General features: G+C 42.8%; 1 protein-coding gene and 1 pseudogene across 3 annotated transcripts; one reads left to right on the plus strand and one right to left on the minus strand.

The window, feature by feature from the left end:
* The first annotated feature begins 23,210 nt into the window (after positions 1 to 23,210).
* Positions 23,211 to 38,086, plus strand: DACT1 (dishevelled binding antagonist of beta catenin 1). Of its 3 annotated transcripts, none has more exons than XM_053928909.2 (5): positions 23,211 to 23,256; positions 24,064 to 24,419; positions 26,460 to 26,592; positions 27,340 to 27,495; positions 32,633 to 38,086. In XM_053928909.2, the coding sequence occupies exons 1-5, from the start codon at positions 23,217 to 23,219 to the stop codon at positions 34,528 to 34,530; spliced, it is 2,583 nt and encodes an 860-aa protein (XP_053784884.1). In that variant the 5' UTR covers positions 23,211 to 23,216; the 3' UTR covers positions 34,531 to 38,086. The 3 variants fall into 3 exon arrangements, with proteins under 3 accessions (XP_053784884.1, XP_053784885.1, XP_045057948.2); XM_053928910.1 differs by having other exon boundaries at positions 23,240 to 23,256; positions 32,744 to 38,085; XM_045202013.3 differs by lacking the exon at positions 23,211 to 23,256 and having other exon boundaries at positions 23,779 to 24,419.
* A 5,532-nt stretch (positions 38,087 to 43,618) lies between these two features.
* Positions 43,619 to 44,686, minus strand: LOC112310975 (small ribosomal subunit protein uS13-like; annotated as a pseudogene).
* Positions 44,687 to 71,728: the final 27,042 nt, after the last annotated feature.

Below are 71,728 nucleotides of genomic sequence, written 5' to 3' on the forward strand. Positions count from 1 at the left end.
CTAACTGTCTAGCAAAGGCTGCATTGTCTTTGGAGCCTTAAGCACTCCCCTTTTAATTGGAATTGCTTCCTAATTCAGCTTCATATATCTTCTCTCCTCCCACACAAAAGAATCTATTGTGTGGGTCTCAGGAATCAACTGGATGCTCCTTTGATACACTTTGCATGTAAATGTAAGGAACAAGACTCATTTGATTTCATTATATCCTTTATTGGTGCGCCTGCAGCATTTTATTGTAGGTTTTTGTGACTAGAATTCCTAACAAAGGAGGGAGGAGGCTTCTAGGTTGGCAGCTCAGCAGAGAGAGAATTTACCACATCGGATTCTAAAGGGATGCTCCACCCATTACTGTTGTTTCTGAGCTTTTAAAGGGGCTGGGTGTTTTCAGGAACTGCTGCTATTCCACGACTGTAAAAGTGGTACCTCTCCTGAGATGAATGCGTGGCCATCCTGTCACCGTGCATGCCGTGGGTGGGGAATTTACTGAGCTTGCCTAAAAAGAGAGGCTGGAGGACTTTGTACCACTGGGGGAATGACTCGTACACCAGGACTGACAGAGCCGGTACCGAATCCTTCCTACCTGCAATGACAAGCAGGCTCGGGGGACTATAGAATGAGGTTAATTATTCCCAACATCCTTCATTGTAATTCTAAATGGGATAATGATGAGAAATACTACTTAGTCACTGAACTGGAAATGCCTGAGGCATTCTCCTGCTGGAGAAAGGAGCACTTTCTCCAGTGGCCTGTTGATTTTCTTCAACACTATCTTTTTTTTCTCTCCCAGGTTTAGTTAGTCTTTTTTAATAATTGGAGCCTCTGCGATTCTGTTGTGCCAAACAGCAACAGCTTCCAATGGTTAAAAACTTACTAAGCACCAGGTGCTTTACTGTGTTCTTGCGTTTATCCTCACCGTAGCCCTATGAAACTGGGATTTTATTCTTTCCATTTTATAGGTAAGAGATGGCACAGACTGGCTAAGTGCTGCCCCTGGTGACACAGCTGGTACACTGAGGTTCCAGGATTGGAACCCGTGGAGTCAGACTGCAAATTGTAAGACACTGTCTCCTAAGACCTTGAGTTTCCTTTCCTTAACATCCTGGCTTGGAGGTCTGTCCGTATCCCACCGAGAATCTTCTGGGGTCTGGAGCCCTCCTGGTGGGCATGGGTTTTCAATGGCCCACCAGCCTTCTCTGTCCAATGTTCCAGATCACTCAGTGTCCGTACTACTGTCTGCTGACAAGGCCTGTCTGGGATTGTCCCGCACCAGCCAAGGTGTCTGTGGGCACGACACTTCATGAAAATGAATTGAGTGTAGTTTTTGGTGATCAGTTGTCCACTATAAAAATTCTTGGCATACAAAAATTTCCATCAATGGAACAGAAGTCTTAGGTTGCCTAATTATAGGACACTACAAAAAGCTAGTTTGCTTTACTTTGCTTTACTGTAGCGTTCCTTCAAATACTGCACTCCCTCATGCATTTATAATGCGATTCGGCTGACAACAAAATTGACTCACAGCTTTTCAAAAAGTATGGCATAAAGAAAGCCATCTGCTTTAAGTAGATTCTTTCATATATATTCATATAATTCCTTTAACCGAGGAGCTCCAATGCTAAACATGACTAAAGGTTTTTTAAGGCTTCCATGATCAGCGGGACCCCATTTTCTTCCCCTTCTCTTTCATGCCATTTTTAAATTGGTATCAGAATGATAGAAAATCAGTGATCAGATGATGGTTTTCAATGATCCCAGGACTCACACGTTGCTTTCTTTAAACCTTTCAAAGAATATCTACAGATTTTCTAGCTGATTGGAGAGTTGGATGGGAGCGCAGTGGGGTCTAAATACTATTATTTTTCAGAGACATTGCAAAACAGCCAGTTGCTGACTAACACTCATAAACACTATGCAAGATAATCAATAATCTGGAGATGATGTTTCTACTTCCCCTGAGCTCTGCAGAAAGAAGTCTGACTTACATAGCAAACCAGTTTTGATTATGGATGTGCTTCAGATGACAATCCAATGAGTGGTGGCTTTTATTTTAGACCTGAAAAGGAATTTATCACTGCCTTTCTCGTTTCTGTTTTCCTGTCAAGTAGACAGTCCCATGCTGGGGCTCTCAGCAGCTGAGCGTTTTCAGTTAGCTTTAATTAATTATCAGCTAGCTCAGGACCTCCTTGGTAGTAGGTTGGGTTCCCTATTTGGCCCTGAACCCTAATTTTCTACTCCTCTCAATTAAGCTTTCTATTGCTATGTAGCAAATTACCAGCAACTTCGTGCCTTAAAACAGCCTACTGTTGTGATCTCGCAGTTCCATGGGCCAGGAACCTGGGTACCGCATAGCTGGGTTCTCTATTCAGAGTCTCACAAAGTGGGAATTAAGGTATCATCTGGGCTGGGGTCTCATCTGAGGCTTGGGGTCCTATTCCAAGTTGGTGTGGTTGTTGGGGGGATTCATTTCCTTGCAGCTATTGAATCCATGGCAGCTTGCTGCTTCAAAGCCAGTGTCTCTGAACGCTAGACTATCTTCTAAAGGGCTCGTTTGGTTAGGTCAGGCCCACCCAGGATAATGTCCTTTTTTTAAGATTTTATTTATTTATTTTTAGAGAGAGGGGAAGGGAGGGAGAAAGAGAGGGAGGGAAACATCAATACGTGAGAGAGAAACATTGATTGGTTGCCTCTTGCACTCTCCCAACCGGAGACCTGGCCTGCAAACCTGGCATGTACCCTGACCAGGAATTGAACCAGGGCCCTTTAGTTTTGTGGGAAGACATTCAACCTGCTGAGCCACACCAGTCGGGGTTCCTTTTTGATTCATTTAAAGTCTGATTAGACCTTAATCACATCTGAAAAATCTCTTCATCTTTGCTGTATAACATAACACAATTATGGGAGTGATGTCCCATCACTTTTGCCATATTCTATTGATGAGAAGCAAATTACAGGTTCCGCAGATAGTCAGGCGTGTGGGTTGCTGGGGGTTATCTGGAATTCTGCCAACCACATCCCCTTCTGGATAAGAGCTGGACCGAGGCTAATGAGAACCACTAGCCACTCTCTCATGCATTCAGGACAGTATAGTGCAGTGTAATTATCAAGAAAATCATCCTACATATAAATTATCTATTTATATATCATGGTATCATATTCCAAAGTCAAAGATCCCTATTTTAAGGGTAGACCTATAAAGTCTGTTCAAAACTTTTTAAAAATGAAATTATTTCTAAAGAATAAAAATACATCAGTGTGCACAAAATGTTCTGAATTATTTATATCTCTTATCTGAACATTAAAAATGATGCCATGAGAATAATGATTCTTTGTATAAATGTGCTTTAATTCATCCTTTCCATAGTATTCTATGCCACTAATATTATGCCACTGATATTTTTCTAATGAATAGCTTTTCTTCGATATGGTTTTTTAAAATGACTTTTAAAAATTTACTTATTGCTCTTAGGGAGAGAGAAAGAGAGAGAGAAACATCACTTTGTTGTTCTACCCATCTGTGTGTTTATTGGTTGCCGCCTGCATGTGCACTGACTGGAGATCGAACCTGCAACCCTGGAGTAGCGGGACGGTGCTCTAACCCACTGAGCCACCCTGCCAGGGCTCAATAGGGTTTTATTAAGTTAAATTTTTACATGTAATTGCTCACAGTCATTTTAAAGATTGCATTTTAAGGTTAATGAATCTTAGAATTGTTAACACCTTTAGTTGTCTCCTGTCTGAGAAAATACTCTCTCTACAGATACTGAAGCATTTGTTAAGCTCAAAGAAGATTCTGGTAAACAGTGTATATTTTCAATTTAATTTTTATTTGAATTATCACAAATGAAATATTCGTTTCATTGAAAATTGAATATTTCAGCCCAGATAATTTCACAAGGACTATTTTTTGTCTCTACAGTAATTATTTTAACAAATAATTTACAAGTAAATTTTTTTCAATTACAAGTTTTTACAAGTAGAAACCCATTGGATAATTTTTTCTCTATTTATGAATCTTTTGAATGTTTTGACAAATTTAGATGCCCGCTACTATAGACATTCTCAGATTTCCTTCCATTCTGGTACAGAGTATAAATTTATCCAGTTAAACACAGGAATTTTCTATCCAAAGATACTTCCTACTAGATGAGCTATTCCAAAGCATAATTGCAGGATTTCAAATCATCTCTGACGATCATTCGAATTTGCCTAAGTTGTTTGCTTTCTCTCTTGCTTGTATAGCAACACATTTCAAAATCCTTTTTCATTTGTTAGCTTTGTTTTCAATAATTGTGATTTCATTAAGCTTCAGAAGCTTCATATGTACTCCTTAGCAGAAGTACCTATTTGACATTCCACTCAATAAAAGCTTTAAATAGTTCCAGCTAATTTTGAATCAAATGCAGCATAAATTTAGATAAACTTGTTTATATTACAAAAATGTGCAATGTCATTGATGGACACTTAGGTTGATATAGAAAATACTTCTTCAAAGGCCTAAGCATTTCTAAAATTGTATAAATTTATGACAGGAAGAAGCGAAAGTGTGGAGTGCCATGCTGGCATAATTTGGAGTGTTCAGTACCAGCTTTATAGTTCGGCAGCACTTTTTATATGTAATCATATTTGTCCATTTTGTTAATTGCAGCTTCATGTTTGATTGGCAGCATGTCACAGCTTGTTTAGATATGTCTCTAAGTTCTGTGAGCGCTGCGCTAGGGCTTAGCACCTTCCTGCTCCGTAACTGGAGAACACTTTTTACCTTGACGTCCTGCTTCACCAAAACTTGCATTATGATCTCCACAAAAATAATTTTATTTGCAGTGCCAAACTTTTAAATGGGAGTTTTAATGGCATTCACAGTAATATCAGGTGGGGCAGAATTAACATCTAAGAGCTTTACTTTGAATCCATGAATTGGACAAAAACTCTGAGCCAACGTTGCAGTGAAGGGATTTCCTATTTGAAGTAAGTGACGACACTGGGCTGTGACTCTGCTAACGGAAACAAAATGGAGACATTTCTTGTTTTACTTTTTCTGTGTACACAAGAAAACATGGAATTGAAAATATATTGAAATATGTTTAAAAGAACAGTCATTTGATTTAAACAAAAAATGCCGTTCAGAGAGTGTTGTATAAATGCATTTCTTGGAGCTTCAGTGGTTAACTTTTCTTCCGGCACATTCTTTTTAAAATCACAAGTAACCATCGATACTGATGCTTCCTTAGCAGATTTAGCTTCTAGCTTGCATGTGTTCAGTGATGTCACTATGGCCCCCATGGGGAATGACAAATGTCAACAAACTTTTAATCTGAGACACATATTCATCATCAACTTTCATGGACCTTCAGGACTGTATTTAATTTTTCATTAAATATACTCCATCGTTTCTATTGAGTTCATTGCTGCCAAAAGGATTTATCACAAGATAAACACATGTTATCAATAAAATAATTAGTTGTAAATTTACATTAAATGACAAAACCTCCATGTAAGGACTTAATCTCTAGATGCTCTCACATACCTTATAGAAGAGTGTCCCTATGTCTCATGTTTCTCATTGACCCCAGCATCTCTCTGGCTCTGACATTGGCCATGGCACAACTGGCTGGTTTATACCAGCTGGTGGCCAGCAGGACAACAGCTTCAAAATCCTCTCCCACCATCCCCTAAGATCCAAAAGAGTTATTAGCTCTTAGTTGCTTTTATCCTAGTGTTCTTTGTTTCATCAGTGAGTGCCCTGCGTTCATCCTTAGAAGAGAGGTTTGAGTTATGCTGGACATGGAAAGGGTCAGGAGAAGACAGAGAGTTGCTGACGGTCTTTGAGATTTAACCACAGGTTAAAGTGAGAACTCTGTCCACTGCACGTGCATCTCAGGTACTATGAGCTACGGCATGGCAGAAGCTGGACATACAGTGTGGAGGCGTCTTAAATTTGCCCTAGTTTATTATCATGTAAAAATTGGCTAATGATACTTCCTTAAAACATGAAAACCTCAGAAAAAAGGCTAAAACACATGGGATACATGACCCCTAGTAGGTGCTCAATGAAAGAATGGATGTTCAAAAGGTACTAGACAGAATTCAGAGTAGATGAAAAGCGATTCAGAGAGAGGCAGCAAAGTCACCAGCTAGTGTTACGATGCCTTCCTTGCAAACCAAGGCACAGAATTGCGATATGTCAAGAAAGGGCCGATCACCTCCAAATGAGGTAGGAACCTAGGTCAGAACTGTTTAGACCAGGCTTCAATGCCAAACAAAGTCTCACTGTGTTCAGAGAATCAACCTTGGATCACTATTCACCCAGTTCCATGGAGTTGGAAAACAAGATTATGTCTGGTAAGAAGGTAGCTTTGTATTATAAAGAGCTGACTAAGTATTTGATATGCTGAAGACCCACTAGGCATAGGTACCAAAACTTAGAAGGCCAAGAGCCTACTCTAAAAAAGGAAAATTCAGTGTTTCTCAGAGCAAAACTGTGAAAGTTTCAAAAGTGATTTGAGGGTTCGTTGGAGTAAATCATTATCTTAGTCCTATAGGTCAAGTTCAGCTGGTGACAGAGAAAAAAGGAGATTGGATTTTTGCTGGCTCTAGCTAACATGGGATTGTCCAACAAGGAGTTCCATTAGCCCTGTGCTCGCTAATCCCTGCCCTACCACCAGTAATAATTTGCATCTCACGTTGGTGCCTTCATGGGATGCCTGGATAAAAGGCTCACCGTGCACACCATATGCAGTGCGGGCTTCTCCCTCATTCATGTTCAACTGCGCAGGCTCATTTCAACGCCTGCCTTCCCTCTTGTAGTAATTGTTATTATGTAAACAATCTAATCTGAGTGCTCATACATGTAATTTCAACTGAACTGACAGTAATGAGTCTAAAGTGTGCTGTTCCACCAACCTGCCTGTTTCCTAGGAAAGGGGCAGCAACAATGCACGTCCCATTCTGTGGTCACATGGAGTGCACGGGGGTTCAGGGTTTTCAGAGGAGCAGGGAGTGCTTTCTTTGAAGGTGCACTTACATTTTCAGGTCAGTACCCCTTTTCTTCATGAACTTTGAGTGGGAATCGTAGTAAACTATCTAATTGGTTATGATGGAGGAGCAGCAGATTATAGGGACTACAGATCTTTAGAATAATTTTGATGGCTCTTTGGGACGTTTTTATGGTTGGACAATAATTTCCTGGGGATGTGACCCCCTGAGCCTGCCTAGTTTTGCCCAGCTTCACGGCTAGTGTCTGGTCAGGGATCTCTCACAGTCAGTCCCCTGGCTCAGTCGTATACTTGGATCTTCCCGTTCTAACTTACATTGCACAGTTCTGAGAAGCTGAGGCCACACATACGCGAGGAATAGAGCTGGTCTCGGAACAAGTCTGAACCCTCTCATTGCAGTGCCGTTTTGCCCAGGCCATGCTCCTTGTGGCGCCATCACCTTCCCAGGCTACAGGACACCACAGGGCCGGGACCAACTGTTAGGGGTGAAGAGAGGAGGGAGGTAGACGGATATCACTTCCTGGCCTCCACAGATGACAGTAGCAAAATGAATTTATTCAATCCACTCAACAGTTACTTATCAAGTACTTTCTAACAATTATTTTTCAAGTACTTTCTATGTGCCAGGGTCTGTTTTAGATGCTTTGGACACAGAAATGAACGAAACAGCAAGAATGCTCACCACTTGCCCTGACTGGTGCAGCTCAGTGGGTTGGGCAATGTCCCACACACCGAAAAGTCACAAGCTTGATTCCTGGTCAGGGCACATGCCTGGGTTGCAGGCCAAGTCCCCAGCTAGGGGCATGCGAGAGGCAACTGATAGATGTTCCTCTTGCACATCTATGTTTCTCCCCATCTCCGTCTCCCTCCCTTTCCTCTCTCTAAGAAAGAAATAAAAATAAAGTCTTTAAAACAATATCCTCGCCCTCATGGAGACCACATTTTAGTGACAGTAAAAGGAAATACACAGCACTTACCCATGTCCCAGTGCTCTTCTCAACGCACATGTGTACTAACCCATTCAATCCGCGTGACTCTTTGAGGCAGGTAGAATCGTTCACCACATTTTGCAAGTAAAGAAACTAAGCAGGAGGAAATCAAAATTAAAAAACTTGCTCAAGGTCATGCAGCAAGTAAATAACGAATCTGGGGTCTAGCTCTGGTTATTTGGCCCTGAATCCCTGCACTTGACCAGTACGCTTGATTGCCTGATTGATGAATGAGGGTAGAGCCATAGTTTTAACTTTGCAATTCTGTAAGCAGCAGAACCCTTCCTCTTCCTCTTTATAAAAGTGAAATTCTATGTGGAGCACTGAAAATTAAAATAATGAAAGTTCTGGATGAAGAGGATGGAATGGAGGAAGAATTCGGGTTGCTCTTGCTGGAAGGCAGGAGATGAATCCATAGGCGCCGGCTCCCAAACATCCTCTCGCTTCTCCTCAGTCCCTGCCCCCCTGGACCTATGCTCTCCACAAAGGCTTTAGAAAGAGCTGGAGTGGAAGTGTGGAAACCTGAAGAACAGACATGCCTAGGTGAGGTTTGGGAAGGGGGGTTAGGGGGCTGTAGTGTTAGTCCTAGCAGAACAACCCCAGACTTTTTGCCTATACCCCTGAGTGTGTGTGTTGGGGCATCTCCAGTCCTTTGAGAGTAACTGATGCTGTGAAGGTCTTCAGTGACTGACGGCAAGGGGGCGGGGGAAGGAGTGATTGAAGGCATACTGAAAACATGGGGATGCTTGTCTTCCACTCATAATTCCTTCTTCCCTCACCTGCCTTGACTGTCTCTGTCACCGCACTGTGGAGGCACGGACAGTGCCAGAAAGAGGCCTCCCAGCTCTCCGGCCAATGGTGTGTGTCCATCAGAACATCCGTCGAGGTCAAGTTTTCAAGAACTTCTAATGGCTATTTTAAGGCTATACTGGGGAAATTGCCTTCTAATGACACCATTATTTCATCATCTCCTGAAAGAGGAGAATAAATGCTACCCCTCCTCTTCCCAGAAAAACTTGCCCAAAGTTGCCAGCTTCAAAAAGTAGACTGCCAGGGCAGCGCCTGTGGGGTTTTGCTCCAGAAAGTGCTGGAGTGGAGCAGTTTGTGAAGTCATCTCTCCAAGACTTCCTCTCGCAGTGACTCCTGCTTCCAATCCTCAGCCACTCCCCTAGTTTCCGTTTCTTCTCTGAAGATGTACGCTAACTTTGTTAGCAGGTCTGACACTGTCTGGCTGCTCCCAAAGAGCAGCTAGTGCCAGTGGGGTGCCAAGCACTGTTCTAGGTATGGGAGACACAAAGGGGAAAAGATCTTTTTTCTAACCTCAGGGTGCCCAGACTTCAGTGGGAAGACAGCCAGGCAAACACATGGTGTGGTATCAAATTGTTATCATCAAAGGAAGGGTGGAGTGAGAACGGAGCAGGAGGGTGCCTATTCTGCTTGTGAGATGCAGGGAAGGCTTTGGGGAGAGGTGACAGGGGGCAACCTAGAGCTGAGACTTGGAAAGAAAGAGCTTCCGGGGATATATGGATCGCGTTGGAAGAAAACCATTACCAAGGGATTTGTGGCATCTTGCTATGTTTAAGGTACTGGCTGTGTTACTGAAAGAGGCGCACTGTTTCCCTAGTCCTAATTCTCGACAACCAGGGCAATCCAACGTCATTGGTTGGGTATTAGATTTACTGGGGTGAATAAGTTATATACTGTCCTATATCTGAAACTAATATTATATGTCAACTGTAATTAAAAAATAAAAAATTATTTTAAAAAATTTGGTTTATAGTTTGTTTTGCTCTAGTGAATAAAAATGCTATAAACTTTCTTGCCTAATTTTTTTTTTTTTTTAAAGGTGTTAGGTCCTGGCTGGTGTGGCTCAGTGGATTGAGTGCTGGCCCGTAAACCGAAAGGTCACAGGTTTGATTCCAGTCAGGGCACGTGTCTGGGTTGAGGGCCAGGTCCCCAGTTGGAGGTGTGTGAGAGGCAACCGATTGATGTATCTCTGGAACATCGATGTTTCTCTCCCTCCTTCCCCCTCCCTTCCTCTCTCTCTAAAAATAAATAAATAAAATCTTTTTAAAAAGAAGGCATTAGTTAGAATTTGATCCTTGCTTTCTTTGAATCCTCACCCAAATCTCCTTGAGAATAGGTGCTTTTTAAATTTTCACTTTCTCCTCTTTCCCATCTCACCTCACTCCCAGGGACAAATGTTGTAAGTACCTTTGCCAATTAGCACTAGGTAATGGGAGCTGAATTGAATAATGAGAGAATTAAAGTACGGGGGGCAGATTATAGAGAGAGCCGTCGACATCGGGCTAAGAAGCCTGGGCTTCCAGGGACGGTAGAAGTGAGGGTCTGTTGTGGACTAGGATTTAGGAGGCAGTTCAGAGTTAGACATATTTTAGACCGTCATCCGCAAGCCGAGAAAGAATCGATTGACAGCAGCCAAACGGTAGACCTCCCAGAGAAAAGAGAACCAAAAAAGAGAAGAAGTTAGAGCTGCAGATGGAATCTTGAGGACACCACTATGAGAGAGCAGACCTAGAAAATCTATCTTTAAAAAAAACCTCTCTAGAGCTTTGGCTTGCACATCTGTATGTGGCTGTTAATAGCACCACCTGGTCTGGCTGGCGTGAGCATTCATTGAGATAACATGAGAAAAGGGCTTAGCAGAGTGCCTGGTGCAGAGTACTTAATATTAAAAATATTACCCTTCATTATTATTGTTATGATTGTAAAAGGGTGATCCTCTCTTTGTTGTTGTTGCATTGGGATTAGGTCAACAGATGTTACAAATACTAATTGTTAATGTATGCATTGAAGATTTGTTGCCCGGTAACTATGATTTTTGAATTGAAAAACTGATTTCAATGTTTGCCTTTTAATTCAAATGGATATTTCAGCATCTTAAAATTCACTTTAGAAGGAGCCCCCTACGGATCTGCAGCATCTCAGTCACAGCAGGGGGATACGACCATTTTTTTAAAAAACAGCTAACAATTAATATCATAATTTTATATTTATCTTGCTAATTAAGGCTAAGACAAACCCCTGTTTGTCCACAACTGTGCAAACACACAAAGAAACCTCACCACCAAGAGGCAAGTTACTTGCAAATTTGCATATTAATTACTGTTTACCGCCTTTGCCCCTGTGGCTGATTACTTCTAACAAAGAGCACGGTGTATACAGTGGCTCGGATTGTCTGGGACCCCCTGAAATGCAGCCTGCCAGTCTGGGCAGGCAAAGAGAAGGCTACTGTGCTTACTAGTGGGGAAAAGACCAGAAAGAGACAGTCCACACCCCTGGCTCAAGAGAGCTTTATGTAAAGAGCCATAAAGATTTCTGAGATGCACTTTAATAACAGACAAAAAGCTGGTCCTAGAGATCCTCACTTAGGATCTCTTCCTAAGTGAGTAGTTGAGACCATCTTTACTTCGACATCCTGGGAAGCAATATTATTCTTGGTATGTGCTATGCAGCGTAAAAGGTAATGTGCGTAGTTGTTGTGCTTTGAAAGGTGACTCGTACATTATAATTAAACTGTGGTCACCCTGCCCCATTTCTTAAGGCTCATGAGTCTCCCCAGTCCTAGCACCAATTGCAAAAAGGACAGGGTGCTCTGGGAGGGGACACCCCCGATCCAGTCATATTTTCTCCTAACAGTGTTGAATGGATTGTGTGACACTCTTAATGTATAGCTTGGGAAGGGAAGCCTAGTGTGTACTGGAGAATTTTAACTTGGGTGTAACTGGAGACAAAAATCACATTAGTTGATTTAAAGACACTAAGTCTGAAAGAAACTCTTTGTGCTCATAATTCAGGAAGAGCAAAAGCAGCCTCCGTTTGAGACACAACACTGTCCAACAAAACCCTCGGTGGAGGTAAAAATCAATGGAAAAAATTTAATCCCGGTATAAGCATAATACATTATGCATGATAATCTTCAGAATTTGAAAGCCACTTAAAGGCAATCATCTGAAAAAGCAGTGGCTGGTTTACACGGTGATTTCAGCTTCCTGTAGTTGTGTAAAGTGTGTGTATGCAGGAAGTAAAAGAAGGTAAAAACAGAACTGTTTTTAATCTCTGAAGAAAACAAATACTTTCATGCAATATTTCGATAGCCACTCCTTGGTAGACTTCACAGTGGTATAATAGTAATAAACATAATAATGATCGCGAATGGTTATCGAGGGCTCACTTTGTTCCAGGCTCTTAATATGCATGTTCTCATTTAATCCTCTCTGTGAGGAAGGTTGTATTTTTTTATCCCCATGAAAACAGATGTGGAGACTGAAGCTCTGAGAGATAAGAAAATTGCCCCAGATCACAAAGATAGAAAGTGGCAGAGCTGGATTTGAACCCAGGCAGTCTGCCCCTGGGCCGTCATGCCATTTTTATGCATTAGGAAACTGTAGTTAATTTCCCTAATGCCCCAAGATTTGTTGTAAAGTTGGGATCCTATTCTAGCTTGCTGAGTTCCAAAAACTCATTGTTTTTATGTCCTTCCATGCTACCTCCCCTAATTAAAGCTGAGCTTTAGATTTAAAATATCCTAATATCTTAGAGCAGAGGTCAATGAACTCTGGCCTGCGGGCCAAATCTGCCTACTACCTGTTGTTGTAAATATAGTTTTATAGAAACACAGCTATGCTGACTTGATTAAGGGTTGCCTGTAGCTGCTTTTGTGTTACAACTACAGAGATGAGTAGTTGTGGCAGGTATTGTAAGGTCCACAAGCCTACATACAATATTTACTATTTGTCTATTTACAGAAAAAGTTTGCTGACTTACAGGCAACAATTCCTTTCTTTTTTCTGACTAACCTTCGGCCCGAGTCTTCAGGAGCAGTTAGTTGCTTTGAGCAAGAGAGTCGGTGTGGTAATGACTACACTGGCCAACTGTGCTTATTTTAAATCCAAGAGATTGGCTGGGGCCAGGAGAGATGGCCAGGCAAACACAGGACAGAAGTTACATAATGCAATTAGAAGCAGTGAAAGGTATATCGTAATGCTGAGTAACAGTGCAATAATAATCCTTTCTGCTAGTTCCCCCCAAGTGTTCAACAAGCTTGGGCTTCTCACTCTGCATGATTCCCCTGTCAGGGAGGCATCTGAGGTAGAAAGTTAGAATTATATGCCAAGTGCCACAGAGCAAGTCAGGATCAGGTGCCTGAGCTGGCTTCCATTGAGTGCCTGACTTGAGAAAGCTGGACCACCCACCGAACCTATACAGGTATGCAGGGACATCTGTCTTTATCCCAGAGCCACTGACAACTGCAGACCACTGGCTCCTCCAAGACAGGTTTGCTGTTGGTCCTTGGAGTTTCCTAGAATTCCAAGAAATAACTGTTCCCTGCTGTATCCTCAGGACCTTGAACACTGCCAGAGATGTAGTGGCCACACAGTAGATAATTGTCGGATTAATAGTCAGAAACATCTTACTCTATTCAGAGTTCAAATTCCTTGGCCTGGTTCTTACGATCCTCTCTCCCACTCCTTTCCTCCCCCACTATGTATCATAACTCATTTACCTATGCAACATTTTCTGTTGTTTAATGACTTAACTCCTGGCCATTTGACCACTCCTGGGAAGGTCAGGTTTTCTAGGAGGGCCAGACCACAGATGGCTTTGGAAGAGGACTGGTGTGATCAAAACGATGCTTATGCAAAAGAACCTGTAGGGGGGAAGAGCCTAGAGGCTAGGGGACCATTTAGGAGTCTATTTGAGGTGCTAATTGTATGGATCAGGGCAATGAGAATAGAGAGAAAGGGGCAAGTTGGAGAGATACAAAAAGAAGTTCAGGAGATTCATAAATTAGTGATCTGAGGGATGAAGAAAAGGTAAGAGTAATAGAACAAGAATGTTAGTGTTAGGGTAGTAGATTGTGCTGTCATTGACAAAAGTAGATACTCTGGAAAGAGAAGCAGGGAAAAGGGATGAGAGAAAGTGAAAGGTATCTGGGAATAAGATTGGGAATATCCTTGTGATATGTTAGTGGCCTTCATGGACCAGGACATGTGGCATTGGTGTCAATTTCATGGTGAGGACTAGAGATTTTGACCTAAAAGGAATCGACAAACTGACTCATTCATTCATTCAGTCAACAAATATGTATCATCAGCAAGCACAGTGTGTCTGGCACAGTTCTAGGCCCTTGGGATTATCAGTGAACAAACCAAAGACCCCTGCTTTTGTGAAGCATGCACATTCTAGCAATAGAGACGGACAATAAATAATAAACATAATGAATAAGCAAAGTGTATAGTGTAATAAGGTGTTAAGCGCTATGGGAAAAAGACAAGATGAGGCTGGGTAAGGTGGCTGGAGGCCATGGTGCTAGGGGGGAAGACTTTGCATTTTAAAGTCGATCCCAGACAACACCTAGAGCTTTTTTCCTGTGATCAGTGGTTTGTTATTCATCTTCTGACTAAGGTGACAGAAGAAGAAATCGTAGGGCATTGGCTAACTGTGTGATATTTTAATATAATGATTCTTCTGTCTGCCACATCTGGAGGCAATTTGGAAAAAAGGGAAACTTCTCGTGGTTCCCATTTCCTGAATGAGTAGCACCGCGATGAAATTCAGATGAGTTGAGGCTGATAATTTTCAGCAATTTAAATGTCGCTGCCTTTGCTAGAAGGAAGAGCTTTGTTTATAAACAGCTGGGTCAATAGGAAACAGCCTCATTATTCACATCCTTCTGATAGGCTCCCAGGCAGAACGCGAGGGGTAGGAGGGGTACACAGAGGACGGAAACATAATCACCTAGTTTTGGGGTTTTGTTCTTTGCGATGACATGGGGGAAAGATAAAGAGCTTGCTTTGTTCTTTCTTGGACAAGATGACAAACTTTTTGTAAAGACCAAGGATTTGGGAGGTTATCTGGTGATGCCTTGGGACGTGGACCCCGCGTGTCTGCGTTGTTCCCCTCCTGGGTCATTAACGATGAAGGTCCCTGCTCGGGCCGCACACTAAACAGCTCTCAGTTCTCTGTGTTTCTTCAATATGGTGTGGTGTGCCAAAGATCCACTTTAATTTCCTTTGCCCTCTATTGCCAAGCTGCTTATTGAGGGTCCTCCGAGGAAGGGATATATTTAAAAAGGAAAGATGAGGAAAGAGAGGGGTGATGTGGTTCGGACTAGGTCAGAAGACACAACTGATACAGGAGAGTGGTATGCATTGTAATTCTAAAAAAGCCTCAGAGGAAAGAAACTTCTTGCTTTGATGTGGAAATGAGGTAAAAGTGGAAGGAAAAGGTGTGTGAGTAAACTGGGCTTCCCCTCCCCCGCCCTCGTTGCTTTCTCTGAGCCAGTGAAATCCACCAGGCACGTGGTACGGCAGGGAGCAGAGAGGACACCCGTTGTGCAGCAGAACCAGGTTCTTCTCCCTCTGCTGACTGAAGCAGCTGCAGCCACAGCAGCCCGCAGTCGGCTTCCTGGGAAAATTCTCGTAAGAGCCCAGCATCAGGCAGTGTATTGGGGTCTGCCAGGTACATGTTCAGTAGGACAGAAGGGTTTGGGGTTTAGACAGTTTTTAATGTAAATCTTTCTCTGCTCACACACCAACACACACAGGTGTGCTCAGGTAGAAATGCCTTCTAGAAAGGCCTACAAATACCCAGGGCTTGTTACACAGTGCCAGCGGGCTAAGCCTACCCCACGGCGTGGCCTCGTTGATGAAATGCTGATTAAGCTATTTGTGCTCCGTAATGACTCAATGGGTCCTTCTCTGTGTCTCGTCAACTTCAAACAGGCTGGGCAGTCTGAGTTTGTTTTAACTCTCCCGACTCCCAAATGCCTTTTGTCTTTATCAGACTGACTTCTTATCTTTTCAGAAATGGAACGTTTCTTTTTCCTGTTTCCTCATATTTTCCTAAAAGATGCAGACTTACAAAAGATGTTTCTGAAGGTGGAACAGACCGGAAAACCCCCCAATTTTGGTTTGTTTCGAAATACCTATTTATAGAATTTTCCAAAGTCGGCCTTTTTGGTGTGTCAGACAGGGCATTCCATCTCAATCTACCCTGAGAGGCAATTGAATGAAACAAGCATTTCATGAGTATCTGCTTTGTATCTAGCTTTGTTCGGAGGGACTTCGAGGTGAAGAAGGATTTGCCCCTGCCCTTGAGGAGTTTAAAATCTAATTGAACAGGAAAGGCAACAATAGTTAACCCAAGAATTTACTTCTGAGTTTTTGAAGTCACTTACTTCAGTGTTTCTATGTATAGTGGCCAAAAGGGCCCATTAGTTTTAATCTATGTAACATAGTAGATTTAGTTGTTCATGAAAAAATCTCTCTAACCCAAGTAAAGGGGACCCAGTGTAGACAGTGGGGATGCTGTAACTAATTTTCAAGCTAACTTGGTTTACTAAGTTCTTTTCCTAATAGTGCCTTTGCTCCTGGCCTTATGACTTGGCACGTCCGGCACTTGGTGCTGCCACTTACCCTGAAGAGGTAGAGCTGCTTTGGGCATGAATTCAGCTCTCAAGGAGCTCACTGCTGAACTCAGTAGGTGAGGCAGGACAAAAGCGAGAAGGGCATCGGTGCACAAGAACAATCGGAGCCTTGGCACCAGTAACTGGGGTCTTGTCCTGAGAGGAGAATCACTTCACTGCTTTTTTCTCCAGGGTGACTTCTACCTACATACTGATATACCCAAGGACTGTGAGAAATGCTTTGTGCCCTTTGGATGAAAAGCGCATTCTCTAAGGCCCATCAAAAGTTTTGGATAAGTTGAAGAAAAGAAATAATTGGTGATGATGGTAATAATAACATACAGCATTTATCTAGTGCTTATTGTATACCTGGTACCAAACTAATGATAGGAATACAGCTCTAATCTGTAACTTTGTTTTATGTCTGCTGGTCCTCAAATTATCAAAATACTCATTTCTACATGGGGCCTGTTTATAATGTTAATAGTTGTTAAGCTGGGTGATGGGCTCATGGATATTTGTTATGCCACTTTCTCTACTTTTGTGTTTGGAAATTTTCCATAATAAGAGGTTATGCAAAAAAGCAAGGGGCTAAATAAACTTTGTTAACATAAATAATCCCTCGGATAAAAGAGGAAAAAGAGGAAAGAAGTTAGCATCTTCTGGTATTTACTATGTGACATATCCTCCACATTTACTAGGACTTTTTCAAGGAACTGGGCCAGGGTCAAAGTTTATGCTCCTTCCAACACCCCCCCCCCCCCCACACACACACACTGGTCCCTCTGGTTTCTAAGGGCAGGATCCTTGTGTTTCGTCTGGGAAGCCTGCTTTGCAATGGGGGAAACCACAGTGCTACTCCTTAAAATCTCTCGGATCTACTTACAGTTCAAAACCCAATGCAGCAGTCTGAAAACAATACACTGTGTATGCTGTAGGAAAAATTTCAAAGCAATGTCTAAGGGTAATTTTTACCTTATAGGAATGTCCTTAACTGTCCATTCTCTGCGTGGGTGTGCACACGCACGTTTAACATTGGGACTTTGGGGTAATCAACATTTATTTCCAGATATTTCACAACCTCTCTCTAAGGCCCGGTTTAAGCCCCATTTTACAAATGAGAAAAACGAGGCTGAGATGAGTGAAAGCTGGCAACACCAATCAGTGCATGACGGCGAGCAGGTGGGGCCAAGGAGTGTGGTGCAGCTGGAGTTCAAATCCAGGCTGGCCTGGCCCCAAATGTATATCCTCTTGACACATAGGAAAGTGCAGTGTTAGCATTGGTTTCTTTCTCCTGTGGAAACAGCTTCTATTACAAGCAAGAGCGAATCAACCAAGTTGCTCCATAGAGCTTGGGCGGGGTGGGAGTGGGGGAATAGCTGGGCGTCACGAAATGGCAGCGTATCTTAAGGCAAAACTCCCTAGACTCTTTAATTCAGTCTGCACGGACCAAACTGGACAAGAAGCGAATTGTCCCATCTGTTGACAGACCTATCCTCCCTGACTTCAAAGAATCTCTGCTTCGGAGGGAGAGTCCCCTGGGGTGCGGAGAGAGATGGAAGCGGAGGCCGTGGCCCTCCTATCAGCCGCACACAGCCACCGCCTGTCATCCAAGCTGACTTGCCTTTGAATCCGAGGCTCTCCACCACCCAACCCCCAGCCTTCCGCCTCGCCCAAACACACCCAAGGCCCAATTCCTGTTTGAAGTGACGTGCTACTCTTCACACGGCCTGCTGCGGAGGCAGCGAGATTACAGGAAGCTCCGCGTGGGGCCAGGCCACCTAAGCTTCAACCAGCAACACGCTTTCAGCTGCTCCCAGGGTGATAATGGCATTGGGGCTTTCCGCAGGGATCCCTAGGCCCCCCAGGATTAAAGTGGCTTTGTGGGTCTTGGGGGCAAACACGGGCCTGGAACTCCCTGGGAGAGCGTATTTTGAGTTCCGGTTCTGTTTCTAGGTCTTCGGAAAGGCCAGGTTCCTAGGAGCAAACGGAATGGAAGACCTGGATCAACTGTGTACATCCTAAAGCAAAAGCCTCTGCTTTCATGTTAATAACCATGTGAAAAACACTGCCTGGGTCATTGCCCTTTGTTGGCGTAGAAATGACCAGTGAACTGTATTGGAAATGGCGCGCAGTATCTCGGGCTGCAGAGGTGCTTTCTCTTTTTCTTTTCCAAGATGTTCTGAGGAAAAAGGTCATAAATAGATCTGTGAGGTAATTAGTTGTCTGTAAGTTTAATTACATACACGAGTTACTACCTCTCAGTGAATGACATTTAAATGAAAACAATTATTTTGCTATAGGGCAAGTGTCTCGGTATAGATATTTCAAATGTAGCTTTAAGGAGGGGAAATATTTTTTTAAAAAACCATAACAAGTAAAATATAAGATCCCCTTCCTTGTAAAAAACCTTAAGTTTTATAAAGGTCAGTAATTTTTTGTGTGTGATTTCATTGATTATGACTTTCTGGTTACAATCATAGAACATACCTGCTTTTAAAATATTGTTTTGCAAAATGCGGTAGTTTCTTAATTTGGAATTACGTATTTGCACATAAATATGTAGTATGTACTTGGACATACATAGGTACCACACAGATATGTACGCGACACTGCATTTGTGCCAGTGTACCTCCTAGTCCCTGAGCTCCACGAAGGTAGGGACTGTGTCTGGTTCGTTCACCACTGTGTCCCCAGTGCCTCACGCGCGGTAGATAGGTGCTCCAATATCCCCCGAATAAATGATTAGTCAAAGTCATGCAATGTAATGCTGGTGGAATAGATTTGTTTTTATCCTATAAGAAGGCCTGCTTTTAAATTTCTTTCTTACTAAAAAACTCAGGTTATAAATTTAGATTTGTTATTTTAAGAAATCAGTTCTGACTGGTGTGGCTCATGGGTTGGGCATCGTCCGGCAGAGGGAAAGGTCGCTGGTTCAATTTTCAGTTCTCTACCAGGCATAGGCCTAGGTTGCAGGCCAGGTCCCCAGCTGGGGGTGTGTGAGGCAACAAATGATTGTTTCTGCCCTTTCTTTCTCCCTCCCTTCCCTTCTCTCTCTAAAAAAAAAATAATAAAGAAAATATATTTTAAAAAAAGAAAACACTAATGTTTATCTACAAAGAAATATGATTGAACACGGTCTCTGCATTATCAAATTCAATGTGGTTTACCAGTTCATGAGACCAAGACTTTCAAATAAATGGGGACCAGGAGGGGCAAAATGTTTAAAGGGGCCACTTGTCTTGGCATCGCTTTTAAATTTTGCCTGGGGATGAAGTAGTATTAATTGTTTCTTGGTGTTAGTACCAGGGCATCTAGTTCGAGGGTATTTGCACAAGGGGTATGCTGCGCCTTCCATCTGTAAAAGATTGACCAGCAGAAATGGCAGAGCTGAGTGACTGAGGTCCGAGGTCGGTGGGGACATCAGACATTAAGACCATGAAGAATGCAAGTCACTCCCATATAGACCGAGTGCTTGGAACTCAAGGCGTGCCGTATGAGGAAGCCTGAACTTCCCGAAGATCCCACCCCAAGCTTCATGGAACCGCCTTGCGCTTCTTTGCAGAAACATGGCAGAAACATGGTGGCAGCAAACCTCTTTAACAATTTAAAGCAACTAAAAGACAGCCTTTCCTCCCGGGAAGAAGGAGACGTTTGGTTGTGCAGGCGTCAGCGAGGGTGGAAGGAACTGTTTCATACACAGCCTTGCAAACAAGACCCGCATTGTCCAAAGTGTGCTTTTCTGCTGCCATTCCCTGATTCCCCTCTGCCCTCAAAAGGTTTTTAAGTGGTCAGGGCCATGATGTTGCCCAGTCTCGTTACCAACTTTCCTTTTTCTTGATCTTTTGTTTCAATGTCTGCTTTCTTTCCCCTATGTGTGCTCACTGAAGCTGGATTGTGGGGTCAAGCTATAATTAGTTTATATATGATGTTTAATTCACTGTGGCTCTTCTGGCATTAGATTCAAATGGGCTTTGATGTCTGGCTGGAGCTTTGATCCCAGACCCTCAAATGGTGGTCATCACCCCAACTCAAAGGATTGTCCTTTATTTTTTTCCCTCTTATTTGGAGACAGCTTTTCCCAATTACATCATTTGTGTTTGTTTGGCCATAAAAGCTGCCAGCCATCATTTTGTTGCTTTGCTCTATAGCAAAACGCGCAATTGATGCTCCTTACTTTGCTTGGCTGCAATAGAATGTTCACTGCTGGATAAGGCATTTGAAGAATGATACTCAGACCTTGGTGGGGATGCTGCTGGGAGCTCTTCTGCTCAAACGCAGAGTCAGACTGTGTGATCTGAGGGGCCCTTCCTGTCTCTGCCCAGGAAATATCTTTCAGCATTTAGCTACACAACTGTGATATGTTCAGTCAAGACTCTTTTTCATGCTGACAACTTATCTAACTCTCCGGATCAGTGTTGGGGAGTGGGGTTGGCGGAGGGGGGGTGGCACAGATCCACCCCAGCTTTAGCACCACACTTTCTGAGGGTGGATTAGCAGTTTTTCTGGAAAAGGGGAGGGGAGGGAGTAGACGGGGTGGGGGGTGCAGGCGACAGCAAAAGAATAAACTAGAGCTGAGCGATACTAGAAAGGACAAAACAAAGTAGCATTAGTAAAGGAAGAAGCACTGGCATCTGCTTTTAAAAAAGCAGAAAAAAAAAAAAAAACCCCAGCAGAGGAAAGTGAGACCCTGTTGGCAACAGAAGGGAGCAGTGAGCAGTGAGTAGGTGAGTACCTTCCACTGCTTCCCAAATGCCTAAAACTAAAACAAAGAATCAGAGGAAAGAAGAGCCAGAGAACTAGACTGGAGACAAGAAATGTTGGCTGTTGGGTTAAGCAGGGAACAGGGGCAACCCAACCAGTCACACTTAATCTGACGACATTGGGAGTTTTCCTGGAAAAACAATTAGAGCATTGAGCTCCTTGCTTCTACTTCATTTGACAGCCTGAGTTTGTTTTAATTGGCGTGTGAATGAACAGCATTATTTATTAATGTGTAATGGATACTGTGGAAAGCATAACCTTTTTTCCTACTTGTGACCATTTTATTGGCAGAACCATTTGAATACATTAATTTTAATATTTAAACTTGTTGGGAACACTTTTTCATGGAGATGTACAAGCTGTTACGGCAAATGGTTTGCTTTGGACTAATGAGCCAACTCAAAGTGGCATTTGGTGAGGAGAGGGGCGGGAAGGTGGGTGTTTTTGGAGAAATAGCAACGTGTCTGTCTGCTTTAACAAGATTTATTAGTAGTGTGTAAAAACATGTTTCAGCTTTACCCTCTCAACTACATAAATGTAGCTGTCGGTGTGTAACATAGCACAGGCCCCAATAATGGACTCCGCCGAGCCAGGAGTCTGATTCAAACTAGAAAGCAAGGAGCTGGCCTAGAAATGAACAGAATGGGACAATGAATGACACAGGACATGGGTAAGTGGCATTTGGTTGACAGGATCAGTCATTATTTCCTAGTGCCTCCCTAACAGTTGGGAGGAAAATTTAGTTCATTATCAAGTACAGCGTTTGGCACACAGTAGGCAAAAAGCACCGGTGACCTGAATAAAACTGATTTTGCTTTAAAAGCTGCTGAACACGTGAAATGATTCCGTTTCCAGTGCGAACATACACTCTTGTTAATTATGAATCATGGTCGTAGTTATAGTTCTTATGTCTATGCGGGGCGGCCATGAGGAGGTCAATGGAAGGTGGCAAGGGAACTCTTGTTTTTGATTTTTTTGGTAAATGTTGACTTGATTCTATTTATCTGAGGGTTTAAATGGGTACTATTAAGTTAGAAAGCATGTTAATTTAAAAAAATCCACCACCAACCTACATTTTCTTGAGTCTCTTTCTAATGATCATCATCTGGAAGTTTGCAAGGCGTTGTCCTGAGAACAGTGACACTGAGACATTATCGACAGCCCCTGCCTCCAGGGTACTTTTATAATGAAACTGGAGCAAAGAGATACACAAAAACACAATGAACGTAGGTCTAAGCGTACGTACCCAGATCAATAACCACACAGATAGCATTTGGCAGGAATCAGATATTGATGCAGTTAACTGAAGTTCAGAGGAGGGATGTCAGCTGGCCTGGAGGGAAGGTTAGACGGCACAGTGGGGATAAATGGACAATTTTTAGCAGGGCAAAGGTGTAAGAATCGGAAATAATGGGAGAGGATGCACTCCTTCACACACTTTGCCTGAACTTCAGCAAATTGTGACTTGCTGAATTCAGCTTCTGAGGCTCTTGGATGTACTGCTTTTAACAGAGATACTGTACTTTTCCACAGACAAGTGGCATTTCCGACCCCTATTCCGCTGAAGTTCCTTGTGACCAGTGTCCCAAGCAGAGATGACCATACCACAAATGCTACTTCAGGAGGAAAGTCTGAAGTACCTCTGCGGGGGAGGGGCGGGAAGCCAAAAGTCATATAACCCTTATTACCTATGTGCCTGCCACGTTATAAACGCCCCCCCTCCCCCATGTATGTTATACTATTCTATATTTTACTATAGTTCTTCCAACAGGCAGATTCTGTTAGTAGCTCAGTAAACCGCAGGGAAACAGAGGCACAAAGAGGTGGAGTATGTTGCCCGCCCAGCGAGTCTTGGCTGGAGACGGGACTCAGATTAGGCAGTCTGGTTTCAGAGTCAGAGCTCTCGTGAGTGCAGACTAAGTAACGACATAAAGCTCACACAGAAACCCCAGCGCGCGCACGTGCGCGCACACGGAAACCCCGAGCCTGTGAAAGGATGGATGCAACGCTGGCTACACAGATCGTCCTGCCTAATTTTGAATGCCTTCCGTAAGGAAACCAAAGCAGCAACACAACCGAGGTGAACAGTTGTAGAGCGTTGTATTGTACTTGGTAGTCCTTTCCTGTACGAACTAGAGTGAAAAAACCAAACCTACATAAGTTGTCAATGAATGCACTCCCAGAACATTGTTTGGTGAGGTGAAGGCGACCCAAAGCGGTCTCGGTGGGTGCGGACGGCGGACGCGAGGGGAAAGGGTTAAGATGGTGTGCAGCACCTCGGGCGAGTTCAGAAAGTTCTCTGGGGAGCCCAGCTGCGGCGTCCCCCCGCGGACCCTGCTGCGAGGCCCGCTGTAACAGGATGCTGAGGCTTGGGGTGCCCGCGCCTCGCCTTGTGCGGTGCGCAAGAACCAGTAAGGCGCGAGGCAAAAACTGGGTGCAAGGCAACTCGAAGGGGGGCAGGAGACCCGCGGGAAGCGCGGGGGCAGGGAGAGGGGGGGGGCGGGGAGAGGGAGGGGCGGGGCGGAGGCCGGCGCCGGGCGCGCGCGGCGCCCCCGACAGTGCAGGGGGAGTCGGGGGGAGCGGGCGGCGGGGCCGAGGGGCCGGCGCGGGGAGGCGGGCGCCGGGCGGGGGTTCGCCGGGCCGCCGCCGCGCGTGACGTAGCGCCGGGCTGGGCGTTATCAGCCGCGGGCCCACGGCGAGCGGCGCGCGGCGCGGCGGACGGCGCGGCTCGGGCCCGGACGGCTGCAGCCCGCGGGGACGGCGCGCTCCAGGCCGACGCCGCCGCCGCCGCGTTCCTCGCCGGGCAGCATGAGCTCGCGGCCGCGGCTCTAAGCGCCCCGCTCCTCCGCCCGGACGGCCCGGCCGAGGTGACGGGTGCTCGCTGCAGGGCTGGGGGCCATGAAGCCGAGTTCGGCCGGGACGGCGAAGGACCTGGAGCCGCAGGCGCCGGCCCGGGGCGAGCAGCGCGCGGCGGAACCCGAGGGGCGCTGGCGGGAGAAGGGCGAGGCGGACACGGAGCGACAGCGCACCCGAGAGCGGCAGGAGGCCACGCTGGCTGGGTTGGCGGAGCTGGAGTACCTGCGCCAGCGCCAGGAGCTGCTGGTCCGGGGCGCCCTGCGCGGCGCTGGGGGCGCGGGTGCCGCCGCGCCCCGTGCCGGGGAGCTGCCGGGGGAGGCGGCGCAACGCAGCCGCCTGGAGGAGAAGTTCTTGGAGGAGAACATTTTGCTGCTGCGGAAGCAATTGGTAGGTCGTGCCTGGGTTGGGGGTCGGGCAGGTGACCTGAGGTGGGAGCCAGGGTGACTCTGACGGGGGAAATTTCGAGATTTCCGGGACCCCCGTCCTCTTCGACCCCAGTTCCTGCGTGTGCGCGCTTTGGGGCGGGGGGCCGCCCTCCCTTCGGGATTCTTGGAGGGGCCTGGTTTTAACCCTTAATCTCTCTAGTTAGACGAATGAGTGCGTGCCCTCTCCCCGAGGGTTTGCAAACCCCTCATTTAAAATGCCATTTCATTTGGAAGTCTTTTTAGCTTCACGTCCCCCCGCCGAGACGGGACAAAAGCCGAGGAGGGGGCCTGTGGCGTGGTTAACTGTCCAATGCTGAATTTTACGATTACCCGGAATCGCACGTAGGAGCCCTGCCCCTCCCAGGGCTCTCCCCAGCATGCCAGCTTTTACTGGGGCTGCTGCTTAATTTCAAATAGAAGCCCTTTGTACAAGGCAGCTAAAACAGACGCAGCTGATGGAAATTTGGCTGGAGGAAGTGCCCCCTCTCATATTTTCTATGTAGTGCTAGCTGCGACTGGTAGTGGAGGTGGGAGAAGAGAAGCTGCTCTCAGGGAGCATTTAGGTTACTGGATGTCTGCTCGCGCCTCTGTCAGTCCGTGTCATCTTCATTACTGGGGAAGGAAAAGAACTTGGTGTATTGGTGAACAGCTTTTGACCTCCGCCTCAGAATGATGGCGGCAGCTTTGTTTCGGTGACCTCAAAAATGTAGTTTGAAAGCAACAGCAGCAGGAAGAAAAAAAAAATCCTTATCAGACCCTGTGATACTATCTGAAACTAGACACAGGCTAGATAATGTCTCTCCTACCGTAAGGAATGTCGTGATGCTCCGTGGTTGTCCAGTGTTTTCTTGGATTATCTCTTTTCAGATAATTTCTCTCTTTTGAGCATCAGAGTGATTTCACTTGTTAGGTTCATTTTCCCTGAAGAAACTCATCCTAGCAAACAAGCCTATGGTTTATGCTCAAGCTGTGTAAGTCAGAGGCCACACAGGGGGGTAGTAATTCCTATGCACCTACTTTGTAAGGGTGTGTGTGCATCATGGTTTGTGTTATACCTCTGTTGTGGCATTTTACCGTGTTTTATTGGGGGCAGACCAGGTTTGTAGGTAACATTGATTTGAGCCAGTTCTTGCCAGCTATGCCTGGTCATTGACATTTTATGCATTGTCTTGTACAATAGCACCTTTCTGTCTTTATGGATCTCAGGATTGTAAGTGGCACATTCCTGTTGTCCCCTGGAGGGGGGAGCAAGGCAGCATGTCAGGAGAACTCCAGTCTAGTCAGTGTTTGTGGTACTGTTTTCATGCGTAGACTTTGCTCTCTGTGATTTGAACCAGATGCCTTTTTCCCCCTCCAGCAATAGGAAGCACTAGGTGGCGGTGTGAGTTAGCACTACAGATCTGTCACCTTTGGAAACCCGAGTTGAGTTCAAATCTTGATGGACCTTCCCTTGAGGGTTTTGAATTCTGCCAGCTCACATTTTACTTGGCACTGGCCATTAGTATTAGTTTCTCACTTTCAAAGGCCCTAAGGCTGATTAAACTCCACAAAGCAGCTAATAGAAAACAAAGCTCTGCAGGACATTTGGCCAGCAAATCTCACCTAAGTAAGATTATAGGAAATCTGTTACAGTCTGACTTTGAATTGAAGAGTCTGCTGTGAAGTACTGTTTTGTAAAAAATTGGCTGCACACAGAAGATTTTATACAATCTCAGTGCATTTTTTGTTATCCTTACCTATAAGTTTGTATACATTAGTTGAAACTAAAAGCAAGTCTTATTTATATGAAGAAACTTTATATCACCATAAAATGTGAGAAAGTGGAATTAAACATAGGACATATACTTGAAGTCTTTCTTCATTTTACATCATCCAATAAAATTTTGGCTTTGGGAGATTTGGTGAACTCTGTGGGTGGTGATTTGAAGACTTAGCACAGACTTTCTAGTTCTTTGTCACCAAAAGGTGTTCATTTTTCCTTTCTTCGTTTCTTCCTAATCAGAATTGTTTGAGGAGAAGAGATGCTGGTTTGCTGAATCAGTTACAAGAACTTGACAAGCAGATAAGTGACTTGAGACTGGATGTGGAAAAGACCTCTGAAGAGCACCTGGAGACAGACAGCCGGCCCAGCTCCGGTGAGTGAGCGAGCTCCAGGACAGCGCTCTGCACGCCACAGCTCTCCCTTGGCCACAGCTCTCCCTTGGCCCCGGCGCTTAACGTTAGTTCCCAGACCTACAAATGGCAATGGAGTTTGTTTCCAGTGCGGGGAGAATACAAAACCAGTCTGCCTGTCATTCAGTTGCATGAGAGGGAACTAAAACCAGGTTACAGAATTTTCAATAATGAGATTGATCTGACTGGAGTCCCCTGAGTTTAAAAATAAAAGCTTCTATTCAAATTTCTGGGAGAGCGGACCTCCTTTGAAACTTGAGAAAATCAGAACTGGGCTAGAAAATTAGTCACACTTCAACTTCCTGAGACTACTTCAAAGTTTTGTTGTTTTTTTTTTTCTTTTAAACCATTTGGCTCTTTAAATAGATTTGTTTTTTCTTCAAGTTATTCTTTCTGAAATGCTCATGATAACGTTGAGGCTTTGACACATCTAAGTCTCCTTGGACATCTTTAACGGTTGGGTCAAGGAGGAAGGTCATGAAAGAAACTTTGAAATGTATGCACAGTTATGAGCTCTTTGCTTTTTCTAAGGATTGCTTGAAATAAAACCATAAAATCAGGACACTTAGTCCCTAGAGCCAGAATTGTTCCCTCCCCAAAAGTCTCCCTTCCCCACCTTTTCTCAATGATTATCCCTTTTCCTTTTAAGCACAACAATGTGTATTGTTGTATGACATGGTTTTCATTCCAAATGGCATTTTTATTTGTAGGATTTTATGAGCTCAGCGACGGGGCCTCAGGCTCCCTTTCCAATTCCTCCAACTCGGTCTTCAGTGAGTGTCTATCCAGTTGTCATTCCAGCACCTGCTTTTGCAGCCCCTTGGAGGCAACCTTGACTCTCTCGGATAGTTGCCCCAAATCTGCAGGTAAGCCTTTGTAGAGTTAATATACATTTAAAAATTTATTGACTGATTGATTTTTTTTTTTAAGAGAGTGAGAGGATAGGGCAGGGGGGGAGAGAAACATCATTCCACTGATTCATGTGTTCATTGGTTGCTTCCTTTATGTGCCTTGACCAGAAATTGAACCCACAGCCTTGGTGTATGAGGATGACGCTCTAACCACCGGAGCTACCCAGCCAGGGCCTGGAATCAACATACACTTTTTGAATTTGAAGAGGTCAAAGATTCCTTAAAGGTTACATAGCTTCAACACCTTCTACTGATGAAAATGAAAAACACTTTTTTAATTTGAAGGGGTCAAAGATTCCTTAAAGGTTACATAGCTTCAACACCTTCTCCTGATGAAAATGAAAAACAAAGGCTCCGAGAATTTTAACTTGCTGCATTTAGTGCTATAGTTGCATCTAGAGCCAAGATGACTACTATTCTGTCCTCTCTGGGTGCCACTTGGCTTTGTATTCAGCTTATCTTTAGAAATCCTCTCAGTATTAAAGGTTTTGAACTCTGTTTATGAGCCTTTGCTTAACAGGCTTTGTTAGGCGTTAACTTGTTTGCATTTTCTTTTGAAAACCAATTTCGATCTGTTTTCTTCGTTTTTCAGTCATTCAGAGCTAAAGCTTACATTAAGTTAAATATATCTGTCAGCTTGGTGGAGGGCTGCTTGGCACTTCAGGGAGCAGTGGCCCTTCCGTGTTCTCCAGAATGCTTTGTATGATGGCAGCTCTCCTTTTAGCAGGCGGGCAGGACAAGATCGCCTCAGGCCGTGTGCCCATTGTTCCTCATTTTGGGCCATCCTTGCAGTTACCGCCTGAGAGAGTTATTGTTGGTACTGGAAGAGTTTCCGCTATGCCTCATGCACTGTGCTGGAGGGTCTGCATACATTTATCTCCTTTGAATCCTCCCAGCAGTTCTGCAGGGTGCAGGTGTTGTTAGCTCCATTTTTTTTTTTTTTTTTTTTTTTGTATCAGAAAAGGAGGCCTAGAGACGTTAGGTAAGTTGTTTAAGGCTAAATAGTTAGTGAGTGGAAAAGGCAGGATTCAAGCTCAGGACTAACTGCCAAGTCCATGTTTTCCCATCACACAACACCAAGGGAATTCGGAAGTTGTGTTCAACCTTTTCCTCAAAAAGAGGAGAAATTTGGTTTTCAGACACTGTTTGTCCGAGGCTTCTCATCTGCCGAATGGCAGAGCTGTTGCTGAAACTCGGCACTCTGTCCTTCGCTTTGCTTCATTTGATTCCTCAGGAGAGCAGAGCAGGTGTGGGCATTAGGAGAGCTGTAGGTGCTGCCACAAGTCTCTGCACTCCTGGTGTGTCTGTGTTCTCCTGGGTCTAAGGCTGAATTTTAGAGTCCAGGCAACGAAAACATCCAACCACTGAGGCTGCTAATTGGCGGGTGTCTTTGTACGTGTGCAGTGTGTGTTGTCAGCAGCAGTCATTTGGGGAAGCACAGATCAGTTTATCTAGAGTGTCTGGGCCTCAAGTTCATTGGTAATTGCTCCCCTTCACTCTGCAGATCTGGTTTCAGAGGGAAACTTTAAAGCCCATTAAAGGCACTTTGGTATAGGTTTTCCTCGAAGACAGACCTCTCTCCCAAATGCCACATCTTCACATAATTGAGACAGTTGGGCTGGGCCTTGGGGGCTGGGATGTCTGCCTTGTTCCTTAACTCTAAGTGGAGGAAAGGGACAAATGGTAAAGTATGAGTTAATGTGGCTTTCAGCAAGGCAGATAGGCCTTAGAGTGTAGTAGAGGAGGAGGGATGGGTAAGGATATTAGCAAGAGAGGTTTCTCTTTACAATAAGCTATTTATTGGGAGTGGAGGTAGAGGGGTGAGGACATGGCACTTTTTTTTTATTTTTTTAAATATATTTATTGATTATGCTATTACAGTTGTCCCATTTCCCCCCCCTCACTCCACTCCATCCTGCCCACCCCCTCCCTCCCAAATTCCCCCCCTATAGTTCATTTCCATGGGTCATACTTATAAGTTCTTTGGCTTCTACATTTCCTACACTATTCTTACCCTCCCCCCGTCTATTTTCCACCTATCATCTATGCTACTTATTCCCTGTACCTTCCCCCCCTCCCCCTCCCACTCCCCTATTGACAACCCTCCATGTGATCTCCATCTCTATAGTTCTGTTCCTGTTCTAGTTGTTTGCCTAATTTGCTCTTGTTTTTGTTTTAGTTGTGGTCATTAATAACTGTGAGTTTGCTGTCATTTTTACTGTTCCTATTTTTGATCTTCTTTTTCTTAGGTAACTCCCTTTAACATTTCATATAATAAGGGCTTGGTGATGATGAACTTCTTTAACTTGACCTTATCTGAGAAGCACTTTATCTTCCCTTCCATTCTGAATGACAGCTTTGCTGGATACAGTAATCTTGGATGCAGGTCCTTGCATTTAATCTTGGGTAATGTAATTATGATGTGCCTTGGTGTGCTCCTCCTTGGGTCCAGCTTCTTTGGGACTCTCTGAACTTCCTGGACTTCCCGGAAGTCTATTTCCTTTGCCAGACTAGGGAAGTTCTCCTTCATTATTTGTTCAAATAAGTTTTCAATTTTTTGTTCTTCCTCTTCTCCTTCTGGCACCCCTATAATTTGGATGTTGGAACGTTTCAAGATGTCCTGGAGGTTCCTAAGCCTCTCCTCATTTTTCCGAATTCTTGTTTCTTCATTCTTTTCTGGTTGGATGTTTCTTTCTTCCTTCTGGTCCACACCATTGATTTGAGTCCCAGTTTCCTTCACATCACTATTGGTTCCCTGTACATTTTCCTTTGTTTCTCTTAGCATAGGCTTCATTTTTTCATCTGGTTTTCGAACAGATTCAACCAATTCTGTGAGCATCTTGATAACCAGTGTTTTGAACTGTGCGTCCGATAGGTTGGCTATCTCTTCGTCGCTTAGTTGTATTTTTTCTGGAGCTTTGAAGTGTTCTGTCATTTGGGCCTTTTTTTTTTTTTTTTTTTTTTTTTTTTTTTTGGTCGTGGCCCATCTGTTACTTTAAGGGGCAGAGCCTTAGGTGTTCACCGGGGCGGGGTAACGCTGGTTGCTGCACTGTGGTGCTATATGTGGGGGAGGGGCCAAGAGGCAGCAATGGCGCCCGCTCCCCTCTCCACTGGATTTCAATCTTTCATTCTGATACCCACAATCAAACTGGGCCCCCCTGGTGCTGGTTCCCAAGTGGGTGGGCCTGTGCACACTCCAGGCCCCTGTGGGTCTCTCCAACGACCTCTCCTGTGAGGCTGGGAGTCTCTCCTGCTGCCGCCCCAACCCCCACGGGTTTTTTCAATCAGGTTTGAGGCTTTATTTCCCGGAGCTGGAGCCCTGGGTTGCGTGGTCTGCTTCACTCCCTGCCGTTTGTCCGGTTTATCTGTGCACGAATGTGGGGCCGTGCTACCCTCTGCTCTGCCTGCCCCGTTCTCCGCCACTCTGAGTCCGGCCCTCTCGGTTTATCTGTGCGAACGTGGGGCCGCAGGGTCTGCTAGCGGTCAGACTGCCTGCCCCGTTCGTCCCACGCTCCGCCAGTCTCAGTCCCGCCACAGCCACGCGAGTCCTCTCCACCCTGGTGCCCATCTCCGCCCTTCCTACCTACCGGTCTGGATGAATGTTTATTTTTTATTTCCTTGGTGTCGGACTTCCTTTCCATTCGATTTTCTGTCAGTTCTGGTTGTGCGAGGAGGTGCAGTGTCTGCCTATGCCGCCATCTTAGTTCTTTCCATGGCACTTGTATTTTATAATGATCATTTCTTTATAAATGAATCATATTATTTCTGGGTCTAGACTATGTTTCCTGAGACTGCTAATTGTCACTGAAATTCATGGAGCTTTCCCTTAAACAATTAACATAGAATATGGTACACAGTAGGTTTTCAATATTGAGTAAATAAATATAATGGAGGACAAATTAGTGATGAAAACTTTGATTTTCTCTAACTGAAGGTCATTAAAAAGATTTGAAATTTACGTTATTTACTGAGATACGAGGTCAAAATCACTTAATTAAGCAAGAAAACTTGATTTCATTGTATTTTGGAATCTACATTTTTTTGAGATGTGGAAAATGTTCATTAATTCCACTACTCAGTTTTTTAAAACTTTATCAAGAATTCGTCCTCCTTTTTAAAATACTGCATTTTATTTGTTAGTGTCACTATTAAAAATATAAGGTGAATATTATTTAAATTTGTTTAATTTCCCTGACCTTTCAATTGACAGTTATATTTGAACATACATCGTTAAGAATTAGGTCTAAAAATTTCAAACTGAGGAGAAAGCCCATAGAGAGAGTAGTTTATCTAAAGTATTTTAAAGAGAAACCAAAATAGAACAGAGGGGAAAGTAGCCTAGAGAAAGAATGACTCAGAAAACACCTATTTTTCCAGTTATAAATGACGTATGTATTTATTGAAAATTTAGAAAATAAAAAACAAAGAAGAAAGTAAACCACTAATTTTCTCACCACACTGAGATATTACAGTTAGCGTCTGTGTTTTGTTTCAGACTTTTTTCTTTGCAGCTCTACAATCTTAATAAAATTATAACTGTAGTCTGCTATTATATCATGATTTTTACTACACTTTAAAATGTTCCCCATGTTATTCAGTAGTTCGAAAGCACTTTTTAAAAGATTTTATTTACTTATTTTTAGAGAGAGGGGAAGGTGGAGAGAGAGGCAGAGAAAGATCAATGTGTGGTTGATTCTCACTCATCCCTACTAGGGACCCTGGCCCACACAACCCAGGCACATGCCCTGAGTGGGACACGAACCCATGACCCTTTGGTTCCCAGGCCCCCACTTAATCTACTGAGCTACACCAGCCAGGACTGAAAGCATTTTTAATGGCTGAGTATTTTTCCTTCAGAGGCTTGTGATGTTTACCAACATCTATCTTATTAAAATTTTCTTTGTTAAATATTTTTTTACCTCCTCCAGTACTCTGCACTGTATGTAAAATAGTAGAGTATCTCATGGAGTATTTGTTGATTGTTTGGCATTCTGTCTCTCTACTCATGAATTTGTCTTCCTTGAAATTGGCCAGAGTCAAGCTCGTGCTGACCAGTTCATTTCTTCAGAGTGTACCTTTAAATGTCTTTCAGATCTCATAGGATGGTTGGACTATGCAGAAGGCCACTGTGAAGACCAGGCCTCAGAGGCAGTGTGCTGTTTCCCCTCCACACCACAATTTAATCCCCTTGGTGTCATTGCAGATGTGAATCCCAAGTACCAGTGTGATCTGGTGTCTAAAAACGGAAATGATGTCTATCGCTATCCCAGTCCACTTCACGCGGTGGCCGTGCAGAGCCCGATGTTTCTCCTCTGCTTGACGGGCAACCCCCTGAGGGAAGAGGAGAGGCTGGGGAACCATGCCAGTGACATTTGTGTCGGATCTGAGCTGGATGCTGTCAAGACAGACACTTCTTTACCATCACCAAGCAGTTTGTGGTCTGCTCCCCATCCTTCATCCAGTAAGAAAATGGATGGCTACATTCTGAGCTTGGTCCAGAAAAAAACACACCCTGTAAGGACCAACAAACCCAGAACCAGTGTGAACGCTGACCCCACGAAGGGGCTTCTGAGGAATGGGAGCGTTTGTGTCAGAGTGACCGGGGGCATCTCACAGAGCAATAGTGGGAACCTTAAGAATTCTAAACAGGCGCCTTTGCCCTCTGGCGGAATCCCCTCTTTGGACAGTGGGACATTCTCCCCACTGAAGCAGTGGTCAAAAGAATCAAAGGCAGAACAACTGGAAAGCAAGAGGTTGCCCCTGCCAGAGGGCTGCTCCCCAGGCGCTGTTCCAGAACTTCAAAGTAAGCATCTGGCCAAAAATGCCAAGCCAGCTGCCCAGGAACAGGCCCGGTGTCCCGGTGCTGTGACAGGGGACACCCCTAAAGAAAGCAGTCAGATCCCAGCTGCCTCTCCAAAAGAGAGCCCTGGGAGAGTCCTCGCCCCGCTGCAAGAGAACAAAGTTGTCCAGCCACTGAAAAAGATGTCACAGAAAAACGGCCTGCAGGCCGTCCCTCCCGCTGGTCCCCCTCCTGCCCCTCCTGCACCACTGTCTTCAGCTTTGCCAGTGGAAGAGCGGCCTGCCCTGGATTTCAAAAGTGAGGGCTCTTCTCAAAGCCTGGAGGAAGGGCCTCTGGTGAAGGCGCACTTCGTCCCCGGGCAGCAGCCAGGCGTCCGGCCACACCGGGCCACCCGGCCAGCTGCGGCCCCCCGGGGCTCCGCCTTGAAGCACAGGGCCCCGCCTCTCCATGGCCCAGATGGTGCCTTGCCCACCGTGAGGGAGAAAACCCGGGTGGCCAGCAAGAAGTGTCGGTTCCCTGATGACGTAGATACAAATAAGAAACTCAGGAAGGTCTCGGCCAAGGGGAGGAGGAGTGGAGGCGGCCAGGCCGAGGCAGGTCTCCCCAGCCGGTCGCTGGGAGCTGCTCACCGGGCGGGGAGCAGGGCGCACGGCCACGGCCGGGAGGCGGTGGTGGTGGCCAAGCCCAAGCACAAGCGAACCGACTCGAGGCGGTGGAGGTCGGCTGCTGAGATCTCCTACGAAGAAGCCCTACGGCGCGCTCGCCGTACCCGGCGAGAGAACGCGGGCCTGTACCCGGCTGCGGTGGCGCTGCCCTACACCAGCCCCTACGCCTACGTGGCCAGCGACTCCGAGTACTCGGCCGAGTGCGAGTCCCTCTTCCACTCCACTGTGGTGGACACCAGTGAGGACGAGCAGAGCAACTACACCACCAACTGCTTTGGAGACAGCGAGTCCAGTGTGAGCGAGGGCGAGTTTGCCGGGGAGAGCACCAGCACCAGCGACTCGGAGGAAAGCGGGGGTCTGATTTGGTCCCAGTTTGTCCAGACGCTTCCGATTCAGACGGTCACGGCCCCAGACCTTCACAACAACCCTACCAAAACCTTTGTCAAAATTAAGGCTTCGCATAACCTCAAGAAGAAAATCCTTCGCTTTCGGTCTGGCTCTTTGAAGCTGATGACGACCGTTTGAGACATATCATGGGTGTAGAAAGTGTTTCTTTCCTAGTGACTGAAGGACAGGTGGTGTCTTAGTTTTTTGTGTAATAATTTCATGGGATGCTTTCCTTTTGTTAAGATAAAACCTAAGTAAATTATGTCTCTTCATTATGTATGGACACTAGTGCCTTTAAGGGAAGGTAAAGAATGTTTTGCTGGTTAGAAGTAAATATTGAGATTTTAATGGTGGTGATAGTGAATTTTTGTGGTATCAGCTGATTTTTAAATTTCCTGAGCATCTGTGAAGGCAGAGGTTTTGATGTTCAAGTCTTACTGGGATGAGACCTGTTGATGGAAGGTCAGGTAGATGAAATTACTGGACATACATTTGCTTCCTCGTTCTTTCCAGCAGGGTCTCCACGAGGGCTTTTCTGTAGGGCATCACGTAATTGTGCGAAGTAGGGATGAAGGACCATGTTTGTTTGTGTAATTTTTCTATAAAGTCTTCATGTCTCAGATGTACCCCCATCTTCTCTTCTCAAAAGTGGTTTACTGGACTCAGAACTTGAAAATGACTCCCTGCACCCACAGGTCTGGTGATCTGGATGGGGAGGCTGACAATACCTTAAGGGATTCACACCACATTTGGTGCCTAGGCCCTGGTCACATGAACCATTTCTAGGGCCATTTACCCAACCTTTTGATGCCTCTTTCTTCCTCCCTAATTTGCAGCAGATCCAGCCGTTCCTCCCTTGGAGGACCTGCCTTTGGGATAGAATTTTGCTCCTTGGGTACAGAGAAATTTACTCCTAATGAAATAACCTTGGGCATGACTCCAGCCCACAAGTGCTCACTGAGCACTGTGCCCCTGAGCATGGGCCCAAACATGTTAGTGCAATCCAGTCCAGATTGGACCACCGACCTTCTCTGAAAGGGCTTAAGAAAAGGTTTTGGTAAACAGTATTGTGTAAAATTGCTTTTTTAAATACCAACATATGCATGTTTTGTGCATGAGTAGTATTTGTTTTGATATTCCTGTTGATGTTAAATTTACTGTGTGATATAAACGGTATGTGTTTTTATATATCATTGTGTAAATTTAATATAACATTATATGCTGTAATAAACGATTTGTTTTACTGCTGTTAAGTTTGTTATTTGGGTATAAAAACAGATGTTTACACCTATAAACCTTGTACTGATTTTGTGGCGTTTATATTAGGCCTATTCCAGCATTAGAATATCATTTACAGTAATTAAGGCAGGTTTTAAGACCTTCCTTCAAATCTATGGTAAGCAGGAGGAAAAGCGAACTACTTCTTTAGAATAGTAAGATACTTTAAACTTTAAGGTAAATTTGATAGATGTTTAAGGAAAATTTTTCTGAGAAGAGTTTCCTCACCCCCCAACTTTTTAGTAGAAAATATTTATAACATGGAAAAGTTGAAAGAATAGTACAATAAACACCCATATGGATACTGCCTAGATTCAGCAATTGCTAACATTTTGCCATTCTTGCCTTAACTCCCTATTTATGAGCTTAAACCATATTGCTGGTTTTGTAGGTCAAAGAGAGATTTTGGCAATCCTCCTTCTTCCCACCACACAGCTGTACGATTTTAAAGTACATTTCAGGCTCCATGATATTTCATCTCCAAAAACTTGTGTATTTCCTAAGGCCACGAAGATTCTCTCATATCACAACATACACCCAAGGGAAACTGACAATTCTTAATATCAAAAATTTAATCTTCAAAATTTCCAGTTTGTTTCAAGAATTTTTAATAGCTCCTTCCTTCTTTCCCCCAATCAGGATTCAACATAAGCATTGTATTTGGTTGTAGACCTCTAGACTATTTAATCTAGAATGGTCTTGTTTTCTTCTTTTTAGTGACATTGGTTTTAAAGTCAGGACAATTTTATTGTAAAAGGGCCCATATTCTGGTGTTTCCTTAAGTTGTCTTAACATCTAGTCTCTCTCTTTCCTATAAACTGTAAGGCTGGAATGGATTCAGTTTAACCATTCTTGGCAAGAAGATTTTACTAGTGATCTTGTGTACTTACATTGCTTCCCATCAAAGAACGTAATAGGTTGCTCTGCTATTGCTGAATTTAAGAGTGATCCCTTGACTAAGTTGGTAAACAGATGTTTTCATTATAAAGTTTGTTTTTCTCCTCTCTGCAAGTGTTCGGTATTTGTGGGTGATTATTTGTGCTGTGTGGCTATCCTGTTCTCCACAAGTGCTTACACTGCTGATCTTTGACTGGATCAGTTACTGCCTTGGGAATGCAAAATGGTAGTTTTCTAAGTATCTTTTTCTACTTTTATTAGCTGACAATCTACAACAAAGAGCTTTTTTTTTAAAATATCACTATGAAGTCATGGATTTTTGTTCATTGGATATGTTACAATCACCTACAGTTATTGCTTTTTTTTTTTAATGCTCAACATATCTGAAATGTGGCCAGGAGGAGAATAAATTTTGTTAAAAAGAAACTGTTAGAATCATTCTTGTAACTCATATATTTGTTTTGATACATACTCAATTAAAATTAAATTTTCAAATGCTAAATTTCAATGCAACACAAATTTCTTTATTGTTTGATTCTGTCCTGGAAATTTTCTTTTTTTTTTATACTTTATGTATCTTTTATCTCCAAGAAGGCAGAAGAACACAGCAAATTATTTCCTCATAGCTTATAAAGGTGTAAGACTTTTTTCCTCAACAAGATATCCAATTTTTAGTAAGACATCTTAAATTTAAAATTTTTTAAATTTTTTAGGGAGGGGGATAGAGAAACATCGATTTGTTGTTCCACTTATTTATGCATCCATCGGTCGCTTCTTGTATGTCCCAATCTGAGATCCAACCCACAACCTTGGTGTATTGGAACAACACTAGCCGACTGAGCTGCCCGACCAGGGGCGAGACATCTTTTTAGTAAGACATCTCGGACAACTCAGTTCTTCAAAATGTACAGTTGTGTCTTTCAGTATTTATATGTTTTTCTGTGCAACCAGTCAACCTGCTTTGACTAGAATTTCTTTGATTGCCTGATTAAATCGAAGCCAAGTGCAAGTGAGGGATGATCTCACCATCTTTTCGGAGGTTGTGATCCATTCTCTTTGGGGGCAGGCTATGAAGTTTATTGTGTAAAGCAACAGTGACCGGCAGTTCTTGAATCATTTCCAAGTTGTTCTCAATGAGTATTATTCTCAGAAGGGGTGCTTTCTGAAAACCAGCTTCTGAATAATTACATTTTAGGTAACAGAATGCCAAAGGAAGAGACGTGTGAAAAACAGGATTTTTTTCAAACAACCCTGGGTTTGTCCTCTCTATTGCTTGACTTCCCTGTAGCTAGCAGTTGTACTGCACTTGGAAATTTGGGTTTTGTCCATTACTTTCAAAGACAAAGAGCTGCTATCTTTGTTGCAAATAAAAACTCTTTAAAATATTTCCCTTTATTTAAATTACAAATGCTCATTGTCAAAAAAAAGTGTGTTGAACAATACATAGGTGTTTAAACTCCTTTTTCCCTTTATCCTCCTTAAATCCTACTCTTCAATAAGTTTGGTGTATTTATTTCCATACTCTTTTACATGCATACAAATATATAACTTGCATTTTTTCATCAAAATGAAGTCTCTATGTGTTATTTTGTAACTTGCTTCCTTCATTTAATGGACCTATAAGTGGATAAAACTCCCAATTCTTTTTAAAATATATTTTATTGATTATGCTATTACAATTGTCCCAATTTCCCCCCATTTCCCTCCTCCACACAGTACCGTACACCCAGTAACCCCCATTCCCTCTGGCAGTACCCCATTAGTTCATGTCCATGGGTCATATATATAAGTTCTTTGGCTTCTCCCTTTCTGGTACTGTTCTTAATATCCCCCTGTCTATTCCATACCTACCAATTTGTGCTTCTTAATCCCTGCACCTTCCCCCCCATCCTCTGCTTTCCTCCTCCCAACTGGTAACCCTCCAAATGCTCTCTGTATCTATTACTGTGTTTCTGTTCTGATTGCTTAGTTTGATTTTTAGATTCAGTTGTTGATAGTTGTGAATTTATTGCCCTTTTAATATTCACAGTTTTTATCTTTTTCTTAAAAAGTCCCTTTAACATTTCATATAATAATGGCTTGGTGATGATGAACTCCTTTACTTTTACCTTGTCTGGGAAGCACTTTATCTGCTTTTCCATTCTAAATAATAACTTTGCTGGATAGAGTAATCTAGGTTGTAGGTCCTTCCTTTTCATCACTTTGAATACTTCTTGCCAATGCCTTCTAGCCTGCAAAGTTTCTTTTGAGAAATCAGCTGACGGTCTTATGGGAACTCCTTTGTAGGTAACTGTCTCCTTTTGCTGTTTTTAAGATTCTCTCTTTATCTTTAACCTTTGGCATTTTATTTATGCTGTGTCTTGGTGTGGTCCTCTTTGAGTCCATCTTGTTTGGGATTCTCTGTGCTTCCTGGATTTGTACATCTATTTCCTTCACCGAATTAGGGAAGTTTTCTTTCATTATTTTTTCAAATAAGCTTTCAATTTCTTGCTTTTCCTCTTCTCCTTCTGGCACCCCTATGATTTGAATGTTGGTATGTTTGAAGTTGTCCCAGAGGCTCCTTAGCCTATCCTTGTTTATCCTTTTTTCTTCTTGCTGTTCTGATTGAATGTTTTTTTCTTCCTTATGTTCTAAAACATTGATTAAATTCTTGTCTTCATCCTCTCCTCTGTTGGTTCCCTGTAAATTTTTCTTTATTTCACTTCATGTAACCTTTATTTCTGCCTGGGTCTTCTTAATGCTGTTGAAGTATTCACTAAGTTCTTTGAGCATCCAAATAACCAGAGTTTTGAACTCTGCATCTGATAGATTGCTTCTCCCTTTTGTTTAGTTGTTTTTCTAGAGTTTTGTTTTGTTCTTTCATTTGGGCCATATTTTTTTGTCTCCTCATTTTGGCAGCCTCCCTGAGTTTGTTTCTGTGTATTAGGTAGAGCTGCTTTGACTCCCTTTCTTAGTAGTGTGGCCTATTGTAGAAAAGTCACCAGTAAGTTGGATGGGGCAGAGCCTTAGGTAATTGCCAGGGTGGGGCAACACCTGATACGGTGTTGCTCTGTGACTCTGTGTGGGGGAGGGCCCAGAAAGGGGACAATGCCATTGCCTGGCTTCTGGAGTTTTTCCCGGGAGGAAGCTGTCCCCCGGCACTGGCCCTGATGCCAGACACTTCAATTTCTCCCTGTATGCCACTGTTCCCCTTCCAGCTACTGCCCCAGTGCTGAAGCCCAGAGGGAGTGAGTCTGGGTAAGTCTTAAGTCCATTGCAAGCCTTAAAAGAGGAGACTCCTGAGAATCCTGCAGTTTCTTCCATCATCCCAACCCCCACTGGTTTTTACAGCCAGAAATTATAGGGACTTATCTTCCTGGCACTGGAAACCTGGGCTGGGTGGTCTGATGTGGGGCTGGGATCCTTGGCTCCCAAGGTATCCCTTCTGATTTTTATCCACCACACGTGAGTGTGGGGCCTTTCCACATCTCTGTATCTCCACATCTCTGCGTCTCTGCCCCTCCTACCCATCCGGATGAATGTGATCTCTTTAATTCCTTGGTGGTTGGATTTTCATACAGCTCAATTTCTGACGATTTTGAGTGATACTTGTTTGTAGTCTAGTTGTAATTTTTGCTGTGGTTGTGCAAGGAGGTAAGCCGTGTTTACCTACACCTCCTTCTTGACCAAACCCCAATTCTTTCTTAATGGGGTTCCAAGCATTTCCTTGGAAAAAGGTTACTGGATTTTATGGGCTACTTATTTGCCCTGCTTAGAAAAATTCTTTTATTTAGCAACAAAAGTGTTAATCCAAGTGCTATACATTTGCACACATACTGCCTTTCTAGTTTTTTGTGTGTGTTTTGTTACTTCCTTTGTATTAAGAGTCCATTTTCAGTGGGGCATGATTGGCAGAATCTTGTGAGGCTTGACTAAGGATTTTGCTACAGGGAGAAGCTCTGTGCCAGGTGCCTCAAGGGGATCTCCAGGAGGGACCACCTCTTCAGTTAATTTCTCTACTTTGGGTTTACCTGACTACAGAGGTAATAATTCAGATTCTAAACCCACATGAAGGTAGGCTGTGGTTACATGTTTTTCAGAGGAGACCTTTCCCAAGGTGGAAGAGCTCCCTTATTTTCATCCTGGGCCAGCGAGTGGATTTTTTTCCTGGACTAACCTTCCGCTGAGGGCGCAGTCCTTCGGTGCCCTCAATAATGTGGGAGTCTCAGTCCCAAAGCCCACCCTGTGAGGGCCAAGTCCTTGTGCATGAGTGACTGTTCATACCAAAGCCACTCGCCTAAGGAAGGGACCATCAGTCTCTCCTGCTCTCCAAGGTGCCAAATTTAGGTGCCTTTCTTTCCGGTGAAGTCCCCCCACACTTAAGAGAATGTTTGTTAATAGTTTTGGTGTCTTTTCTAAATGGTTTACAGTGAGATGATTAGGTTATCTTGTCTGTTATAGGACTGGAATCAGAAACCACTAAGCTACCCATTGCCTTTGCCTAAAAACTGGAGTCTTCTTTTCCCCTCTTATTTTTGGTACAGTTTTATTGAGGCACAATAAAATATACATATTTGAACTGTGCAGTTTGCTCTGTTTTGACATATGTATTACACCTGCATAATCATCACAATCAATATAACTACCATTTCCATCATTCTCATAAGTTGCCTTGAGGCCCTTTGTAATCCAGCTCTCCCTCCACCCCATGTCCGCAGGCCACCACCAACCTGTTTTCTGCCGCTCTAGATTACTTGGTATTTTCTGTACTTCTATATAAATGGAATTAAACAGTGTGTACTTATTTTTGCTTGAATTTTTCATTCTGCATAGTGATATTTAGGTTTGTCCATGTTGTTGTAAATCTCGATAGTTTATTCCTTCTTACTGCTGAGTTGTATTCCTTTGTATAGATATATAACAATTTGTTTATCCCATTCACTTTCGACGGACTTTTGGCTTATTTCCAGTTTGTGGCTGTTACAAATAAAGCTGTGAAGCACCTTCGTGCACAAGTGTTTGTGTGGAAAAATGTCTTTGTTTCTCTTTGGTAAATACGTAGGAGGGGAATGCCTTGGTCTTCTGGTAGGTGTATGTTTAATTTTTCTGGATATTGCAAAAATATATATTCCAAACTGGTTGTACCATTTCACATTTCTACCAGCAACATATCAGAGTTTCAGTTGCCCCATGTCCTTGCTATAATTTGTCATGCTCAGCCTTTTTAATTTTAGCCAATCTAATGGGTGTATAATGGTATCTCATTGTGGTTGTAATTTGAATTTTACTAGTGAATTTTACTGTTGAACATCTTTGTATGTGCTTATTGTCCATCTGTGTGTCTTTTGGTGAAGTGTCTTTTCAAATAGTTTGTCCATTTAAAAAATTGGGTTTTGAGCCCTGGCTGGTGCAGCTCAGTGGACTGAGCACCAACCTGTGAACCAAAGGGTTGACAGTTCAATTCCCAGTCAGGGCACATGCCTGGGTTGCGGGCTGGGTCCCTAGTGAGGGGGTGTGCGAAAGGCAACCAACACATTGATGTTTCTCTTCCTCTCTTTCTCCCTCCCTTCCCTTCTCTCTGAAAATAAATAAATAAATGCCACATTTTGGACTATAAGACGCACCCCCCAAATTTGGGAGGAAAAGCGGGGTATGTCTTACACTCTGAATGTAGCTTTACATTTACATTGGTGAAATATTATGTTTTTTATGTTATTAAATATTTTACCACATTTTTTGCTTCCAAATTTTTTTTCCTATTTTCCTCCTCTAAAACCTAGGTGTGTCTTATGGTCTGAAAAATATGGTAAGTCTTTTTTTAAAAGTTCAAAAAAATTGGGTTTTGGGGTTTCTTATTCTTGAATTGTAGGTGTTTGTTTTTATAAATTCCATGTCAAAGTCCTTTGATATGTGTTGTGAAGATTTTTTTTCTCTGTGACCTGTCTTTTCACTTTCTTAATGGTGCCTTCTGAAGAACAAATTTTAAATTTTGATCAAGTTCAATTTCCTATTTTTTCTTTTATGATTTGTGATTTTGATGTCTCATCTAGGAAACCTTTGCTGAATCCAAAGTTGCAAAGATTTTCTCTTATGCTTTTCTAAAAGTTTTATGGTTTTAGGTTTCCATACTGTTCAGTGACCTATTTGGAATTAATTTGGGGGTATGATGTGAAGTAAGGATAGCTACTCACTTCTTCCAAACAGATATTCAGTTGGCCTACTATTTGTTGAAATGACTTTGCCCTCTGAATTGGCACCTTTGTAAAAAAAAAACAAAAACAAAAAAACCCAATTGACAGAATCCATGTGTCTAATTTTTCACTAACATCAAACTCTTTTTATTGTTTGTAGCTTTATAGTAAGTATTGAAATCAGGTAGAGCAAGTCCTTCAATTTTGCTTTGTTCTTTCTTCTTACTTCCTTTGATTATTCTAGACCCTTTGCATTATCATATAAATTTTAGTCAAGTTGTCAATTTCTACAAAAAGAACAACAGCAACAAAACCCTGCTGAAATTCTTATTGGTGTTATATGGAGTATAGGTCTCTATAGAGATATTACTACCTTAAAAATAATGTCTTTCAATCCATCAGTATACTGCATCTTTCCAATTATTTGTTTTTAACTTTCTTTAGTAGTGTTTTGTAGTTTTTAGTGTACAGGTCTTGGTCACTTTTTGTTAGATTTATTCCTAAGTATTTTATGACTTTTGGTGATACTGTAAATAGATGTTTTGAAAATGTCATTTTCTAATTGTTTGCTAGCGGTATGTAAGAATACAATTAATATTGTATATTAACCCTGAGCCTTGCACTTTGTTAATTCATATATTAGTTGTAGTAATTGTTTTGTAGAATTCCAATCCTAGGCTTGTTGATATTGTCTTAAAGGTCTGGAAAACTTTGTCCATTTCATTTCAATTTTTTAATTTCTGTCCTTTAATTTGGATAATTTCTATTGATCTATCTTCATTTTCTCTTACATTCTGCTATTGAGCCCCTCCGGTAATTGTGTGTGTGTGTGTGTGTGTGCGTGTGTATGAACTATTTATTAACAGACAAGACCCTCGGATTTATTTCTTCTTGGACACACCCATAGTGCTTCTCCAGTGGCCAGTGGTCTTGGTGTGCTGGCCTCATACGCGAAGACCCCAGACGTGGCGCAGCTCTCTGTGGACCTGAATTTTCTTCAGTCACTCCAGGCCTTCACAGGAGTTGTCCAGACCACTGGCCAAGACCTCGCTGTGTTTTCCATCCTTCCCATCCTTCTGTCTGTTCAAGAACCTGTCTGGGATCCTGTACCGGCATGGATTCTGCGCCATGGTGATCCCACCTCATCCTCAGCAAGCTCTCCTGTCCTCTGGGTGAGGTCGATGTCTGCTTTCCTCGACACCACTGGGCTCTTCGCCCCACGCCCTTCATTACAATGATGGCAAAAGCTGCTTCCCGCACCCTTGGGTACTGGTGTTGAGTACTTGCATGACGTGCTTGAACGCCTCGGGGATTGCTCGAGCCAGGGTGGCCGCGCCAGTGGCTAGAGCAGGCTTCCTGGGGAAGAACATCCAATGAATTTTCAAAAATTTTCAGATACTGTATTTTTCAGTTCTAAAATTTCCAATTGGAATTTTTTTGTAGTTTCTATTTCTCTGTGGAGAATTTCTACCTTTTCATTTATTTCCAATGTGTTTTCCTTAACCACATGGATTATAGTTATAATAGGTCCTTTAAAGTCAAAAGTTTCAACATTTGGGTCATCTCGAGGTTGACATCTGTCGTTTGTTTTTTTCCTTGAGAATTGGTCATATTTTCTTCTTTGGTTGTCAAGTAATTTCATATTGTATCCTGAACATTGTCAATGTAACGTTGCATAGATTCTGAGTCCTTTCAGAATCCTTAGGAGAATATGGATGTTTCTGCTTTAGTGGGCAGTCAACCCAGTGAGGCTCTGCCTCTAAATCCTTCTTTTACCTCAGTGGGCAGTGGTTTCCATGGCAGTTCACTTCTGTGTCTTTGCCGTGCCACTTTGTGTCTGTCCCGCACATGCATAGGTCAGGGTTAGTCTGAGACTTGTACAGGTAGTTCCTATCTCCTTTAAATTCCCCAGGCCTCTTCTGTGCTGGCTTGAGTCTGTAACCTTGCATGCTTGTTTCAGATGGTAGATTGAGCCAAGAGTACTTGCACTTGGCTCAATTAGGGGACCCCTGTGTTTATTTCTTTCTCCTCTGAGATTACTCCCACTCACTCTACCTCACAGGGTTAACATTCCTGGTTCCTCTGGCTAGAAAGACATATTTACTTTGAAATTTTAACTGCTTATAGCAAACACTGCTCTGAAACTGGGACCTGCCCTCAGGATAAAGCTGTACAAGAAAGGAGAAAAGAAAAGAACCACCCCCCCCCCCCCCAACCCCGTTCCACCAATCCATCAGGTTTTTTGCTTTTGCAGCCCTTAGGTGGTTTATTCCCCCATATTTTTGTCAGAGTTTTCAGTTGTAATCAGTAGGAGGGATAGGCTTTGTTGGGCTCACACTGCTATGGCAGAATCAGAATCCACAGACTCATTTATTTTTAACATGGAGAGAATTCGAAGACCCAGCAGAGTCCTGCAGGCTAGCCAATCATGTGCTTCCCCCGGAATCTATCCCCCTCCACTCTGAAAAACACTGGCTTTCTGACTTCTGGTTTCAAAATCTTATGCAATAGTAAGAGTCATTATAAGCAAGAAAATCCTTTATCAATGTTGAAGAGGGTATGTGTTTAAAATTAGCACAGTCAATTTATTTTACTTCCTTCTGGGTGCAAACCTTTAATTTGGAGGCTGGAGTGGAGCTATATAATTATTTCTATACATTCCTTCTTTTGGGATGAAGAAAAAATAACATTCTCTACACATCTGTATATTGCTTGGAAGGTGGCCGAAAAGTGCCTTTGTTTCCTTGGGAGTCATTTCGTTTAGTGTCAGACCTGTCACTTTTAATTATTTACCTGATCATCACATCTCTGATTATAATACAAAAGCAATATATAATTACACTTTTGAAAATGGTTATTTACTCTTCGGCCCACAATGGTTTTTTGGAACTGCTACAACCTATCTGTTAAACATAAGGAGTAGCAGCATGGAGCCCAGATCTGACTCAGTGAATTATTTTGAGGACCGTTGCCTAGGTAAATAACAGCTGCTTTGGAATCATTACAGCTGAAGTGGTCAATGAATAATTTACCTTTATTCATCTGTTTAACTATAACTGATGAATATTTCAGCGTTACCGAAATATTTAACAAAGTCCAATATCACTAGTTCAGCTAGCTGTTATATTTTAGAGGGAATGCTACCAACAGATAAGAGGATGGAGAGTGGCAGCCTGGAAACTTTCACTGGGAGATTGTGATGAATGATGGGTTATGTCAAAATGATGAGACTGTGAATTTGGTTTTGGTAAACAGCCCTCAAATCTATTTATCCAAATCTTACGCAAAATGTATTAAGCCTTTGAATTGGCAAACTTGGACTGGGAATCTTGCAAGAGCAACTTTTTCCTATGAGAATTTCTTTTTTGAATTTATATCCTTACTTAAGAGGAGGCTGTTGACACATTTCTGGCTTTCTAGTGGATTCTGGCATTTTATTCTGAATATTGTTTATAACCAGGAAATGCACAGGCCTATTTTTAAACTGAAGGGGAGCTTTTTTAAAAAAAAAAAAATAAAAGGAAAATAATCTTTTATTATTACAAACAAAGTATATGTGTATTATAGCAAGTTAAAAACACAAATAAGCAAAAAATAAGAATATAAAAACACTATTTTTATTATCCAAAGATAATCCCTGCAATCCTTCACTGTGTGTGGCTCCAGGCCTCCTTCCAGTTAGGTGTGCGTATATTTTGTTCACACCTTAATTACTGTTTTGCTACTTGATTTTTAAAGTCACGGATCTCCATCTTTCCATGTATTTTTGCCTCATCCAGTACCTATTTCACATTCACATTTCCCCAACTGTTTAGATCAGGGGTATCAAACTCATTTTCACTGGGGTCCACATCAGCCTCGCGGTTGCCTTCAAAGGGCCGAATGTAACTTTAGGACTGTATGAATGTAACTACTCCTTAACTAGGGGCAAGGAGCTCGGCGCTGCCCCTGGGTAGAAACAAGGTGGCTGGCCAGATAAAACAAGATAGAGGGCTGGATTCGGCCCGTGGGCCTTGTGTTTGCCACCTGTAGTTTAGAGGAACTTCAAAAAAATTTTTTGAATTAAATTTAAAATCAATCCTTGACAGCTAAGGATACTATTCTAAATATTTGCCTGAATTTATTTGATTCAGAAAGTTCAATGGTCAGTACTGATAATCATGAGGTCAGTCTTTTGAATAGATTAATTGATCTGATCACGGCTGTAAAGTTACCAAAATCACGCTTGAACTTGTGCTCTGGGGAATTCAGGGACTGAAATGACAGTCATTCTGTCAAGAAGTTCATAACAGAAATGAAAAAAAATATATAATAGGAATGGAACAGTTCTTATACATGTAGCATTTTACTTCCTGTTGTATGACTTTACATCATGTGTGAATAAAGTTTACCCTGAGAGCAAGTTAGAACCTTCGGAAAGGACCACACTTAATTGCTAACCATGAAGTATGTATCCCATGAGTTTTTATTTTTATTTTTTCACTATTGTCCCTTAAGTGGCATCCCATGTCAGGAAAGAGTTAAACTTATTCCCAAAGAGCCAAAACTAGTCCAAAGGAGGAACATTCTTTCTCTGGAATCTCATCGGTTGATATTTTGGGAGGAAAGGGTTTAGGAGGCTGAAAACATGGCTCATTGCCTAAGACTCACATATTTTATTCTTGAGAAACAAATTTCTGGAAGAGTAGCACTATAACATTTAGATAAATAAGCCTATTTTTTTTGTCCTCACACCCAAGTTTTTAAATATAGAAGTTATTAAAATCCTGAACATTAAATAAAACAACAAATAGAGGAAAAAGGCAAATTACCATTATTTTACCTTTCTAATCAAATAATTATTAGCATTTTGATGTGATTCCTCCAAGTATTTTTTCTATGCATATGCCATAGTTGGTATCATATATGTGTATACATATGTATATATGATATACAAACATACATATGTGCTTATATATAAGTACATACCATCAAATATATATGTAAGTGTATATGGACACTTACATATAAATGTGTATGTACACTCACATATGGATATAAATGTACTTATATATTTATATATATACACAGATATATAACACACACACTATACGTACATTTTCCTATGTACTTAGCAATAATCCACTATTTTTTCCCATTTATTTTTCTTTTTATTAGAAAATTTATAAATACTTAGATGGCTCACATTTGTGGGTTATATTATATTTCTACTGGACAGTGATGTTTAAGCCATAGATCATAATAATATTAATATTACTGGGTAGAATATCCTATTTATTATACTTAGAACACATCTCCACAAAATTTTCTAGCACAAGGTTCCCAGTAACCCCTTAACAATGATGCATGGTCCCTTGGTTTAGCTATAATTTTTTTGTTCTTATTTCCTTGTGGTCTGAGCCTTATTATATCTGGCATAGATGTATGGGGATTGCAACCACTTATCTTCGTATCTGTTTGTTTATTATAATTTTTATTGTATTTTTTCATTACCATTTAGCCCTCTTGTTTCTCCCTCTCCCCACAATCACCATGCTCTTGCCCATGTCCACATGCTATAAGTACATAAACCTAGGGACTTGGTAACAGTCAAGTATTTTTTTCCAATTACCATAGTCTTTCCAATCAGTATTTGTAATGGTTACATAATATTTTATTGTTGTATTCAATAGTTTATTTAGCCACTCCTCTCATGATGGAAAGTTATTTTGTTTCTATTCAGGACCCGGCATCTCCTGGCCTACCCACCAGCTGTGCCTGAGATACTCTGTGGAGGGTTCGTCCTTCCCTTTCCCACCCATTCTCAGGGCCTGTCTCCAGGATCTACATTCTAGAATGTTCCCTCAAGGAGGATGAGATCTCAGGGGTCAACTTCATTTTGGCTCTCTGACTCTGCTCTTCCCTGATGTACTTGACATTTTGAACCAGTCCTTCTTGTAAGTCTGTCTTGCCAAGAAGTTGGACTTTAGTCCTCCAGTCTTCTCAGCCTCTTCCCAACCCTGTCTGCATCTTGCCTTCCAGTCCTGAGTTAAATCTCAGTGTGGGCCGGAGAGCGAGGCCTCAGCTCGCCATTGGATGGAAATCACAGTGGCAGGGAAAGGTCAGTAAGTCTTCAGTCTGTACTTATTATAAATGACTCTGGGATCAGCTTTCTTTTCCCCCAACAAATTTCCCCTCATAATTAGGATTATTTTCTTAGGATAGAATCCCAGAAATGGAATTTCTGAATTAAAGATTATGAATGTTTTTAAAGCTGTTAATATTTATTGTCAACTGAATATAGCTAATATTTATTAACCATTTGTGAGACATGATCTCATTTGGCTCTCACAACAGTCCTGTGCATACCCCCATTACAAATATAAAAGTGGAGGCACAGGGCTAGTGTAGCACGACAATGCGTTATGCTGCGCTGACCTCAGGCACCGTCACTGCCTGCTGTAATTTAAAAGACAACAGTAATGTTGTTCATGTGTTTACCTGCTTTGGGGGGAGGATGGGGTATATGGCAACAAGGAAAGGTTGGTTAAATATTTTATTTCTTTTAAAAAGCAGGAGTGGGGGTTTTTTGAGCATTACTTGTACAAAGATTCTCAGACTTATGAACACAAAATCAGTTTTAAACCCAAAGACCAACACGAGGGGTCATGGTTGACTCGGTCAGCACCTCCTAGGTGCATGGCGCTGTGTTGGGAGCTGTGTGGATGCTGAGCTGGAAGGTAAGCTCCACGACAGGAGGAGAGGAGAGGAGAGGGCTCGCCTGCTTTGTTCACTGTGTTTCCAGAGCCAGAACAGTGCTTGGCACACGGTGGGGCTCAGGAAATATTTGTGGAGTAAATGAAAATATGGTCATTGCTTTTGCCAGTTAGGATTAGGTTCGCCAGTGAGTGACAGAAACCTCCAGATAACAGTGGCTTAACATGGATGGAAATTTACTTCTTACATAAGATAAATCTAGATCGAAGCAGCCCAGCCTGTTAGGAAAGATTGATAATATCATCAGGGCCCAGTTTACTTGTGTGTTATTGTCCTGTGTTTCCCGGCACGTGGCATTTACTGCAGGGCCCCAGCTGACTGCTTGAGCGGCAGCCACCCATCAACATTTCCAAGAAAAGGAAGAAATGAAAGTGCTGCCTGTAAGTTGCACAGAGCCCCTTTGCTGATGTCACATTGGCAGGAACTCAGTCACTCTGCCAATTTTCGTGGCAAGGAGGCTAGAAAAGACAGCCTTTGTTACGGGTGGCTAAGTGCCCCAGGTAAAATCGGGAGCTCTGTTACTATGGAAGAAGGAAAAATGTGTTTGGGGGAAAACTAGCAGGATGTCTTGGTGGTGAACTTACATCTTAGGACTTGAAGCTACACACTCATTAAAATTTAAATAACCACATAAATCTTTTATATTATGGAAAGCAAATAAGTCCTATAGGTGCTGCGAGCACAGAGAGACTAACTGAAAGAATATTGTCAAGCACGGCGTCAGGGTGGAGGGCGGGCCTGGAGACTGGGGGAGCTGGAGGCTAAGTCCAAGGGCAGCAGATGTTTTGTATTAAGTAGAGGTGGCAGAAATACAAAAAAAACTTCGTGATGATTAGGAATAAAAGTCTATCTACTTTTGATCATCAAGTAAAGGTTGTAGTAACAGTTTCAAAATCAATATGTATATATTTTTAAAAGGGTACTTTTACTTCCTTTAAACAAATCTTTAAAGCCTTGTTACTTGGACTTCCCCCTTTAAGCCTCCTGCGGTTCTTCTGCGTGTAATCAGTGGCTCTCCAAGGCCTCAGTTTTCTGTACAAGGCTCCTCTGTTCCTCTGCAGGGCACAGAGCACTCCAGGAACGCCTGTGGCCAATGGAGATTTCTCCCAGGGCCAGGGAACTGTAATGCCCCTTTTCAACAACTGCTGTCTCATAAAAACCCCAACGTAAAAAGGAGGCAAAAACATTGCTCCACATACGGGCTGAATTTTTCTCTTGTTATTTAAAAAATGACACATGTAGTACATATTCATCCAATAATTAGAAATCAAGGTGGGGGAGCGCGTAACAGGAAAAAATCACCCATAATTCCACTCTCCAGTGGAATTCCACTGTTAATATTAATATTAATAATTCCACCGTTAATATTATTGTTTTTTAAAAGTACTATATAGCCTTTCATTATTAGTAGCTCTCAAAATAATCAGATCTTTTTATTGATAATTTTATTTCCAGCCATCTGTCCTGAGGAAATTATCTAGTACTTTTATGATAATTACACATTTACTTTTTTTGTAATCTTAACATTTTTTTAACTTGTTCTATTACTGTGGATACACAATATTACATTAATTGCAGGTGTACAACATAGCGATTAAATATTTATATAATTTATATAACAAAACACAAATGACTAAACAAACAAAAACTGATGATTGACGGAGGGGAGAGAGGTTGGGGGCTGGGGGAAGAAGGTGAAGGGGTGAAGAAGCACAAGTCGCCAGTCATGAAAACAGCCACAGGGATATAAAGTTCAGCGCAGGGAATATAGTCAATAATGTTGCAATAACTACCATGGTATCAGATCAGTACTGGACTTAATGGGGTGACCACAGTAAATATGTTGATGTAGCCCTTGCGGACTTCTAATGTCTTTAAAAATATATTCACATAAGCATTTATTAAAGACACTGTTAAATCAATGTTTTATTATCAGCATTTTCAATTTAATGATCGAGTGGCAACTTTTTTGGTCAGTAAATATAATTATCATTTCAAATGGCTGCATGATATTTTATTAGGAGGACGTGGAAGATCACTTTTCAGTGACATGAAATATATCTGTCTGCAATGCTTCTTTTAATCAGGAATTTAAGAGAACCGCTAACTCAGAAGAGCTGAGTGGGAGCAGCAGGCTTGAAAGGAGGTCATCAGGAAAGGTTAGTTACACAGTTGTCCGAGTCTGTGAGGCTAAATCTAATACCTGGACAACTTGTTGCCACAGGCCGCCTGGGGAGGTGGGTGTCAGTGGGAGTCGGTATTGCTCATTGCCTGGGGCTCCCCCAGGAAGCAGCAGAGAGCCCAGGTGAGGGCCTCTTTGGAGGCAGATGGCTCTGGAGAAGTCACCTCAGGCCAGCTGGTGTTCTGTAAACAGCCCTCATCTGCCAGATCTCTGCCTTTTCTCCAGCTGGTGTTAGAGAGAAAGAGCTCTGTGAAATTGGGTGTAGTGTTAACATTATTTCTTTAGCTGCTACTTCATTCCCCAGTTACCTCATCCCCACCTCCCATTCCCCAGTTGCTCACATTCTGCTACCACTATCTGATGTACATTGAAAGCAATTACTTCATGAGCTAGGTATGTGCAATGCTTAAGTCTTTCCACTCAGGAGCCTTTAGAAATAAAACTCAGATTAGGTTAACAGCTAGGGCAGGATAATCGGGGACATTTTTTACCAGTGACATAATGACTTTTCTCAGTTATTCCCTATTGTTTGAAGGGGTTCATTATCTCTCTGTGAAACCACATCTGGCATGGAATCTGAAGTGAATTACTGAAATACTGGTCCTTACCTCTGAATGTTAAGAGCCCACCTGCCTCCGTCTAATGGGCTTCACACCATCGGGGCCCTGCCCAGATGCTGGCACTTGCAGGCTGCTCTGCTGTTGTGCATAAAGGGTGCCTGTCTTACAACGTGAGGCCTCCATCTGCTATAGATTCTGCTCCACAAGAATACATTTGTTCTTTCTTGAGGATAAATGACCTAGGGATCACTGGCTTTTAAGTGTTATAAATTGTTATGGCATTATGAAAGAAATGGAAGCTACAGCAAGCCACTTAGTATTATATTTCCACTTTCTGGATAATGGATTAGGTGTAATTTCCCAACAAATGTGAGTAGACTACAGAGGGGAGACTAGAAATAGGATAAGATACAAAATATTTACAACAAAACTGCTCAAGAAAGTTAAGTTAGCAATCCTCTGATAGACCAATTATTAAAATAAAAGATACATGCTCAAGAGAAGTATTAATGATCGATGGGGAGTGAAATGAAAATAAAACCAGATTCAGTTCTTGGAGGGCCCTAAAGTGGGAACTCGGAAAAGGTGACGGTGAGGGAAAAGGTAAAGGTAGGCAGAGCAGCGGAGACTCAGACTCGATGTCAAACAGTGAACTGGGGAAATAAATGAAGATAAAACCAGGGATTCAGAGGGGTCTAATAATGCAGCGATGTGAACCAGAAGCAGGGAAGGAAAGAAAGAAAAAAAGAAAAAAGAAAGAAAAAAGAATGAGCCCTGGCTGGTATGGCTCAGTGGATTGAGCACCAGCCCGTGACCCAAGGGGTCACCGGTTTGATTCCTGTCGGGGCACGTGCCTGGGTTGTGGGCTGGGCCCCTAGTGGGGGTGTGTGTGAGAGGCAACTACACATTGATGTTTCTCTCCCTCTCTTTCTCCCTCCCTTCCCCTCTGTCTAAAAATAAATAAAATCTTTTTTTAAAAAGAAAGAAAGAAAGAAAAAGAATGAAAGGAAGGGAGGAAGGAAAATAATTTCAGACATAATATAGTGTGGAAATAAAAAATATTTCAAAATGCTATAAAATGGCTTTAAGCTAGAAGAGCAGGAGTTTGAGCGGGGTTCACAACTTCTGAATATTAAGCAGGATCTTTTTTACCCTTTTTCAATAAGGGTAAAGTGAGCAGATAGTGAGACAGATCCCTCCTGTTTCTGGAGAACAATCTCTCTGACATATGTTGCCTGGAAGGCATTCTTCCTGTTAATAGTCACAGAGTTCAAATAAATAGCTCTTTATTTATTTTTTATTTTTTATATATGTGCAAGCTGACTTTATTTATTTTTTTAGTTGTAGCTCTTTAAAGGAAAACTGAAATCAGAGACAAGAGGCATCTTGTGATTCAATAGTCAAAGCCATTGGCCATTGAGCTCCTTGCCCACAGGGCTGGGCTGGTGTTCAGAGAAACCAAATGCCGGAGAAACAGGGAGAAACAGAGCTGGAGGACCATAGACACTTTGCCGAAGGTCACGCTGCTAAAAATCAGCACAGCAAATTCCATCATAATTTAGGTATTGCTGAGGAAGTCATAGACTCTGGAGCAAGTTGCGGGTTCACTAGCAGGAGCCAGGCGAACAGGATGTGTTGGGGCTGCACAATTAGATGTACTTTGCATTTTTCTCAGCCTCTGTTTCCACGTCTGTGAAATGAAGGCATTGGGATGCATGGTTGTGACCCTGGCAAAGGCTGGAGGAGGAGGAGGAGGAGGGTAGGGCTGTGCCGTCAGGGTGAGTTGGCTGTTATCTAGATAATAACACATCGGTTGTCTAGGCAGGGCTAGCAGAGACTACCAAATCCACAGGAGTCAAGAAGCTTACGTGGTGGTGAGTCACGACACAGTCTCCAGATAGGGTCAAATGGCCAAAGCTTTGGTATTTTGCTGGTAAGAACTTTCTGCCTTGCTCTGTACCTCAGCCTGGTGAGTCTCAAAGCAGCTATGTTTGGGAGTCACTGCTAAAGAGAGATGTTGAATTTGTGAGAAAAAGTATGTAAGTGTCAGAAAACAGTGGAGCAAGTCTGGGAACTTATTATTAGACGAGAAGTGAAGACTGGCAGTCTGTTGGGACTTCGCGTCTCTAGTCTTTGTTCCTCGAGTCTCTGCTGGGTCTGTGAGGCGTAACTGTATTCGAATCAGCACTGTCAGCACACAGCTGGAATGCAACATCCAGGCCCGGACTCTGCATCCTGAGGGAGCATGTGAAGACTGTTCAAAGGAGAGCCATAGGAGTGATTAAAGAGTTAAAAAAAAAATTAAGCCTGAGAGGACATGGGAAAGGGCTAGGGATAATTCATCAAGAAAAAGGTCTGGCCCTGGCTGGGTGGGTCAGTTGGTCGGAGTGTTGTCCCATACACCGTAAGGTTGCAGGTTCAATTCCCAGTCAGGGTACAGCTCAGCCCCCAGTTGGGACATGTAGGGGAAGCAACTGATTGATGTCTTTCTCACCTCTCTCTCTCTCTCTCCCCTTCCCCTTCCTCCCTCCCTTCCTCTCTCTCTAAAATCAATAAACATACCCTTGAGTGAGGATTTAAGAAAAGAAAGAAAAAGGAAAAGGTCTGCTATTAGGCATAATACCGTCTTAAGTATATGACAGATTATTAGTGTAAGAAGGTGACCGACTATTCTTTGTCTTCACTAAGGATAAAGCAAGAGTGAACAGCCTTGATTCCCAGCAAGATTCAGGTTAGATGAACGGTAGGAGAGATGGCCGTGCAGACTGCAGGCCTCTTGAGGCTTCCTGGGGAAAGCTGAGACCTCTCCTGCTTTGGCAAATAGATGATTCTTTCTCTCTGGAATGGTGTTTGCTCTGGCTCGAGGCAGGGTGATGACTTGGAAGGACATGTCACCCTTCTTAATTTGACAGATATTTCGTCTGGTCGTAAAAGCTCTTAGGGTTTTTTTTGTTGTTGTTATTTGTTTCTGGTGAATCAGTGTCTGAAGGGGCTTCTGAAGGTCTTGGGAATTTTCTCAGGCTTAGAACAATATTGTGTCATGAAATAATTTTGCACCTTCCGTTCATTAGTCTCAAGTTTCAGTGTCCAGCTTACAAAGTGCATTTATGTTAGATTTTCAGGTTTGGGATATTGTTGCTGGTTATTTAGAAAATGATTAAATAATATGATGAAGTTATATGATGTCCAAGCTGTTTTTGCTTTCAAAGCATCCAGTGGCTATTTCATGTATTTTCAATCATTTGATTTGATTTTTTTTTTGAAATAAAAATTACTAATGTATTCCCTCCAAGCATAAAAAAAATTGAATCTTTCCTCCTCTTAATTACTTTAAACTCAATGTTTGCCTCATGCAGGTCCACGTGACCAGTATGGAAAGCTGCTCAGCTCATCGAGTGCGGGGGGAGTAACATTTCGCAATGAAAACCTCAAAAGCAAGTCTAAATGTTGGCTGTCTTATGTGTTAAATGAAAACCTTCAGGTGATAGCAAAAAGTCAAGCGAAACTTTCATGTGGTATTTTTTTGGGGAAAATTGGCTTCAGATGTTTTCCAGCTAAATGCACTATGACAGAAACATTATAATGAAAGAGTGGGAGTGTTGTTATGGATGGGTTAGTGCCTAGAAAGTCATTAGAATACCACTCACTCTCCCATTTTCATTTCTCTTTCTGGTACATTCATCTCTCCATTGCCTGTCTCTCTGTAGGGTGGGCGGTGTTGTCAATGCCCAGCTGGAGGTAGTTTCAGTGGTGAACAGGACTCTGTTCTAACAAAATGAAGATGCCACAAAAAATGAGGCCTCTGAAAAACAAATAAACAATGTCGATACCTGATAATTACACACACAGTTTGTATGTGCCTGACACTTTGACACAAATAGACTGTCTGCTTCCAGATGGATGTCAGTGTGAGTCACCCTATAACGCCTTCTCCCACATTCTACTGACTTTCCGCTATCACAGTCCCCGATGGTAGAATTTTCACAAATACCTCAAGTTATTATTGTCCAAATGGTTATATTTAGTTTGGGGCAGGGGGGGAAACTGTACTAGTGATAGGGGAACTCAAGAGTTGAAGATTTGAGTTGTGGTTATAGTTGATAGGCTTATGTGATTAATGCGTATGGAAAGCTGCTATTCCAGGGACTGGAATGCATGATCTATAAAACACCAGTAGACCGACAAGCAATTCAACCTTTGTGTTCCAGGGAGGGAATGTCCATGACAGATAACGAATTATTGATCAACAGATAAAGAAATACTAGGAAAATCGCCCCTGGGATTGCAACTCTTATCTGATTAATTACAAAAAAATTTTTTATTAATCTTTTTCCAAACCTCTTACCTACCCCTTTCTTCTTTTCTTCTCCTTATAAAAAGGTTGGCTTGAGATGAGATGTTAAGATGGGTTTTAGGGTACATAACCATCCCCCATCCCACCGTCTTCTCAGATTGCCAGCATCTGAATAAAGCACCCATAAAGATTCAATCCTTGTCTCTACTTATTGGTCTGGTAGTGACAGGAAGCAGGAACACTGACTTTTGCAGTTCCATTAAGTTTGGATGAAATGACATAGAATTGGGTGTATGCCAGCCTTCCACAGCACCCATCATTCAAGTGAGAGGCATCTTTTTAAAAAATCCTCACCCAAGAATATGTTCATTGATTTTAGAGAGGGAGAGAGAGAAAAGAGAGAGAGAGGAACATCGATGTGAGAGAGACACATCAATCAGTTGCCTACTGTATGCACCCCGACCAGGGATCAAATTGCAAACTTCTGGTAGGTGTGTGTCCTGACAGGGAATCAAAACTTCAACCTTCTGGTGCACAGGACGTCGCTCCAATTAACTGAGCCATCCTGCCATGGTGAGAGGTATCTTTGAAGAGAGTGTGCTGCCTGAAGCCACTAGCTGCTAAAAGGGTCGGATGAGAGTGGACAGGAGAGGATGAAAGGCAGCCTGTGCTGTTGCGATGGGCTTGTGTGGTCCAAGAGAGTAGACTGGGTGCAGTGGGTCAACAGAGGATGGAGAAGTGGCTTGTCTTTGAGGTAGGGCCGGCAGGGAGAGGCCAGAGAAAACACCAAGGGCACGGTGAAGCCTGCAGGAATGGAATTCAGACATTCTTTTTGTGGATGAACAGCTGATATGGGTGTTGGAGACTTTGCTGCTGCTGGAGCAATGTCCTACCCTACCAGCCTTCACCCCAGTTTTCCCTGAAGTCCTTTTAGAAATGTTGGCACTCTCATTATACAAGGCATTTTATCCTAATTTCAGATTATCCCCCATGGCATAAGTCTGGAAACCATTAGATTTTTTTCTTGTTTTTCTTATGATAACATTCTTTATTCCAGTACCATGTTGTTTTAGCAAACAGCCCAAGGCACAAACTGAACACCAGGCCTCCAGTGTTTATCCAGCCCAGCGGCCCTTGGGTGTGGGGCAAGCCTGGGAGTTACTGACTCTCATTTTCCCTGATCATGCTTAGGCTTTGCTTTCAGCTAGATGGGCTTTCCCAAAGCCAAGGGTACTGGTCCTTTTAAAGAAATGCCTGTCTTGTGTAACACAACACAATTGGGGTATGAAGCTTTACGTCACTGGTCCATATTTAGTGAGGGGAAAGCAGACAGGTTCATTGAAACAAAGCTGGTTCACCACATTACCCTTTAGATGGCATTTATTCCCCTAACTGCGTAAAAGTAGAACTCTCTAAAATGATTAATGTACTTCGTAGAGATTTTTTACAACAAATGGAAATGCACGTTTTTTGTGGTGTTTCTCTTAATGGGGAAAATGGGGCAGCTGCCTTGTAGCTACTGAAGCAGCAACACCTTTCCTGAGTCACCTGCTGAGGACAGACAGTGCGCAAGTCCCACCACTCACCCTACGGTGCTGTTCACGTCTCTCAGCTCTGGGGGCTTTGAGCCCCGTGCACACAGAGTGGAACAGGAGTGGGGGTGGGGGTGAGTGAAAGATGACTGGGAAAATGCTTAAGCAGATAGGTGTTGGGCGGGGGTGAGGGGTTAGATGGCTTCAGGAGAGCCAAAGATTTGTTCCAGGAGGTATGAGCAGTGTCCTTGGGGCCCATATGTGGGTGAGTGAGGAGTGAGTCGCCAGCCCAGGGGCAAAGCAAAGGAAACTAACCAGGATGGTGAGAATCCTCAGCAAATTGACTGACCCCCTGCTGCCTGACTTCAGGGGCAAATTCTTAGCACAGGGTGGCCCCGTGTCCTAAGTGGCTGAGAGCAAGTGCTCCCGACTTGGAGCTGGGGAGGAAGGGTTTGCCAGAGAAGAACCTGGGAAAGTCTGCATCCCAGCCTTTGAAATAAGGGAAGGAAGTCTTGCTACCTGGCATAGCGACAGCTCGAAATCAAGAGGGAGACTTCTGTCTGGGAGTTGTGACCTTTCCCGTCACATCTCCACATTCTGGCCTACTGTTGGGGAGGAGATTTGTGCACAGGCTCACCTTTCAGCACACCTCAATCGTACCACTTAGATTGCTGAAGGGAAGAGGCAGGAGAGAGAAGAGAGCTGGCCCCTGATTCCTAAACATGCCCACACCAGTCAGGCCCAGGTCACAGAGGTCACCGGTCATGTAGTAACTTCCTGACATAAGGTAGACCCCTCTCTCCTAATCCCCTCTGAGTGTGGCTGGCGTGTGCATTGGTTACTAAAGAAGGGATGTTTATCTCACCTGTGCCCTTGTCCTAATAATACACACCCGGCCCCCATTCTAGCCCCCTCAGCAGTGACACCCGCAGCCCTTAGAATCCCAGCATCTGCAGTGAGGAACCCTTGATTTCTAATTATGCAGGAAACCACTTTCCCTCTCTCTCCATTTACAAATGATAAATGACTTTGGAGAAGCAGACACAACTGTGTCTTTTCAGGATTGTTTAGGAGACTTGGAGGTACAAATATGATGGATTGGGTTTGCATTCGCTTAGCTCTGACTAAGATAAATTGTCACTGAAATTATAAGGTTGCACATTTTCACCATCAAGCCCGTTTCATTTTTGAAACCAGCTATTCTCTATAGGCTTTTTGTCAGCAGCAGGAAAGGAATGGTATAATAATGATCAGATTAGAGCAATACCATTAAAAGCACTAAGGCAGTCCATCTGCTTGTTTGAAATATTTGGTTAGGCTGATGGTCTCCTTGCTTCCTGTCTCGTCACTTGCCCCACAGCAGGAAGAGTGAGGCAATGCTTGGTCCCTGGGGCCCCCATTATAACGAAACGTCACATACGGGTCACAGCCAGCACCGTGATGTTCCAACAATAAATTGAAAATGACCTCAGTTCACATCATTAAAAACCATACATTTCAAATTTATTTGTATAGTACTTGGGTAAAAACAATGGACTTGTTCTGGGCAAAATTTTCCCCAAGGTGATATGTCTGTGATAACTTAGGCCACTTTTGAAATGATGCATAATAATCTGGTGACTTTGGCTGCCTCTGTAAAGGAGGACTAGATGGGTAGGAAAGTGGGCAATTATTTAATAAGTGAAAAACTACTCATTACAACATCACCATGAAAATGAAAACAATTTTAAATTTCTTTAAAATATTTTCCTTCATTGAAAAGTGGACACCGTGCTGCCTGGTTTGCTTTTTGTGGGTGATCAACCCACAGTATACATTCACCTGCCCTGCCTCCTGTTGAAGACAGATACAAAGACATAGGCTCAGACACCGCAAAGGATACAGAAAGCATGATCTATCAAAATAATTATTCCACCACATCTCCCTGTTTATCTGCTTCTATATATCACATGTAACTGGGCAGGTGTGATAGTACCAACTAAATTCGCTCTAAGGGCCTGGCAAATAACATAAATGTGTGAAATCAGCTGGATATAAGGTAAATTACAGAATGATGAGGATTATGCTAAATTGGAGAGTTTACATTTTGCCTACAGATACTTAAGGTTTGCTAATGTGTGGCTAAATATAACAATTTGTAGGCTGGATTTACCAGTTTATTTCACTGGAGGTAAACAAGGTTACTATGTTCTTCTGTGTCCTTTCAGATACATTCTGTGTGTGTGTGTGTTATATGTGCACGAACATACAAATCCCTCTTTCTCCCCCTTTTTTGTTAAGCAAGTGATAGCATGTCAGTTGCAATTTTCACTCCAATCATAATCGAGCCTTTTGCTGACAGTCTGTTGCCCTGACTGCATCATCACTTGTTACTTCTCTTCTGATTATTTTCTAGGTTCTTTTTGGTTCTCGTCCCAAGATCAAGACACGAGTGTAGGTGTTCTTCCCTACTACAACCTGTTTGCATTTCTTTCTTGGTGAAAAGTCTCTTTACTTTAAACCTTGTGCAATTCCTTGCCCTTTTCTCTTCTCTTTAAACCTTAAACCGTATCAAGTTCCTTTTACTTTCTTTTCCCTGCCTTGTTAGTATTTTGATTACCTCTCAGTTGTCATTATCTTTGGATTCTATTAGCATTCTGTTATGCATGCTGCAAGAATCAGAAAAGATGTTAATAAGACTAAGCCTGAGCTCGACCCCTTGGGTCACCCTATTAGACTCAATCCCCTTCCCCAGATTCAATAGTATATCATCCATCATTGTAAATCCTAAATGTTCTTGCCAACAGCTTGTAGCTTTAAGGAGCTGCTTTCAATATCTACCATCTGCTACCAACCTCCATCTAACCATGTAGCAAATTTAATGAAGAATCTCGTTCAACTAATAAGATTATTAGGCGTGATTCTGTTGACAATGCACATATTGGCAGCTTTCCTCAAGAGCTTTTAGAAAAATTGCTTGGTTGCAGATAATTTGTGTAAAGTAGCTCTTTCTTCCAAAGTGCTTAGAGCAAACAAAGTGAAGTGAAAAGAACTGAGTTCTAATCTTGCTTTGACTGATGTGCAATCTTGGGAGGCATTTAACCACAGAGCCTTGACTTCCTCATGGACAAGGGAGGGTGAGCAACATCTATTCCAGTGATGTCACAGGGTTATTGTAACAAAGTTATTAAATCAATGCAAAAGCAACCTTAGTAAAGGCCTTGTGAGTTGATCCTTTTCCACTTCAGGGCTGCTCAGCAATCAATTGAGAAGATAGGGTGGCAGTGGTATTGCTATTTAAAAATTAGTCTCTCCACAAACCTCTCTACTTTCCTTCAACTTCTCCCTAATGCTCCTTATTCAGCAGGTGACTGACTTTTTGGAGGCTCTGAGTGAATGTTTCCTAAGTGTTTCTCTCGTCTGCCTGAAAATCTTCGCTTTCAGGCTCTCACTGCTGTGTTGAAGGCAGTAGGGTCAGCTCTTCACCCTGATGCACCCTGTCATCTATGGCCCGAATTCTCTCTCAGCTCCTCCCTGACTTCGTCCCATCTTCCTGGGGCATGATTTGTTTTCCTTCTCTATTGGCTTCTTCTCCTACAAATATGCTCATGTTTCTTTTTTCTAAAATCCTCCCCTTAGTGCAGCGAGTCCCTCAGGGTGACCACTTAACCCATCTTCCCCCTTCTTCCCACCACTAAATATCTGTCCCTTCCCAGTCACTTCCCACTCACTGTAGCCTTAGCTTCTTACAGCCCCGTTCCTTTCATGGTACTCTGCTGAGTCTGATGCCTTGAAGGCCACATTCTAATTAATCAAATTTGCTGGTTTTTACTCCGTTCCCATCTTTCTTGAATTTCTTACATCATTTAACACTATTGGTAATAAAGAATAATCCTGTTTTCATTCTCACCTGCCCAATAAAGCCTGGTTTCTCTCTTTTCTGCTCTTTAAATTTAGGTGTTTTTCAAAGTTTCATTCCCAAAACCTTGGTGGTCTTATCAAGTCACACATCTTCTGTGGATAATCCCCAAATACCCAAGTTGTATACTAATTGAGGTTTCAAATTCCAGACCCGCATTCCCAAAGGCTGACAGGGCATCTCCACAGGAAGGTCGTGATGAAGCCGTTCAGACTCAACATTTTAAAGCTGAGCTTATCACCTCCTCAGAGGGAGTCTGTACACTTGATTTCCCTACTTCTGTTTGGGTGATTTTTCCTATGCAGTGACAATCCCCTCCAAAGCTGCAAAATAAATTGGACCCCAGACTTCTAAGCTAGTGAGGAATTAAGTGGAAAGCAAATAGGGAAAAAAAATTAGAATGGTAGCAGTCTGAGTGAAATTAACATGAACCCCAAGAGAAAACCAGGCAGAGCAGGATAGTGACATCAAGCATTTTGCTCAGCATAGAGGCAGAAGACCAGGGCTACTTGGTATGCCAGTGTTTGAATGTCTAATTTTTTATCAAGGCCCCCGAGCAGCAGGTACAAAGCCTGGGCCCTCACCACAGTAACTTGTTATTTAAAAATTGCTGTGTGATAACAATATCTCTTTAGACTATCTCATTCCTTATAGTCAGATTTAAAATTTATATATCCTTCATTTTTTCTCTTATTATGAAATATTTTAAACACACAGAGAAGTGTAGATAACAGATTCTTCATTTCCATTAATCACCTTGTCATTTTGTCATGCTTGCTTTGGCTATTTATAACACATTTTATCTTGAAACAATTTTAGACTTTAAAAAATTGCAAAATTAACGTCTGCATATATCCTTCACCTAGCTTCCTCAAACATTAACACTTCACATAACCATGGCACAAGGTTTGAAACCATGAATTAACATTGATACAACACTCGGAACTAATCCACATAATTTATTTGGATTTCACCAATTTCCCCCACTAATGTCTGCTTCCTTGTTCAAGACCCTACCCCACATCTAGGCCAGCCCCTCAGTCTTCTTTTGTCTTTTGTGATTGGATAGTTTTTGAAAAGTACTGGCCAGTTATTTTGTGGAATGTTCCTCGGTTGGGATTTGTCTGGTGTTTTCTTATGTTTAAATTCGTCTTATGAATTTTTAGCAAAAATACCACAGAAGTGATTTCGCTCCCTTTTCAGGGCCACAGGAATGTATCAGGAAGTTCTCAACCTTGATACGTCCCTTTCCTGCTGGCGTTCACTTAGATCACTTGGCTCAGGAGATGTTGTCCAGGTTTCTCCTGCATGAAGTTACTCTCCCCCCTTTCTAATTAGTAAGTATTGACAAGCATCTTGTGCAGGAACACACCGAGGCTATGTAAATATTCTGGTTTTCACCATAGCTGTACTTACTAAGTTTAGCACCCATTGGTGATTTCTGCCTGCAACCATGACTCCTCTTTGTTTGCAAATGGTGATCTTTAAACTAGTTTCATCGTGCCTTCTCTTCTGTTTTACTTAGTTAGTTATTTATATCAACATGGATTCATGAAATTTTCTTTATTCTATAAATTATGATCTGTTATCACCATTATTTTGTCACCCAAACTGTCCTTGATTTGGCCCTTGGGAGCTCTTCTAAGATGACTCCTACATCCTTTCCACATACACATGTTTTTTGAGTGCTTCTCTATTTCTTAGTACCACAAGCTGTTCTCGGCTCATCTTGTAGTTTCTCTACTCCAGTTTCTCCCCAGATCAGTTTTTAAAAATAAACAAAACATCATGGAAGTGCCCTGTTCCCTGCGAACACTTCCTTATTCAAATTTCCTCGCTTCCTTCATCAGGTGTTTCTGCTCTCCTGATCTGAACATAACCCTGTAAAGATTCCCGTCATGACTTTATACTTTGCGTGTAGATGTATCTATAAATAACATAGTTTTCTTGCATATTTCATAGCACTAGATAAATGAAATAAAATTATAAATATATGTAAATAGACTTTTACAAGTTCTATTTGGTTCATGTGGCTCAAAACCTTATTTATTTTGACTGCTGTATAATACCCCATTGTAGGATTATCCCAAATTTATTTATTTTTATTACTTGATAGACATTTCGATTATACCTAATTTTTGCTATTATAAATATATCATTGTAAGTTATCTGCTTGAATTACTTTGTTAGAGTTTCACTGGATTATATATTTAGAAATATAATTACTAGGCCTTAGGATATAATGTCTTCAACTTCATTAGATTTTGTCTTCCAAATTTTTAAAAAATATTTTGTTTATTTATTTTTAGACATAGGGGAAAGGAGGGAGACAGAAAGGGAGAGAAACATCAAGTGTGCCCCTTACTGGGGATGTGGCCCGCAACCCAGGTATGTGCCCTGACTGGGAATTGAACCGGTGACCCTTTCTTTGGCAGGCTGGAGCTCAGTCCACTGAGCTACACCAGCCAGGGCCAAATGTTTGTTTTTATTTATTCTGCTACCAATCACGTGTGTCCCTAAATCTATACATCTTCACCAACCTTGAGTATTATCAGTCATGAAATGGTGTTTGTTGTTTTTACCTGCATTTTCCTGATTAGTGGGGCTGAGCATTTGTTAATCTTATTGGCCATTTTTATTCTATAAACTGTAATCTTTTGCCTATTTTTCTGTTGGATTGTTGTTCTCTTGTTGATTCACAGTTTTGGCACTTTGCTGGTTATCTCTCAGTCGTTGGCTTGTTTTTTAACATTGCTTGACGTGTCTTTTCATCCTTCTAATTTCAATTCAGTGTTCCAAGTGGGTTTCCTAATTGGACATATTAATGAAGTGGCCTTTGGCATACTACTCATTAATCAATTTCTTTCAACTAAATTTGTTCACCAAGAGTTTGAAACAACTGGATGAATTAAAAATGAATTTTTAGGTTTAAACATTAGATACCCACTCAGAGATGTTAAAAAAAAAGAAGGAAATCAAAAAGCAACTTTGATCCTTTCACAAGTGAGGTATGACCTTCATCTGTTTCTTTGTAATAGGATCTGAGTCTGGGAAGGGGGCTCTTTGATACCTGTAATATACAATATAAAATTTAGTGAATTATAGAAATAAAGAACTAGAAGGAATGATAGGGACCATCTGGTTCAACTTCCTTGTTTTATGGGAAATGGAGGCTCAGAGAGATGAAATAAAATATTCTTGGTTGAGATCTAGTTTCTTTCCCCCCAAAGATCCCAATTCTTAAAAGGATGGATTTAGCCCTTTAGCCCTTAATTCTCCCAAAGGAATATGATTCTTATAATTTGACGTGGGCACACATAATATCCTAGAAGTTTCCCTCATCATTTGAGGCATTGTATACCCCCCCCCCCCCCACCATTAACTATCACTCCTGGAAATGAATGTAAGTCCTGGTCAAATGCTCTGGACACACAGCAATCCATTTTCCCTGAACCTACTGGGCATTATAAATCAGTCTGCAGAATGGATGCGAGACTTCCGTTTTCTCCTTGTTTTCTTTCTTTCTTCTTTTCCTCCTCCTCCTTCTCCTATTAAGATCCATTTCCCTTCTCTAGGGAGAGAATACAGAATATTCTTTCTTGGATTTAGGAAACTTTGTTCAGAAATAAGTCTTTCCAAGTGGTTAGATGAGAGTCCCTTGAGCAAGACTAAAATGACCCAGTATTTTTTTCCTCCACTTATTTTTCCTATGCAGGGTTTGCATCTAAATGGCCTAAAAGTTTATTTTGGTTAAATCAATTTTCTTTTCTAAATAAAGTGCTAAATGAGGGGTTCTAGTTCTAGTCAGAGTCCTTTTTAGCTCTAAATGTCTATGAATCTAGGATCAGATACATTAAAGGGCCCTGAGAAAAAGCAGAGCAAGCAGCTGAATGTAAAAGTCCCTTGGGACCCCTAGTCATGACCATTGATCTTAACTGACCAGTGTTGTTCAATCACCGCTGGATTTTTCCTAAGCTACTGTTTGAAGCAATTGTCAGATTTGTCTGGTCCTTTCTTCAAAAATCTCTCTCCACAAACACCCAGCATGCCGGAGACCAGATGGCTGCCCCCGGAGGACAGTTGCCATGCCACCTTTGTTTGTCAGTGCTGCCTAATGATGACAATGGTGGTGATGATGGTGAGGAAAACAAAAATAAAATAATTATGCTCACTACATGCCAGGCATTGTTCTAAGTATTCCGTGTGTATTAATAACTCCTTTGACCTTCACAAGTCTACGAAGTAAGTTACTGTGATTGTCTCCCTTTTCTCAATAGAAGAATGGAGAGGTTAAGTAATTTATCAAGTCATACTGTTTATCAGTCAGGGTCCAAACAGAACACAGATGGCACATAAAAATAGTTAACTGGGAGGGTTTATTTACAAAATGGGCTAATTACAAAGGTGGGTTTAGGGGAAGCGTTGATGGAACTAGGAGCAGGCAACCTGGGACTGAATGAACAGGAGGAGGGAGCAGTGAGCAAAACCCAGAAGGAGAGGGAGGTGTTTGAAGCCAATTGTCACTTGCAGGGAGCAGTGATCTCTGGTTAAGGGCACTGTTAGTCCATGGCAGCCATACAGGAAGGAGCCAAGTAAGGGAAAAAACACCCTAATTGTTCTCTCCCTCTGGGCTCTTGCCAGGAGCCTTCAGTGGTAGACTGAGGCAGAGCTTTAAGTTTATTGAAGCCTTTTGGTGTCATGCAGACAGTCCAGCATCGGGGCTGATAGCAGGGTCCATCTGTCATATACCAGATACTAAGTAGCAGAGCTGAGATTTGAACCTAGTCAATTTAACTCCAAAGTCCGCATTCCTACCTACGGTGCCATACAATGCTGTACAGGTTGAGGAGGCTACACAGCACACCGTAACTAGCAGTGACTGGTTCAGTAAATCACCGGACAGGTTCACATATTGCTAATGTTTGTCCTGATGGCAAAAGAACCACTAGTGTCATATTGATTTCATTTACTTATTTTTATGTACCTGGCTTGATGCAGAAAGGATTCCAAAGCTGTTTGGCTCACCTTCTTGTCTATCACTAATCATATCCTGATGTTTGCTTTTTAGGTTGAGCACAAAATCTGATTCCCCTCCAATTACTTTTTCTTTCTGTATCTGCATTCTCTGGTTGATTATTCCAAAGTAATTGGGTTACAGTTGATCTGTAGTTGAAAGTTGCTAAGGGTTAGATGACTCCCTTTTAGTTACCAACTTTCACGTAAATGGAGCTGAATGATCAAATTTTATAAGTGATTACTAATTACTTCAAGAATTACCCATCCCTGGGATAAAATGTTTTGAGATTAACGTCGTTTTATAAGTAGTTTCTATTATACATAATGCAAAAATCCTGGGGCACCGTGTGTTCATTCAGGAGTAGGAACACCGGCCTTAGGAGTTTTTGGTTCTGTAGGAAATATAATTGAGGTGCAGAATGGTGGGAGAGTTCCATCCTGGGAAAGTGCCCTTGAAGGCGGATCCTCATATCAGAGGCTTCAGCGGCTTCAACAAGGAGGTAGCCCAAAGGGAATGCACAGTCTTTTTTTTTTTAAGATGTTATTTATTTTTAGAGAGAGGGGAAGGGAGGGAGAGAGGGAGAGAAACATCAATGTGTGGTTGCCTCTCATGTGCCCCCTACTGGGGACCTGGCTTACGACCCAAGCATGTGCCCTGACTGGGAATCAAACCGGTGACCTTTTGGTTAGCAGTCCGGTGCTCAGCCCCCTGAGCCACATCAGCCAGGGCAGGTATGAACAGTCTTAAGGCAAGAAAGAAAGTAGAGCTAGGAGGAGTGCACAGAGTGTTGTTTTAGAAAGATATGCATGCCTTTGATTTTCTTTTTTTAATCTTTCAGAGTTGAAAAATTGCCAACAGGAATAAGAATTATGGTTCAAATAAGACAATCCAAGTTGCAGCTTATTCTGAAAGTTCAAAACCAGAGTAATGTAAAAAAGGCACGTACAACGCTCCAACTTCTTTAACTTGTGCACCCTATCAGCATTGGCCCAGCTGCTCCAGAGGGGAAAGACCCTGGCACTCAGAGGGCAGATAGTTCTGCGTAAGTAACGGAACTCACAAGGTGCTAGACTTGAACACCTTTCCTCTCAGCTACAGAAACACAAAGCTTGCTAGGGGAGCATGATTCACTATCCCTTTTTTTTTTTTTTAAGGTGTAAACTATTATCAAATTGCCAAAGCCTGCGGAACAGTGTCAGCATCTCAGGCCCACGAGAGCCGTGTGTTCTGTGGCTGGCGCCTGTCCGCGAGCGCCGGGAGGGGAGCGCAGACTCCGGGGTGTGGCAGGCTGCTCTATGGGAGATCGCATTTCTGGGTTCCCGCCCCTTCTTCCCGGAAAAGGAAGTTGCCGGCTGCTTCAGGTGCAGGCAAGGACAGGAAATAATTCTGAAGCACATTTTTACCGGCTCTTTAAAAGTAGCACTTGCGTGGCTTCCCTTAGTTGTGTGTGTGGATGAGTAGGTCTCATGGTCTCATGGTCGGGAGAGAGAGGTGGCGAGATGCTGGAGCTGGTCCTCACGCAGCCTTCCTGGAGTTGGCTTGCTCACTTGGAAGTGGCTGTTTGTGTGAACTGAAAGAACTGATCACTAAGGGGCTAGCAGCTGGGGCTCAGACTCATTTGAGGGAGGAGTCTGGATGCGGAGGGAGGGCTGGCATGCCTCGAAGAGCTACCATGAGGAATTTTCTTTGGAATCCTTGGTGGCAGCTAGACCTCAGGCCCCAGCTGCGACACCTTGCTTTGGAGGCAGCGTTTTGGATACCTTTGCTGGTGCAGGTAGCCCTTCCCCTCCCTCTGGTTTGTCTTCCTGCTTGACCATGGCCTGCATTTCCACCTTCTCACATCTGTGAGAACTGACCTATGAGGCCTCCTTACCTGACTCACCTGGGAGGGGTTGGCTCCTGGTAGATGGAGCAGAATAAGAAAATGAAAAAAGGCCTGAATCCACAGGATCCTGGCTGATTGGGCAGGAAGCCTCTTTCTTGAACTTAAACATGGGGAGTGGACAGCCCAGCCCTGAAGAGCTGCTGCCCCCTTAGCCCCAGTGGTTCCTATGGGAACTAGAGACATTGTGCAGCATCTCTGCACTTGGGAAATGATTCATTAATTGAAACCCACCAGCAGCCCTGGGCTCCAGTCTGTGCCTTGTGATGGGGCTCTGCTGGGTTGGACTTGCTTGCCGGACACCTGAAGGGACCGAGCAATTCCAGGACAGGACACAGAGTGGAAGGGGTGTTGGGCCTTGGGTAGTTTGTAAGTCCTGCTGTTTACCGCCAGACGGATGTTTCAGCCTTACTCTCTAGGAATGACCGGTAAGTGTCATTTTCACCCTAAACTGTGTTGATTGTTTGTGGTTTATACATCATATAATCCCACTCCCATAAAAGATTCTCTATTTGTAAAATTGTTTGTAAAAAATATAACAGATAGTTAGACATTTTAACCTGTGCTGAATACTTGGGTGCAAAGCACTGGATGAGTTCATTTTAAATATATTTTTTAAACAAAAATACTGTAGGACAGGGGTGCCATCTTTGCAGACATTTATTTGAAATTGGATTCAAAAAGCTGTCAGGCTTCTCTTGGAAAGGCTTGTGCTGGCCCAGAATTTCTTCAGCCAGCATTTATGGGGAGCTGGTTGGTGTTGCTGGTGCAGATTCCCAAGACAGACATTGCGAAGAGCATATTCCTACTGGACCGAAAGCACCTGGTGTTAGCAGGTGTGGTGGGGATACCCAGACTGAAGCAGAGCTCTGCTTTCTGCTCTGGGGACCGCGGGTCGCAGAGCAGAGTCAGAGCAGAACTCGAGGAGTGATTGCTACATTTTCAGCACTACGGCTCTTTTCCATGAGATGGTCAGAGCAAAGAGAAAGCTAGTTAGGAGTTAGGGGCATTGGGTCTGGGCTGAAACATACAATTCCACACTGGGCTGGGGAAACAGAAATCACCAGGTACGCTCGGAACAAATGAGAGAAAAATCACTTTTCCTGCCACTTAGAAGGGAGTGTGCTTGAGTCCTGTGGCTTCTTTTATTTCCTTAAGTTGAGAGGGCAAGTTGTGGTCTCTTGAGGTGACTCAGAGCCTCTATCTCTGGACTTTTAAATAAGAGCTCTTCTTAATCTGGTCGATCACTTTAGACATGGGCCTAGGGTACTTTTTCTTTTGTAAAGTGGAGATCGCATGCGAGATTACAGGAGAGGAAAGGGGAAGTCAGAGTGGGTCTGGTGAGACAGGCCGTTCATTGCGGGCCCCTGGGAATGCCTGACCCGTGCTAGGTCCCAATTCAGTGGGCATCTGTGGGTCCTCGCATGTCAGGCACATCCATGTGTCTGCACAGCACATCTACGTGCAGACTATAGCATACTGCCCTTCCTCTCAAGGGACGTAACTTTTTGCTCTCTCCTTACAACTTTTTTGGAGACTAGAAGCCATTGGAGCTACAATTTGGTGATTTTGAGGATTCAATTAAACCCAAAGTGTTTATCGGCTATCCGCTTTGTACCTAACTCCATGCTAGTACTCTTCAGATACTTTATTAAAAATTATTCCAGCCTTCCAGAGACCTGAACTTGGGACAAGAAAGGATCAGAACATAATATGGGAGTAAATGTTATTGATGCTCTATTAACCAGGCACCCAAAGGCTGCTCTGCCTGAAGATTTTGTCCACGAGGAAGGCAATATTACTTTGTGGAGGAAAGCAAATCTCTTAAACCTTCCCTCCCTCTCTTTGTTCCCCAGAAGCAGAGTTGCTTCAGTGGCTTTGTGTTCGTAATTGGTTGTGAATACTTTACGTTTATTCATTAACTCATTCATACTTGTGTATGTTCAACAACTGTCTGAGTGCCTCCCATGTGTGAGGTATTGCGGTAGGCATGGGAGGGGGAGAAGAGAGCAGGACACTGTTTCCCTGGCCTGTGGAGCTTACTTTCATGCAGGAGAGACAGCTGTTAAACACATAATTACATGTTGAGTTAATTGTATGTGCTAAATGGAGAAGCAAAATACATGTTATAGGAACATATCACAAAGGACTTGCCCTGGTTTGGAGAATCAGGGAAGATCTTTAAAGTGAAGGATGTTTGAACTGAGCTTTGAAGGATGAGTAGGAATTAATTAGACAAAGAAATAGGGAGAAACATTTGAGCCAGAAAGAACAGTATGTGCAAAGGCCTGGTGCAGGCAAGATCATAAAGTGGCTTGATGGATGTTAGATCTTATCACTGCTTGTACACGGAGAAGCCTTTGAAGGGTTTTAAGTATCACAGCAACAGGAGCTGACGTGCACTTTGAAGCTGTGGTTCTTCTGGGCATAGTGTAGAGAATGGGTTGGAGGGAGGAGCCAATGCTGGGAAGAGATGAAGGTTTCTTAAATTGTGTGGTGGAGACGGAAGGAAGTCAACAGATTCGGGAGGGCCTTAGGAGGTAAAATAGGACTGGGAGGTTGATTAAGTGCAAGGGTGAGGGGAAGAAAGGCATCAAGAAAGCCAGGCTGTGATGGAGAAGGGCCAGGATTCATGGGAGGGAGGGATTGATGAGTTGAGAGTGGGACATGATGATTTGGAGGTGCCGTAATCCTTAATCCTCACATTAACTGCATATAGATTTAGCAATATGGCTCTATTTCCTTAAAGGTAACACCCCTTTTCCCTCCTCAGGCAGTCAGCAGGGTATTTTTAGAATGCAGTCATTCCACACTTGGGAAGTGAGGAGTGAGCTCAGCTCCCCTGCACGGAATGCTCTCGGCCAGACCCA

Source organism: Desmodus rotundus, chromosome 7, assembly GCF_022682495.2.
Source record: "Desmodus rotundus isolate HL8 chromosome 7, HLdesRot8A.1, whole genome shotgun sequence".
NCBI lineage: Eukaryota > Metazoa > Chordata > Mammalia > Chiroptera > Phyllostomidae > Desmodus > Desmodus rotundus.

Bases quoted from the DNA above. Each gene is read 5' to 3' on its own strand.
- DACT1 (XM_053928909.2), top strand. From the start codon at position 23,217: ATGCCTTCCGTAAGGAAACCAAAGCAGCAACACAACCGAG. The intron at 23,257-24,063 runs GTGAACAGTTGT...TGCTCGCTGCAG, and splicing joins AAAGCAGCAACACAACCGAG to GGCTGGGGGCCATGAAGCCG. The intron at 24,420-26,459 runs GTAGGTCGTGCC...CTTCCTAATCAG, and splicing joins TGCTGCTGCGGAAGCAATTG to AATTGTTTGAGGAGAAGAGA.